The sequence below is a fragment of the Nelumbo nucifera genome, chromosome 4, assembly GCF_055504915.1.
Source record: "Nelumbo nucifera cultivar China Antique chromosome 4, China Antique-T2T, whole genome shotgun sequence".
Taxonomy (NCBI): Eukaryota; Viridiplantae; Streptophyta; class Magnoliopsida; order Proteales; family Nelumbonaceae; genus Nelumbo; species Nelumbo nucifera.
The window spans coordinates 41,395,060-41,467,148 of record NC_142652.1 but is presented as its reverse complement, the minus strand read 5'-3'; the positions used below and the strand labels follow the sequence as shown (position 1 = coordinate 41,467,148).

The 72,089-nt window shown below is 37.0% G+C and overlaps 4 protein-coding genes, 1 long non-coding RNA gene and 1 other non-coding gene across 8 annotated transcripts; 5 read left to right on the top strand and 1 right to left on the bottom strand.

Moving 5' to 3' along the window:
- Nucleotides 1–6,129: 6,129 nt before the first annotated feature.
- LOC104611055 (Bifunctional inhibitor/lipid-transfer protein/seed storage 2S albumin superfamily protein) lies at nucleotides 6,130–7,625 on the top strand. Its single transcript, XM_010277970.3, has 2 exons — nucleotides 6,130–6,596; nucleotides 6,869–7,625. The coding sequence occupies exons 1-2, from the start codon at nucleotides 6,176–6,178 to the stop codon at nucleotides 6,883–6,885; spliced, it is 438 nt and encodes a 145-aa protein (XP_010276272.1). The 5' UTR covers nucleotides 6,130–6,175; the 3' UTR covers nucleotides 6,886–7,625.
- Nucleotides 7,626–17,330: 9,705 nt separating this feature from the next.
- LOC104611056 (transcription factor MYB52-like) lies at nucleotides 17,331–18,973 on the top strand. The gene is made up of 3 exons (XM_010277971.3): nucleotides 17,331–17,884; nucleotides 18,013–18,444; nucleotides 18,575–18,973. The coding sequence occupies exons 1-3, from the start codon at nucleotides 17,770–17,772 to the stop codon at nucleotides 18,751–18,753; spliced, it is 726 nt and encodes a 241-aa protein (XP_010276273.1). The 5' UTR covers nucleotides 17,331–17,769; the 3' UTR covers nucleotides 18,754–18,973.
- Nucleotides 18,974–24,881: 5,908 nt separating this feature from the next.
- LOC104611090 (transcription factor MYB52-like) lies at nucleotides 24,882–27,459 on the top strand. The gene is made up of 3 exons (XM_010278010.2): nucleotides 24,882–25,328; nucleotides 25,786–26,211; nucleotides 26,333–27,459. Exons 1-3 carry the CDS (start codon nucleotides 25,214–25,216, stop codon nucleotides 26,509–26,511), a joined length of 720 nt encoding a protein of 239 aa, XP_010276312.1. The 5' UTR covers nucleotides 24,882–25,213; the 3' UTR covers nucleotides 26,512–27,459.
- Nucleotides 27,460–41,699: 14,240 nt separating this feature from the next.
- On the bottom strand, nucleotides 41,700–41,781 carry TRNAS-GCU (transfer RNA serine (anticodon GCU)). Its single transcript has one exon. It is a non-coding gene; the product is annotated as a tRNA-Ser (tRNA).
- A 3,905-nt stretch (nucleotides 41,782–45,686) lies between these two features.
- Nucleotides 45,687–47,431, top strand: LOC104611057 (uncharacterized). The gene is made up of 5 exons (XM_010277972.3): nucleotides 45,687–45,896; nucleotides 46,006–46,160; nucleotides 46,245–46,329; nucleotides 46,694–46,894; nucleotides 46,970–47,431. The coding sequence occupies exons 1-5, from the start codon at nucleotides 45,806–45,808 to the stop codon at nucleotides 47,251–47,253; spliced, it is 816 nt and encodes a 271-aa protein (XP_010276274.1). The 5' UTR covers nucleotides 45,687–45,805; the 3' UTR covers nucleotides 47,254–47,431.
- Nucleotides 47,432–59,155: 11,724 nt separating this feature from the next.
- Nucleotides 59,156–64,471, top strand: LOC104611058 (uncharacterized). 3 transcript variants are annotated; one of them, XR_737555.3, is made up of 6 exons: nucleotides 59,158–60,632; nucleotides 60,930–61,134; nucleotides 61,567–61,715; nucleotides 62,864–62,951; nucleotides 63,042–63,148; nucleotides 64,162–64,471. It is a non-coding gene; the product is annotated as an uncharacterized LOC104611058 (long non-coding RNA). The 3 variants fall into 3 exon arrangements; XR_737554.3 differs by having other exon boundaries at nucleotides 59,160–60,632; nucleotides 61,584–61,715; XR_016085277.1 differs by having other exon boundaries at nucleotides 59,156–60,632; nucleotides 60,930–61,715.
- Nucleotides 64,472–72,089: the final 7,618 nt, after the last annotated feature.

The window sequence follows — 72,089 nt, the reverse complement described above, 5'->3', positions numbered from 1 at the left end:
GGATCCGGGCTAGATCTTGGCACGCAAGTGGATGCCATCCTAAATTCTTTGCCCTCTTCCTTCAATCCGTTCACAATGAACTACAATATGAATAAGCTGAATGTCAGCGTCCAGGAACTCAGCAATATGTTGCAGAGAGTCGAGGATCTACTCAAGAAGGATGAGCCTGTGGTTATGCTTGCCGAAGCTAACAAATCGGGCAAGAAAAAGAGAAAGGCAAAGAAGCCCTAGAAGAAAGCTGCCAAACCTAAGAAGCAGAAGAAGAACAAGGCATCTGATGTCTGTTACTTCTGTAATCAGACCGACCCCTAGAAGAGGAATTTTCCTGCCTACCTGGAATCTAAGAAAGGTAACATCGAAACTTGTGTCATAGAAACTAATATGTTAGTTACTTCTGTGTCCTGGTGTGTTGACTCTGGGGCTTCAACTCATGCGTGTAACTCACTGCAAGGGTTCAAAGTTAGCAGAAGGTTGAGTGAAGGCAAAGTGACACTATTTTTGGGAACAACTGCAAGTGTTGCAGCTGCGGCAATAGGAACCGTAGAATTAGTTTTTAGAGAATGAGTACTTGTGCTTAAAGATTGTCTTTATGTACAAAACTTGAGAAGAAATTTAATTTCTGTTTCTAAACTGTGTGCTGATGGATATACTGTTTATTTTAGTAATATGATTACTGTTAAACGGAATAACAAATTCATCGCATGCGGGGAACTAGAGAACGGTCTCTATGTTCTACATCCTTCTCTGGAAACTAACTTAACCGAAACTACGTCGGTCAAAAATCCCAAGAAAAGGAATCGTGATACAGTAAATCCCACGTGCCTCTGGCATTACCGACTTGGCCATATCGGTGTTGACCGAATCACAAGGCTGGTAAAGGATGGTCCTTTGGATTTTCCAACCGTAGAAAATCTTCCCACTTGTGAACCTTGCCTTCAAGGTAAGATGTCTAAGCGGCCATTTGACGGTAAGCCTGAAAGATTTGAAGGCACACTTGACCTAATACATACTGATGTATGTGGTCCCCTGAGTGTTAGGACAGGGAATCAACACGTGTATTTCATCACTTTTACAGATGATTTTTCACGATATGGTTACATGTACCTAATGAGACATAAGTCTGAATCCTTTGAAAAGTTCAAAGAGTTCAGACAGGAAGTCGATAAACAGTTAGGGAGAGAAATCTTTTGAAAAGTTCAAAGTGTTCTGCAGTCGAAACGCCCAATTCTTAGAATCCGAATACATCCTGGACACCCATCGTCAGGAAATAGTTCTTGATGAGGAGAGCTCAGGAGTAGTGGAAGATGTCCCACAAGTTCCAAGTAATGACCAACCTAGAAGGTCCACCCGGGTATCCAGACCACCAGTCCGATATAGTTATGACCAGGATAATTACCTGGTGGAAGCCTTGACTAGTGAAGAGGATCCCGTGACTTACGCGGAAGCTATGTTAGACATAGACTCCCAGAAGTGGGTGGAGGCCATGAGAGCTGAGATGGACTCGATGGAGACCAATGGAGTCTGGACTCTAGTAGACCCGCCCTCCGGGGTAAAAGCAATTGGTTGCAAATGGATCTACAAGAGGAAGAAGGGCCCCGATGGCAGGATTGAGACCTACAAAGCTCGTTTGGTGGCGAAAGGGTATACTCAGAAAGAAGGCATTGATTATGAGGAAACCTTTTCGCCCGTGGCCATGCTTAAATCCATTAGGATCCTGCTAGCTGTAGCAGCGTACCATGACTACGAGATTTGGCAAATGGATATCAAAACTGCGTTCCTGAATGGAGATCTTAGTGAAGATATCTACATGCAGCAGCCGCAAGGCTTCATTGCTGCTGGTCAGGAATACATGGTATGTAAACTTAATAGATCCATATATGGACTTAAGCAGGCTTCTAGGAGTTGGAACATTCGTTTTGATTCTACAGTCAAAACGTTTGATTTTGAGCAGAATCCGGATGAGCCCTGTGTTTATAGGAAATCTAGTGAGGATAAGATCACCTTTTTGGTGTTGTACGTGGACGATATCCTACTCATTGGGAATGATGTAGGAATGTTGACTTCAGTCAAAGTATGGTTATCACAACAGTTCTCCATGAAAGATCTTGGAGAAGCTTCATACATATTGGGTTTTCAACTCTATAGAGATAGATCGAAGCGGATAATTGGATTATCCCAAGCTGCTTATATTGACAAAATTGTCAAAAGATACAGCATGGAGAACTCCAAGAAAGGAAACGTTCCTTTCAGGCACGGAGTCACTCTCTCCAAGAAGATGTCTCCCAAAACTTCTGAGGAGATTGAGAGCATGAGAAACGTTCCCCATGCAGACTCCACAATCGAGGCCGAGTACATTGCCGCAAGTGAAGCTGCCAAGGAAGCCTTGTGGATGAAGAAATTCATACACGAATTGGGAGCGATTTCATCCAGCACATCACCCATCCCATTGTTGTGCGACAATAATGGAGCGATCGCCCAGGCTAAAGAGCCTCGGGCTCACTCGAAGTCAAAGCACATCGAGAGAAAGTACCATGTACTGCGGGAGATTGTTGGTAGAGGGGACGTCCTAATTCGGAAGGTAGCATCAGCGGATAATGTGGCAGACCCATTGACTAAGCCACTGACACAGAAGGTGTTTGAGAAACACATGGAAAGTATGGGTCTCCGGCTTGTACCAGATTGGACCTAAGTGCAAGTGGAAGCTGTTAGACAGTTTTGTATGCCCTTAGCTTCAATCCGATTTGATGTACTTTTGTTATTTAGTGGAAATAAATAAAGTGCATGTTTGATTCATGTTGTTTGGTTTAATTCTGTGTAAGACCCTAAAACTGGACAGTTATAGAGACTCGTATTAGTTTTAAATGTTCATAGCCGTTGGATAAGTCTGGGGAGATTTATCCTGCCAAGGCTGATACTAGTGTGCCACCAAGTGTTGGGATGGCCTGTCTCAGCCACCAGGGTAAGACCCAAGGCACATGCAGTATGGGATTACTTGAATCCTTGAACCGGACTAGATTTCCAGTATTGCCCTGGACCTTGGAGACAGATGGGCAAAACAGGAAAGTTACACCTAACCCCTGGACTCGATTATGACATTTCACTAGGTGTCGGATCGGGCTGTCTTTGATATGCCAATCAGTGAGATCCTTAGATGGGGGTCAAAACCTGGGTATGTTGGGACAGTCTAAGAATTCATCTGAGTGGGTGATCATAGTGACGGGATCAGCCCCTTTGTCGGACAAAGGGTAATGATCGGGAAAGGCACTCTCTCTGATGGAAACCAAACTGCCTGCAGTTGTTTTCAATCGTTGGAATTTTGTTTTGCAAAATTAATATATTTATATATATTTATGTACGGTTTCAAAATGTTTGCAAATGGTTTTAATTCCCGGGATCCATGTGAGTGGAGAGTGCGACACTGTTCCTTGCAGCCGAGGGAGAGGTCCTCTCTTGTCGGGCAGTGCTTGATCATTAAGGGCTGAGAGGTTAAGTGTAAGACCATTTAGGGTAGTACCTGATGGGCTAATCTTGCACCTGCCCACAATCCCTGGGTTTTTATAAGATGGTTTGGCCTAGGGACCACTTAATGTAAGTGTTGGGCCCATAGGGTCCATATGATGGGCTCAGGGGTTTACTGAGTCTTTCAGTGAATTCGGTTGGGCCTTGTATTAAAGGCTGGGCCGAACCCATGTGGCTGGTGTGTAGATCAATGCTTGGGTCTCACACCATACAAAAAAGCCCAACTAGGCAGCAGATTGGAAACTAGTTAAACACTGAACATATAATGGGCCAAAAGCCCATTTCGAGCTGGGCTGATATGATCACCCATCTATGGGGCGAATTTGAGATTAATGTTAGTAAAAGGATTGGGCCTTTAACCTTATCCACTCCAGGAGACCAAATTCAAATTAGATTTGAATCTGGTAACCTCCTGATGAGATCAGGAGTAAACTAACTTAATCTGCAGATAGGATTAAGATAATCCCCTATCCAAATACAGATTTGGATTGGGATAACTCCTAATTAAGAGGTTTCTTAATTAAGAAGAAAAGAGGAAAAACCAAACAGAAACATATCAGAATTCGAACCAGGGTTTGTGTGAAAGAACTCTCCCTGCAAATTGAGATTAGATCTCATTCATACTCCAGAGAGAAGAGAAGCAGTTCAGCCATCTTCGTCCCTGGATTTCTCCTCCTGCCGCCGCCATTCCCTCTTACAAGATTCAATCATAGCAGCAATAGGAAGTCAAGAAATCAGTTCTTGACATCAGCCTTGCAGGAAAGACTGAAGAAGATTCGGTGTTCAGAGTTTCCAGAGGATTCTTGCGAAGGATCCAGTGTGTAGGACGCACCCTGCTGGTTCCGTTCCATCCACAGCTGTGTCATCTTCAGCAGGAGCGGATCTTGGTTTCTTCTTTGGGCGTGAACACCAACTTTGGGAGATACTGTTTCTCCAGATCAGGTATATTCCTCCCTTTTTCCTTTTGGTTCAGATCTGGTTCGATTATGGTTCAAGTTAGATCTTTGGATATGGTATTCTAAATTTAGGAAATACGATTCCCAGATGGAAAAAGGTAGAAAATTTTTGAAATTCGCCCACCCATTCTGCAACCGTTTTAGTGTCCCTTAGATGGATCCTACCATTCCTTCACTAGCATCGTATTGGCCGATGTCAATGGTTAAAGATCTCAAGCCTCACTAGCTTTGTATTGGCTTGGTGAGGCTAGAGGGTAGCAAGTCCAAGCCTTATGGCTTGAGGGACCAACTTCATCTGTGGTGTCTTGAGCTAGCTACGAGTTTGGGAGTCTTTAGGTATATATGCGAAGTTGAGATTCGCAATGCTCAACGGAAGTACTATGGTCATGTGTGTACTCGTAGTAGTCTTACACATGCAAATTAGGAGATCATTATATATATGTTACCCTACCCTACCTATATATAATCAATTTGGGTCTGAATCTGTCTAGAACAAGACCAGTTTTGATCCTGTAAATTAAAAAATAAAAAAAATAAAAAATGACCAAAACCTTTAAACACATTGATAGGTCAATGGTTCAATGGATCATTGACAGATTCAACCATCCGGATCAACGGTAATTCAAAAACCATGTATCATGCCCAATATAACGTTTCCAACGGCCAACGTTTTTACTTTCTCAACTATCCCTATTTGAATGTGAAAAAGACGGCCAGAAAGATGGGAAAAAGAAATGTGTAAGGATAAAAAAAAAAAAAAAAAAAAAAACAAGGCGTCACACTCAGTTTAGCCCTTTAATAATTTCAAAGCACAAACTCTCTAAACCATCCACGTTACCACAACCACCCCACTTAATTAGGAGCATGCATTACTTTTCTCTTTATTCTTCTACATTCCACTTCTAGAGTTGGACCGAAGATGGCTCTTCCCATGCTTAAAACACATTTTCAGGTCGATTTTTAAAACCATGGACAATAAATAGCGTCATATGGGCCCTGATGATTCCAACCTATTAAGTATTGTTTACCAAGAAAAAATAAAAAATAAAAACATAATAAATATTAAATTTAATTATAATAAGAAAGTTTCACCAATTCTCTTACCAAAAAATAAGTTTGACCAATTCTTTGGGTCTCACAACCAAGACAATATTCCTAAGAAGTGATAATTCAAAGATCATTTTCGAGTAGGGTGATTGATGTTATTTTGTTGCTGATCAAAGGCCCAATCTAAGATGCCCACATTCCACAATTAATAATACGGCTCTGCACATGCGTGAAGCAATCACAAAAGCTCCATAAGATTTTGTTGTTTCATATATCTTGGATAGGAGACACGAGACATGATCAAGCTGTCTTCTCCCTGGGTTCGGATTTACATGTTTCAGTCCAGTCAATAAACGACTCTACGTCCCGCTAATTAACTCGTTTTCAAGTTGGAACAAAAAAAAAAGGAAACACCCAGTAGATTGAAAAAGAAGAAAAGTAGGAGGCAATATTAAACGACACTAAGGATGAATCTTTCTTAGTTTCAAATGGTTGAATCATTAATCTTTGAATGTCATCATGCCACGATCGAACACTCTAAACCTTTCACACTATATATCGAAAGTTCACAACCACCCCACTCGGGCAGAAGGCTGAAGCATCACTTCTCTCCTCACTACTATAAATATACGTCTAGGATCTACTACTCTAGTATGTATGTGCTCCAAGTAGTGAGGCTAGAGATCAGTAAAGAAGCTCCTCTGGTTGTAGTAGAGTTAAGAAAAATGGCTTCCAACTCAGCCACTTCTGCTGCTGCTGCCATTATCATCTTCTTACTAGCTTCTCATGCTTACATACAAGAAGTACTTGCTGCAGGTGAGTGTGGGAAAACCCCCATTAATGCTGCAGCTGCTAGCTTGAGCCCGTGCGCCACTGCAACTCAAAGTAAGACAGCAATGGTTCCACCAGCTTGCTGCTCGAAGGTATCAGCTTTGTTCAAAATCTCCCCCAAATGCCTCTGTGCTGTTCTGTTGTCGCCCCTGGTAAAGCAGGCCGGAATCAATCTGGGGATTGCCATCACTATTCCTAAGCGTTGCAACATCAGGAACAGACCAGTTGGCAAGAAATGTGGAAGTAAGATTCCAAGAACCCATCTAATGGGCTACAATTAACTTTGTTTATTATGAATATTTAGCTGATCATTAATCAGTTTCTGTACTAGCCTACTGGTGGTTATCAATATAAGGTTGCAAGATCAGAGATATCCCTTGTTCTGAATCACCGACCAGTAGAACAGAGAGACTGATGACCCAAGTTAAAAATGGAATTAAGGGGATGATTCTTATAGTTATTAACTAGTAATGAAGTTTTGTGGGTATAACTAACTTTCTTATTTCTCTTTACAGGTTACACCCTTCCATGAGAACAAGAGTTTGGGATCCGGGTACCAAGAAGAAGTCTTAGTAAAACTTATGTAATGTGAACGAGTTTGTTAAATAGATGCTTCTATGTATGGTGTTGGTCACTCACGTAATGTGACTTACTTTCTTCTCTCTCTCTCTCTCTAGTATGGAAAACTTTACTGGTAGTGATATGAGTTTCTTAGTTTGATGATCAAATTTACAGAGCCCACTTGAAATTTGACTAAGAAAAGTATAAAACAAAGTAAAATGAATGGTCAGCTTAGATGGTTGGCCTTAACCTCTCTCCCAAATCCCAATTGGATCAATTTTGGATTTGGAAGAATTTGACTCTTATATTGGGTAATCCAACCAGTCTGGATTTTGCAAGATGATTCTCATGTTGGTACCTTCACTCATGAATTCAAACTAAGTATTGTCCGGGTGATGTGATATTGGATATATAGTTACAACCATTTGTGTAGTTGCAGATATATCAATTGGCTTTCTATTGCCCTTGGGCACCACAACATTGAGATGATGGCATCAGAAGGGAGCAAATCAGAAAATGATATAAGAACTTGGCCAACTATACGTTAAACTCTTGCTTCATTTCTGAGGAATTTCTTTGGACGGTTAGAGGGCTCTGTATTCCACTAGATCCTGCAAAGGAGAACCTCAATACTGGAATTTTTCCTCCTATTGAAATGACAAAGAACTGAATAGAAAAATAATTTGCAATTTTTGCATTGGTTTACTGATATTCTTAGCTACTCTTATGGGTTCTACTTTGATCTTGGTAACATTTCTAGGCACTAAATGTTGGATGGGTGATGCCTCCATTTTCAACCTTATTGATTTTTTACCCACACACACATAAAAAAGCAAATTAAAAAAATTGAAAATGATTCTATAATATTATATTTTAAATCTATTTTACATCAAAATAAGCTTTAAAGAATAAATGCTAGTGTCAAAAACTTATTAACGCATTTGAATGGGGTAAAGTTTAGTTAGGTTGGCATTGAATCAGGCAACCAGGAATACTGCAACTTGGGTCAGGCCTAACATAAACAAAGATTGGGCTTGGGTAGTCCAAATCCAGCTCAACCCAACCCGAGCCTACTACTGCCGGACATTCTATAACATATAGATAGTTGTGACGTGAGATATGTATATATGCCGTATATTTATACTTTTGTTTACATCTCAAAGTACATGATCAACCTAAGCTTGCACCTAATAAACAAACATCTACAAATACACACATATTATACATGTTATTTATATAAAAATATATATTTTCTGATTATACATATGCATTTATTAATGATAGTCATGTATATTTTTGATCCATTGGGCTATAAAGCCCAAGAAAATGTAGATGTGCAAAATGTGTTGTAGAAATCCTTCGAAACCAACCAAGCCACCTAGGGTTAAGCTTGGCCCGCATTGTGTTGGATTAAGCTTTGGTTGGAATTGTCCTCAGGCTGGATGAGGCCCAAGCCCAAGGACCGAGTCTTAGTGTCGGGCTTGAATTGACCGTCAACCTGACCCAACCTGCCCAAATTGCACTCCTAGTTTCCAGTTCTATCAGCCCAACTGTGAGACTGGTCTCCCATATATCCAATTTTGATACATTGACAAGAGAGCCTTCTGAATCTACGGAACAAAGAACACAACAACAAAGCTCAAAACTTCATTCAATGCTAAATTTGTCCATCATAGTGTCACTACTTTCTAAAGTAGTATCAACTGACATCATTTTTTTAGCCTCAAAAACATAAAAAAAAAAATACAAAATAGTACCCCCCCCCCCCAAAAAAAAAAAAATAAAGATAGATTAAAGGGCCAACGCAAATGGATTTATCAAGCTTGCCAATTCTGAGGGTCTCCATCATTCAGTTGCTAAATATTGCTATAAAAGACTTAGGTTGAACATTTGCTAACTTTTTAAACTGTCTAGCCTCAGAGAATGGGTCCTGATGCTGTTCAAATCGGGTATTCAATTTACATCCCTAACTATTGGTTAGAGCCTTAGAGGTGAGAAGTGGTCGCCCAGACCAGCCCAGAGGCCTGCTAGCCCAACCAGAATTATGGCTTTATTGCTACCAAAACTGAGTTGAGGCCTAGGTCAGGTACCATTATTTGTAATAGAAGCATTTGTCCTTACTAGAAAAGTTCACTGGTTGAGTTGGGTAGAGAGCCACATTTTATATGTCACATTTTATATCTCCTTCAGATGGAGATCTACTGGACTGCCACATTTTCAATTCAACAGTTCAGGTCAGATATATGTCACACCTTTTATTCATCACTTTTTTACTATTAGTAATAACCATTCAATGTTGTGATTTCTTAATAGAAAGAAACCTTACCTAAAGAAGGTTAATTTACACAAATTAATGATGGGGCAGTGGATGAGAGGAACTCAGAGACAACTCTTGTAGCCCAAATTAATTTGTCATATGCAATTAAGATTCCTTGGCCATGTAGGGTTATCTTATCTTAGTTTGGGCTGGCCTCTGGTCTGTCCTACTTGGTTGGGCTTCTAGGCCGAGGACTTACATATATAGACCTAAAGCATCTTGGCTGGCATGGGCCTAGACTGATTTTAACCCATCCCAGATGGGATAGATTCGTTATACTGGCGACTGATCACCATGGAAATACTGTATATTTACTCTAATTTTCATCATTTTCTTATTTGGTTTTATTTTAATATTACTTAAATATTCTTCTCTTTGTTAATTGAGCTGATAGATGGATTTATGAACTCCCTAATGTATCGCCTCTTCCCTAATAAATCACAAGATAATGATCATATGAATGGAAGAGAGCCCTCAACGATCCAACATGAACAGATGCACAGGACTAGTGTCTTAAATGAGGCCACATTAAGCCGAAAGAAACATTTCACATGATCGCAGTGTAGAACATTGTGTCAAAAGGCCCCAATCCAATCTCTAATAGACTTGTTTATTGATTTGGGCTTCGGCCCTCAAAAGACAAAACGAGAGAAGTTTTACATGTTCATTTTCTCTTATTTTCATTAAACATAGCACTCCATTTTTCGGTAAGTTCAAAATGTTCTAAACAAGGAAAATGGATTTAGTTATGGGAGAGCAGTGGATGAGAAAATAAAATAGAAAGATTTGCAAACCTATTTTCTTCATGGTGAAATCTGCTTTGCCCTCCTACATATAGATCTAAGATTGAGAAAAAATGAACAGATTTTTGCAAAATTTTGGGTTTAGATATGGTGATTCAAACAAAATATGACAATTTTAGGTAATCATATTTCTGTTGGAATTTCACAACCTTTTACAAGATTTACAAAGAAAATAATATATATTATAAAAGATATTATAGAATACTGAAATTATTAATTAAATAAAAATAAAAAAAAAAGTCTCCCTCAAAATTCATTATGGGTCTAGTGTTCCGAAATTTTATTGTAATATATTTAATGTTGATATTTTGGTTATTCACATGGGTAATGAAAGGTTACTCCACTAGTATGTGCTTGTCCCAAGCGTAGATAAAGGATGAGAGATGCATTAGGTTGGCACCTAGCACTAAAACTTTTGCCAAACCCTCAAGAATGTGGATTCTAATTTGTCTTTCCATACTCATGCTAGGGCGTTCTCAAAAAATGATATGTTGCAGCTTATCTTGAGTGTAGTGTTAAGTGGGCAAGGGTTTGCTAGGATGGTTCCTGTAAGTGACCTATCATGAAAACATTTAGTTGTGGTGTCAAATAGGCAAGGGTTCTTGCATCATTCTGAATGGGGACCGGTAGAAAAGCTAGTCCAAGAAATGCAACTTTGTTCAACCACTCGAAATGTAGGAATACTAACAGGAAAAACTATGGAATTAATAAACACAATGTCTATAAGAAATTAAGTGGATGGGTAAAAATAGCTAAAGAAATTAAGGGGTACAAATTATGGTATACAGGAGAGGTGAATAACAGAAATAGTCTAGCAGTAATAGTAAATAAAGATTTAAAAAATAAAATTGTAAATGCTTAAAGAATTGGGGATAGAATAATTTTAATTTGACTTATTTTAGAAAAGGAAGTCATTAACATAATTAGTACTTATGCACTTCAAATGGGTTTAAAAAAAGAATACTAAAATGCAAATTTGGAAAAAAACTTAATAGGATTAATCCAAAAAATCCAAATGAAGAGAATACTTTTATAGGAGGAAAGTGAAATATTTAAAGAAAAGAAGTGTAGAATATGATAGGAACATGGAAGATTTAGATTTGGTGAGAGGAATGAATCAAGAGATACAATATTATATTTTATAATAGCTTATAATATGGCAATTTTAAACATCTTTTTTCCCAAAGAAGACCAAAAACTTAACAACATTTAAAAGTAAAAACATGAATGGTGTTTAAAAATTGCAAAGGTATCCTAGGAGAAAGCTTAACATTATAATTTAGACTAGTGATGGTAGATGTGCACATTAGTAAATGGAATAGAAATAGGGAAAAAGAAATATGTGTATATAAGTTAGGTGAAAATACACAAAAGGAGAAAAACTATCTAAATTTAGAAATAAGTTGATAATAGAAGGGAATTGGAATTTAGATGAAAATATTAATGATATATGGCTTGAAATTGCAAACAACATAAAGAAACTAGCAAAGGAGGTGTTAGAAAATTTTAAAAGAAAAAGAAAAAGTACTAAAGAAACTTGGTGGTAGAATAAATAGGTTCAAGATATAATCAAATTAAAATTAAATGAGCATGTTATGAAGAATAACAAAAATCTAAAAATGCATAAAATTGGAAAAAAAATCATAAATCCATAAAAAGGAAGTTAAAAGAAAATGAATGTAGGGCTAAATTAGGCATTAAATTGTAGGACTTATGATGAACTTTACCATAAATTAGGCATTAAAAAGGGAGGAAAAACAATGTATAAACTAACAAAGGTGAAAGAAATTAAATGTAGAGATTTAAACCATTATGTACATTAAAGATAATGATCAAAGAGTCTCGATAAAAGATGACAAAATTAGACAAAGATGAAAAAGCTATTTTGTTTATTGAAAGAACAACAAAGAGAATGTGCTAATGCATGAGATGTTAGCAATACTAATAGTGTTAAAAATAATATATACTTTCGTAGAGTTAGACTTACTAAAATAAAAGAGGAACTAAATAAAAGAGGATGTCTAACTATTAGAGAAATAGTAGTATGGTACTTATATTTAAGAATAAAGGTGATATACAAAGTTGTAATCATGGTTCAAAGTATTGATACGCCTCTGTATTGGCAGAGGCGTATTGGTACTTAGATACACATAGAAAATGTTCTGTTTTAGTTGTTTTTTACAAAATTTGGTTTTTGGGTGTTTCGGGATCCATATCGATTTTTTGAACCTTGGTTGTAATCAAAGGATTAAACTCATGAGCCACAATATGAAAACTTTGGGAAAGAATAATTAAACAAAGATTATGACTTGGAACAAATACATTAAAGAACCAATTTGACTTTATGCCAAGGAGATCAACCATGGAAGCTATATTTCTTTAGAGAAGATTGATAAAAAGTTCAGAGAAAAGAACAAAGATCTTAATATGGTGTTCATATTGATCTATAAAAAGGCTTATGATAGTGTTCCTTTAGAGATAATATGGTGGGTCTTGGAAAGGAAAGGGGTTCAGAATAGCTATATAGACCTTATTAAGGATATGTATAATAGGGCAGCAACAAATGTTAGAACACCAATGGGGGAGACTTTTTATAGTTATGATAAGTCTTCACTAAGGTTCATCACTTAGCCATTATCTATTTGCACTGAACATAAATGAATTTACTATAAACATATTTAGAAAGAAGTTCTATGGTGCATGTTGTGTGAAAATGGCATTGTTTTAATTGATAAAACTAATGAAAGATTAAATGCAAAACTAAGCTTATGGACAAATGCCCTAGAAACAAGATGTTTTAAAATAAACAGCACTAAAATAAATTATATGACATATATTAATAATAGGAGTGTAAATTAGGATACACTTAGAATTACATACCAAGAAATAACTCAATGTGACCATTTTTTAATATATTGGTTCAATAATTCATAACAAGGGAGAGATTGAGGAAGGTGTTACCAAGAGAATTAGAATAGATTGTGCAAAATGGAGGGATGCATCTGGACTTTTGTGTGATAGGAGAATACCACTTAGGTTAAAGGAAAATTTCTATAAAACAATTTTAAGGCCAGTTATGTTGTATGTAGCAAAGTGTTGGGTAGTTGAAAAACGTGTTTAAAAAATTAGTGTAATAGAAATGCAAATGCTAAGATGGATGAATGGAAAAACTAGAAAGGATTGGATAAAAAATGAAACCATCTATAGAAACTTAGGAGTATCCAATGAGTGATAAAATGAGAGAGAGTAGGCTAAGATGGTTTGGTTAAGTGCATAGATGACCACCAACAACTCCAATTAAAAAATGTGATTTGTTATATGTGGTAGGGGTTAGAAGATCTAGGGGTAGACCTAAAAGTAAATGGATAGAATTAGTAATAAATGATTTAAGCACTAATAATTTTATAATGGATTATGATGATGATGCTGGCATGGGAAATGAAAGGTATTTTATTAATCAGTTCCACTAATCCTTTTCACTTGAGAATCCGTTTTTTTTCCATTCAAATTTAGTTCCATTAGTACAATTGCATGTGAATGCAAATTTTGCTTTGTTTTTCTTTAGGTTGTGTTTGTTTGTGATGTAAATACAAAACTACACCTATGGACTTTAAGAATAGTCAGAATTGTCAATGTAAAAAGCAAACCAGCCTTATATTCGTTTTACATTCTTGTGTGTTTGGATGATCGATGTCAATGTAGCTCAATCCCTCTCCTCTTAATTTAAGCAGCGGCAATGATGGTCAAGTTTTCATCGCCAACCAATTGATTCATACCAACAATGGCTAGGTTTACATTGCCGACTGACTGATTTACATCCTTGGGTTCATATACTCATCTACATTGTTGACCAACTAGTTCATAGTTCAATCCGTCTCCCCTTCGATTCATACCAACAATGGCCATGTTTTCACCACCGACTAACTGATTCCATCTCGAAATCCCAGACATTGCGTCATGGTTTTGCCATCACAACAAGCTTTGTTCTTCTCTTCATTTCAGCAATGTCAAGGGATCATTTGAAATTGCATCACAATGGTTCTTGGAGAGAGAAAGAGAGAGAGAGAGACGTTATTGGCATTTTTATACCGATGGAAAGACGAAGAGGTTTTTACACCAAAAAAGTCAATATATTTTTCACATCGGTTCTCAATGTAAAATTTTAACGAAAATGTTGTTTACACTAATGTTTGTTGTTATTTTACATTCCATCCAAATGGCCACAAAACTGGACCGGAGTGTAAAATAACAATGAACCGAGATTTAGACCACTTCCAAACGCAGCTTTAGGTTTTACATTACTTTATTTCAGTGCTTAATTCAATTGCAACGAAACAAAAATAAACCAGAAAGAACAGAAATTTTACCCTATGCACTGCAAACTTATTTGCATTGATGCAAAATTATGGTAGTGCAAATGGTTTAGGTGTAAATTCTGATTTATTTTTGTTTCAAAATTTACCCTATTTTTCTTAATTGCAGTACAAATTAAATAAAATAAGACCTGAAGTAGAATATGGTAAAACCTAAAACAAAATTAAACCAGAAATTTCATTCTTTTCATTTGCACTCCCATGCATTTGTACTTGTGCAAATAAAATTTTTCCGCAACCAAATATAGGCATATGTATTCCGATACTTTTGCACCAGTGCAAATGAAATTGCACCATAGACAAACCAAGCCTAAAAGTATATTTTTCTCACGGGTCAGGATTATGACAATTTTCCACATCATTAGACAAATCGCTTTGGATAAGTGGAGAGATTTTATCCCATTTGAACCTCCTTTATACATTATGTTTTTTTTTTTTGCCTATTTATTAGATGTATGAAACAAACCCACTTGATACCCGTTGTAACATTCTACTCATCAAACGTTACCAAATTGTGACATTAAATCCCAGGGATTTGATTAAAAAGAAAGAATATATAATAGCAAAGCATATATAGAACTTGTTAGGCTCCTTCATGGTAATTAAGTTGAAAATCTATTCCATAACATATTATCCTTGTCAAACATGACCTTCCATTTCTTTCATGTATACTAAAAGCTCAAAATTAAGTTACAATCAAGCTAGCTGTGTTTGGTTTGAAGGAAAAAGTAGGGAAAGGTAGAGAAACCCATACAAGATACTTCAAACCAAACATGGCCTCAATGGTGAGTTTACCTCATTTGATTAGTTAATTTCCAGGAATTTATACATGCTCACCATGAATCCGCCTATAATTCTGTATATGAAGATATTACAAATTAGGATATTTGGGAAATAGCCGAGTTAGGTAAGGTAGGTATACCGTTGGAATGAGCTTAAGAAACACTGCTATTGCTTTCAATGGTTGAAAAGTTAACTTTGATAACAGGAGCCGTTTTTTCAGATGAGAAGTTTCAGTAACTTCCGGAATCAGAAACCCCGATTCTTAATCTCGGGGGGCATGCTTAATTTAGCCAATAATACTAATAAGAAATAAATATATATATATATATATATATATATATATATATATGTTTGGTTAATTTCTAGAGGGATTGATTAGTAGTACCTAGAAATAAGTATACAGCTTAGAAATCTAATCGACGAAGGCATGCAAAAAGAATATTTAATATGACTTAGATCGATAGGTGTTGACGGTTCAGGAGTTGTACAAACATGTTTGCAAGTAAGATTCTTCTTTACTTCTAATTAAGCTTCAGTTTTATAAACATCGATCTGGTGTTTTCATACACCGGACCACTTCCGTTGTTATAGAAAACAAACTGCATGTTTATGTTGGCTGTTCACCTAACAGGCCACCTTGGGACCAGCCAAACGAAAGAGCTTCACACAGATTGTAACCATGTACTCCATTGATGGGGAAATCTGGTCTTGTTTGCTGGATAAGAATGGTCTCTGTTGAGACCTTTTGCAATTGAAAATGGTCAGCAGAGCTGAACTTCATATGACCCCAATTGGGGATCAACTTGGAGGAAATTAATGAAGCCAAGTGTGTACTCTGTCCCTACAATAATACGAGTTTCTGAATTTCGGGTCATCCATTAAATCATGAATGGATGGATGAAAAGTAGGTAAAACATGTGTGATAATGAAGAAAAATAGTTCATCAAGGGTTTGTATAATACATGAACCAATAAATTCGATGCACATATAATCATTTTGATGAAAAATTAAGCAAACCCATGTGGGTAACGAGTGAATATCCAACACTGTCGTCTCAGATGGAGAGAGAGAGAACTGAACTTTGAAGAGATAGAACTTTCTTTAATTTACAAGTAAATCTCTCTCTCTGATCATCAGCTCAGAGAAGGGTAAGGCAACCATCAATAGAGAGACTAGCTAGTCCAAATTATATAACATAAACTGGTTGATCGACCCTCTCGTTAGGTGCTGATAGGTGCAGTTCAGAGTTCAGATACCAACTACTTATCACAATAAACAAAAGCAGTAGTCCAACAGTTGGGCTGCTCGAGTCTCCACGTGCAGCTCTGTGTTCCTTAAGCTGCTTAATTGGTAGTTGGTCTGAAAGGAAAACAAAACCAGAAACCTCTCAACATGTCAGTATGACATCATCACATTATAGTCTTTCAGTCCTAACAAGAATAACGACATACATATATATATACCTACCTACTATAAACATGTACAAATATAAAATGTGCATGTATATACGTATATACGTCATAAGTCTTATAACAAGTATGGATACCCCAGTACATACATACTTACCACTTGGACTAATCTTATTGGTTAGGGCTGCCACTGGGGCCGGGTTTCTTGCCTAACCCTAACCCAATAAGGTTGAGGTTTCACCAACTTACGGTTGTGCTGGGGTTGACTTCGACCTGATCACCAGACTCGGGCCTACTTGCACCAGCCCATTGAGAACGTCCAACTTGCATGTGAAATGTGGAACTCTCTGGATTGGTGGTTGCACATTTCTCCCAGTATTTCTCAGTTTCATTTCTCAAACTCAAATCAACAAGGCCCAGAAGAGCTAATTAAGTAATAAATGCATCAACAGAATGTGGAGAAAAGCAACACGGAGTTTCCTTGTCTTAAGATTCTTGGGTCGTTTGGAATTCTTGTCTATATGATTCGTATAAGCAAATGTTAATTGGGTAAAACAAAATAGATAGAGGAAAAAAGAAAATACTAAAGTTGTTTAAGTAGGTTGGAAATAGGAAAGACGTTGAAAGGGGAACAGAATTAACTACACCACGCAACCAATCAACTCTCTGTAGATAATTATATATATCTAGCTACTTTGATAGTAAGCCATTGTTAAGACGTTTACATCGAAAACAGGTGCAACTTAATTTCCAAGTCCAAACTAACCCTGTCTAACGGAAATACTTCTCCTATCCACCATTTACTCTCTTGGGGATCTTTTGCAATTTCCTCCTTGTCTTGTTCACCTACACTAGTCCTGAAAATCGATCAACAATGTTTTAAAATATTTATTATTCTTCGCAGTCTGACATATATTATCCTCCGCCTCCTCTTGTTTATCTGTACGAGCTTTTGCCATTTGTTTTCCCTTTTATTACTTTGAGTACAGTAGATCCTTCTTCTGTTCTGAACTAGAGCTACCAATATAAGAAGAATATAGCTAGAAAGGAATAGAAAAGAAAATTAGACCGCACAGGACAGGATAAGAAACGTTCATCATCAACCTTAGCTTCTTCTTCTTCTTCTTCTTCTTCTTCTTCTTCTTCTTCTTCTTCTTTAAAGAAGTGCAGATGTGCACCAGAGGCCACTGGAGGCCCTCCGAAGATGAGAAGCTCCGGGAATTGGTGGAACATTATGGACCTCATAACTGGAACGCCATAGCTGAAAAGCTCCAAGGAAGATCAGGTATATATAAAAGAAAATATCCTTTTTTCTTTCTTTTAAATTTTAATTAAGGTTTTACATAGTCTGAGAAATGGGTTTTCTTTTTCGATTTGAAAACTAATAACGTATCAATGTATAAAATCAATCAGGGAAAAGTTGTAGGTTGAGATGGTTTAACCAATTGGATCCAAGAATCAACCGAAGTCCTTTTACAGAAGAGGAAGAAGAACGGCTCATTGCGTCTCAACGTATTCATGGGAATAGATGGGCAGTTATTGCACGGCTTTTCCCTGGACGTACTGATAATGCAGTGAAGAATCATTGGCATGTGATAATGGCACGTAGATCTAAAGAGAGATCAAGGCTTTACACAAAGAGAGCTGTTCAAGCGTTGATTAATGAGCGGAAATCCTTATCAAAACAACAGATGAATACCCAGATGGGTCTAAGTAACCTTGCTTCCTTGGTGCAAAATAGTTCTTGTGGAAAATATGGGAATCCACCATTCATGAAAAGCTATCTCCATGATCACAAAGCCTTACATCCAGATATTCATGGTTGTTGCACAAGATTGAATGAGGGTATGTAATTAAATATATTTCTTAATTTCCTCTTTTCCCAAGCATCTCTTTCAGATTTCAATTTCTTTTAATGATGATCTTAGCATTTTGATGTTTTCTCTGATGTTCTTGTCCTTATGATCAACTGCAGACAGGAATAGCCCAGTTGAGTTTTACGATTTTCTCCAAGTAAACAGCAGCTCTAATGGAAGCGAAGTGATAGACAGTCCAAGAAGAGATGATGAAGAGGTGGAACAGGAAGCTGAGGATAAAGAGAGTACGACTAATGTTCCATTCATAGATTTCTTATCTGTTGGAGCTACTTCCTAGAGTAGTAGCTTAAATGTTAATCTAACATGGTAAAAGGAAATTTTACCAATATATTGCACATAAATCCTAACTTGTTAGAACTCTTTGCTGCTGTAATTATGTAAAAGATATTTGAATGTATTTATGTAAGATGCTTACAGGTTACATAATTTACACAAGAAAAACAGAGAAGAAAGTTTTCTATTTTTTCCTTATGCTTAAAGGGTAAATTACCTATACCCCTAAGAAAGAATAGAGAAGGGAAAAAAAATCAAAACTTAGTACAATGCTCGTTATGTGTGTCCATCAGTGGAGTGCTCGAATTCAAGGCGCCAAAATAAGCTCTCCTTATTGAAATTCTATGATCTTTCCTTGGGTTTACCCTATTGACTTACTCAACCGTGTAGTTTGAGGTTAAGTTATTCCACTCACTAACATGCATTCCGACTATGATGCTGAAAAGGTATGTAACAAACGATAAACCAATCCCCGGCATAAAGAAGTGGTAACCAATCAACTGGTATTCATCAAAATAACCTCATCTCAGAACACATCATACTAGCATGGTGTGTTGCCTTCTATAGGCTGTAGTGTGCTGTGCTTTGGATGAGACACAACAAATGATTTGTTCTGCATTGCTGTATGTTATATTTCCAATGTGTATGTTACCAATACCAACACATATATTTCCAATGTGTATGTTATATGAATCATATTTTATAATTAATTAAAAGAAATTTTAAAATTAATTTATACAAATAAAGCATCATAACATCAATGTTTTAAAAACTGACCAATAGGCTTAACTGATTTTTGCCCTTGGATCGCAAGTCACCGGTTCAATCGTCCAGGTCAATGGGTCAAACCATGTCACATCATCATTATATATAAGTATATATAGTTATACACACACATATATGTATGTATGTATGTATAAGTAAACATATAATTTATCAATAAAAAATATACAATTATATTATATATGTAATATATGTATTATTTTATATTTAACTTATATTTTTTAACTTTTATTTGTAAAAAATATTAAAGTGCAATTTGAGGCAAAAAAGGATTTTCCACAAAAGTGGCGGGGAACGATGCCTTGGGACACATAGATCTCGAAAAGTTATCAAAATAAAAAATAACACCCCAATCGAATATTAGAGCACAAAGTTATGGCCTCTGGAAGTTTGCATACACATTTAGTGTGAAACCTGTGACCCGATCACCAGGTTGAACAGGTCAATGGTCCAACCACCTGGGTTGAATGGTTTTGACCAGGTCAACAATTTTGACCAATTCCTGGGTTTTAGTAGAACCGGGTCAACAATTTTGAAAACTTGATTCGAATCCGATCCAAAATCTAATCGGATTTGGAGACCTTGGATTGGAATTCAAATAGACTTGGCTCGGGTTCGAATTTAATCCAACTTTAAAATGCAAAAAAAAAAATAGAAAGTTATATACTGAATAATTTAAGTATATAAAATAATTTAATAAATAACTATATAAATTTAATTAAACATAATAAAAAGTAATATAAGTATATAGAATAATTTAATAAATAATTAAACATAATAAAGTCAAAAGTCTACAAGAGAGAGAGAAAGAGAGAGAAATCAGATAAAATATTGAGCATGGGTGTGGCTCATTCCAAAACACAAGAAATTGGTGTGGCTGAAATGGCACAATATTTTGTGTTCCAAAACCAGCCATAGCTCATTTTGAAATGTGCCATGGAATTAAATGAACGCCATTTTATATGTTCCATTTCAGAACAAGCTGGATTGAATATCTACTTACATTATCGAACACCATCTAAATGTTTTCTGAATGAAAAGTTGAAAACAGCTTCAAGAAGAAAATAAAACAGAGTTACTTTTATTATTAAGGGCACCTTAGCTTATAGTAAAACATCCATATCCATCTTAATTTTCTCTCTTCCTTTAACAAACCCTCTAGTGGTGTTTCATGGTCAAAGGAAGGCATAAGTAAACTCAAGGGATGATACAAGTATTTGAGTGGAACCCTAAGGTAGGTATAAATAATTTACCCTAACTTAAATTATCTAATGTCGAAACTATCAATTGGGTGGGGAAAATAATCAATATTAATTATCAGTTAGAATCTCCATATTTGCCTGTCAATCATGTTTCTCTCTTGAGTAATACCAAAGAATACCATCTTAATTGGTCTCTTCTAGTGTTCCTATCAGAAACCATTGTCAAGACTCAAGATTATGTCCACTGAATTTAGTCAAATTTGACTGCTAATAATCATCTTTCTCTATTGAGTAATGCCAAAGAATTCCTTCTTTTTCTCTTCTAGTGTTTCTATCAGAAGCCATTATCAAGATTATACGCAATGCATTTAGTCAAAACCTTATTGCAAATACATATATAATTTTCAATATATATCTGTGATATGATAGAAGGAATTTCTGAATCATGGTGTTGGGTGCAAGTGCATACAAATTTCGACATCACCTCTTGATAGTGATATCGATAACTAGTTCGACAGAATTCACAAAGTTACTAAACACCATTTCTATTTTCTATCTTTAATAAAAGATAGAAACTAAAAATACATTTAAAATTACATATCAATCATTAAATTTAAAATTAATTTCTATCTTTAGTTTTTTTTTAATATTTCTATCTTTAGTTGCAACTAATATCCAAAGTATTTAATAAAATGGAGATAAAAATATAGCTTGCCATAATTTGCATATGCCATATAAATTAAAGGTGCTAGATTCCACTAAGGTTAGTGCAAAATCCATCACAAAGCATTTACCATGTCTATATATACCTAATATCAAGAACTTCAAAATGATTTGCACAGGCATCTACGTTCTGATTATATTAGTTTTTTAATGCTCATATGCTCTGTTTTAAGGACCGGGATCTGCTAAAAAAAAGTGTAGAAGGGGCTGGGCTTGATTGAATGAATATGTCAATGATCTGCATACCTAAGCCCGCATCACATACTAGGGCATGCAACTTGGCTGGGCTTGATTGAAGGTTTGTTAAATTTTGAATGGGCTCAACTTGAAGGGCCAAGCCCAGTTCTGTCTAAAATTTTAAAATCAGGTACCCAGCTAGAACTCCCTACATATCACCAGTGCTTTCGACTTATTGTTGACCTAACCAATTGAACCGTTTGAACTATCACTTGGCGTTGATTCTAAGTCTGGTTCTATTGAAATCAGTTATTTGGTAAAAAATGTTGTTTTGATAAAAAACTATCCAACCTTGGTGGTTCAACCATTAACCCGTTCAACTTGGTCACCTGCTTATGGGTTGCACACTACTCAATATAAGTACAAATTTCAAGAGGTTGGCCATAACTTTGTATTCTGATGTCTAATTGGTGAGATCTTTTTCTTTTTCTTTTTTTGATTTTGAGTAACTTTTCAAAATCTATGTGTTGGGCCACTAGTGCCTTACCCCACTATTTTTTCCATAAATAGGGATGCAAATGGATCGGGTCGGATTCAAATTAGGGTATACTTGAATCTGATCCCGACATTGCTCATGTCGGATCCAATCGGATTTGGTAGAACTCAATCTGAATTCAAATCCTATTGGATATTCGAATCTTCGGATCTGATTTGATCCAACTTGTTTTCTTTAAAAGTTAATAAATTATTAAAAGAAAAAAATAAAATATACCAATTTAAATAAAGAACCACAAAGAATACAAGTATTTTTTTAATTATTTTCATCATATATATGCATGTTTTTTATAAAAAAATAAATAATATAACAAATTTATAAAAATACAATATAAATAATATATTTATAAATAAATAAATAACATATATATATTTATATTTATATTTATAAATATATATTATATTGAGTAGATATTTATAACAAATTATATTTATAAATATATTATAAATAAATAAAAAATATATTTATTTATAAATAAATAAATAAATAACATATAAATATATATTTATATTTATAAATATATAACACTTTGGATCGGATCTTCTTGGATCAAATAGGGAGGGTGATTTGAAAATCCGACCAGGGGTGATCCGAATTCGATCAAATATGATTGGATCTCAGATGGATCCGATCCATTTGCACCCCTAACCATAAAAATCCTTTTTTGGGCCATTTTGACCTTTTATATTGAATTTGAAAGATTAGAAGGAAACAAATGAATTGAATCACCCAAGGACCCATGTATATGGTGGTGCATGTCTATTCCTTAAGGTTGTGTTTAGTTTTCCCATCCCTTCCCTGCCTTTTCCTTCTTTTAAAAGGTAATATTGAGATAACTGCATAAAAAGAATAAAATAAAGACAGATAAATTGATTGAATGTACTAGCTTAATTATCTTTGTTATAAACTTAGAATTTTTATACTCGGGATCAAATTAAATATTCCCCCACCTCTTAGACAGCATTCTAAATACTGACCAGTAACTATCTTGTCCATCCAAAATACAGCCTTGCTTATTTCTACGGAAATCTTACCCTAGGAAATTAAAAAGCTATTAAGGGGGCGTTCTTTTTTCGGATTTTGAAAGGGGGTAAAGTTGGTCAATGGGATTTTGGTTCCTATTGACCAAGAATCCCATGTTCCTTTTTAAGATTTATGTGGGGATTAGAGAAAGTTCATTTTTTTGGGTATCACTTACCCATCTCCTAGGTGGGTAAATAACTTTCCCACCTAGGGGGAAAGTTGCCAACACTTGAATAAGACAAAAATGCCCTTTTTAATAATGGATTTTTATGGATAAAATGGTCATTGCCTTATTTACATGAGAAATAAAAGAACATGGATAAATGCACTTACTCAGATAAATATTTCCCAGAAAAAACTTAACCAGATAACTGCCGGATAAATAACTTACCGAAAAACATTCAGAAGCTAACTACAAGACCTAGCTTTTCATCATAAGATATGACATACAGATAACCCATTGGAGCTGGACTCTATTCCCAACTTTTACAAGCTAAGTACATTTCCAGAGGAAGCATGTTCTGGTCAAACCAAACCTAATATCTCAATCACACGCAATACTGGCAAGGTCATTGGTGAGTTGATTGTTCTCCTTGAAACTGTGTAGCTTACTGAGATATTTTTTCCAATCTACTATACGCTTCATACTTCCATTTTCTTCTTATATGTATTTGTTAGTCAAAATAAAATATTTATTCCATTCCAACATGTGAGGTCAGGGTTGGTTCCTTGTCACTTGAAATTTCGTATTCAGAGTTACAACTTCTGTGAGAAAATAACAATGAAATCCCCTGTTTGGAAAAGCAAGACTAACATCGAAGCAAAAGCTTCTTAGCAGGTAAGAAAGTGTTGAACATGAGGAAAAAATGGATTGAACATCCAACCTTACTGTCATCATCATGACTACAGGCCCTCAACCAAGTACGGTGCAACAAATAAACTTCTATAACGAGGAATTCCAAATTTCTTCTTGTTCTTTAAATAGTGAATTACTTGACATATAAACAATTCAAGGGAAATTAAAAGGGATTTGAGGAGTACTATTTTCTCCACAGATTAGGTTGTTTTTGTACTTCCTTCTAGTTAAGGTCTTAGGCTTTCGACAAGCTAGCTAATCACGACAATAGACCGTATGGGTGAATCTAGGTTCAGCAGTTTACTGGCACAATCTCGACGTGTGTTTCTCAGGTTCCATGGCAGTTGTTAGTTAGGTACGAAAACGCCACCAAAAGTAGAAACCCCCCAAAAACATTGTAAGATTGTTTTAACTAATTGTAAGAATAACTACATCTTTATATATATACTTGTATAGATTAACTACTTTCTGTTTGTGTAAATGACACAATGAGTTTTATAATCTCTTTTTTTTTTTTTTTGTTAGGTACAGTAAACAAGTATTAAGTAGGGGCAATGTCTTGTAATAATATATTGAATATAAGCAGCTTTCTCAGCCAACAACCAAGTGGGGTTTTTCTGTTAGTGTCATTCACTATGAAAAGACACAAATATTCTATTTAATTTCAATAAGTTATAAAAGAAAACGAGGGAATAATTTAGGTTGACAGATTTTGAAAGGATAACCAAATTCACCCTACTAAGCAACCTCTCTCTCTCTCTCTCTCTCTCTCTCATGTTATAAGCCCTTTGTTAGCCAGGACGCTTGCATCAAGCATAGTTGCGGAACTCTCCGATCTATCCCCTAGCCTCTAACAGAAGTTCGGATATACTACTGCTGTCCGTATTTATTCTGTTGGGGTCTTCTTTTCTGCTTGTCTTGGTTTCCCAAATTAATATATTGAATCCTTAAAAATTATGAGTCTTTGAAACATCTGTTATCTTTTTCAGTACAATACTTTCGTCCTTCTCCGTCTTTCAATATTGTGTTGTTTCCCTAGTATTCTTCTTTTTTCTTTTTGAAACTAAAGAAAAAGAAAACAGGAAAGAATTGAAACTTCAACTTCGAGTTGGGTTCTTCTTCTTCTTTTCAGTTTATTAGAATTATGTGCACCAGAGGCCATTGGAGGCCAGATGAAGATGAGAAACTCGGGGAATTAGTGGAACGGTATGGGCCTCATAACTGGAAAGCCATAGCTGAAAAGCTTCCTGGAAGATCAGGTGCAAAGATTTTTTTTTTCTTTTTTTTTTTCTTTACAAAAAAAATCTACTTGATCATGGAGAATACGCCTGATCCACGCAGAGGGCCTCGTTAATTAGTTTTGTATTCAATCGACCCTTATGCAAATATCATACAGAATTAAACTTCGAAAGAAGGAATGGTAAAATATCATAAATATCAGAATTCTATTTGCTATATATTTAGAGAGAACCTTGTTATGCAGAAGTTAGAAGGATTGCAACTTATAATACCATTAATTGGATTGGTAATTAATGCACAATAATCAAGAATTTGGGATGCAGCAACTAACTGCTTCTCATTCTACTATCTACAGAAGAATTTTAGATATACATTAAAGCATGAATATTAGGTTGGACTATCAATAGATCTAACATCTATATGACATCTGAGAAACAAATCTTCTCTTTTAATTTGTAAACTGTTGGCATATTTCAGGGAAAAGTTGTAGGTTGAGGTGGTTTAACCAATTGGACCCAAGGATCAACAGAAGCCCTTTTACAGAAGAGGAAGAAGAACGGCTTCTTGCATCTCAACGGGTCTATGGCAACAGATGGGCAGTTATTGCACGGCTTTTCCCTGGGCGTACTGACAATGCAGTGAAGAACCACTGGCATGTGATAGTGGCACGAAGATGTAAAGAGAGATCAAGATTCTATGGAAAGAGAGCTGCTCAAATGTTGATTAATGAGGCAAAATCTTTGTTGAAACAAGATGTGAATTTGAACGATGAGCCCTCAGACTTTGCTTCCTTGGCGCAAAAGTACTATCAAAGACATTTGAGTCCAAGCATACAAAGCCATCTCCTTTGTCCTAAAGAGTACATCCATCCTGAGATTCCTAGATTTTGCACCAAGATTGCAGGTAAAACTGTGTATAATGCCTATAGCAAGAGAACCTCTTCAATTTCACCATAGACGACGACTGAAGTTGTTTTCTGGATTAATTATGATCATATTCTAATTCTTGATCTGAATAACTGCAGATGGGAATAACCCAATTCAGTTTTATGATTTTCTCCAAGGGAACACCAGCTCTAATGGAAGTGAAGTGGTAGACCATGAAAGAAGGGATGAGCAAGAGGTGGTACAGAAATCTAACAAGCAAGAGAGAAAGGCTGGCGTTGCATTCATAGACTTCTTATCAGTTGGAGCTTCTTCATAGAGTAGGTAGCTCCAATGTTAATTAACATATATGGTAAAATAATATATATATATATATATATATGAATTAATGCATTGTACAAAAATCCTAACTTGATGGAACTCTTTGATTGCTTGAAATTCAACCGGAACTAACGAAAATATTTATATATGTGTATGTAAAATTCTATAACCACTTCTATTTGTATTTATACCATGCAAAGGAAAAGAATGAAAAATGCCTTCAAGTTTGAATTCTTACTAATTAAATAACCACTTCTATAATATTGCTGAAAACATGCATTAATTTATGCATATGTATGCTTATGTGAGAAGATGTTGATAAAGCGTAGTTTATTGGGACATACCACTATGACATCATGTTTATGAATCATTTTCATATATAACTTATGCGCTTGCATGATTATAATAGTTTGTATGTATGTATGCATGTATTTGTAATTCATTGGGAAGGTTCTAATCTGCTGAGATCAGCCTGATCAAATGCATTAAGGTGGATGAGAGCCACGGGCTGAAGATGTTAGATTTAGTTTAGTGTTGAAGTTTTAATAGATTGAGTAGGGCTAGCTAATTAGTTGACCTCAAACCGAGACAACCCAGCTCCATAGATGGCAATTATTAATTTCGATTGTATATGTAGAAACTAGAAAACAATGGGCATACTTTGTTTCTTTTGTTCTTTATTAGACTCTCTTTGTTTTGTAATGTAAATCTAAACTGGATATAAATTTTGCACCTGACTCAGTTTGTTTGTTTGTAATTATGAATTGCACTCATTTAATACAGAATTTGTACTTTTGCCTCATTGTCACAAATTGGTAGTACAAATTTTGTATCTCAAAACCTGATGGAAATTTGTATCACCACCCACCTACCTCAATTTTTCGTCATATAAAAGTGAGGACCACATCATCTAGCTTCTCCTACCTCACTCCTAATCGGATAACACTCCCCCTACCTCAATTCTCTTTGTTTGTAATGTAAATCTAAACTGGAAACAAATTTTGCACCTAATTCAGTTTTGCATCTGTTTATTTGCAATTATGATTTGTATTTATAGTTAATATAGAATTCATACTTTTACCTCATTTTCACAATTTGATAGTGCAGATTTTGCATCTCAAAAACAAATGGAATTTGAATCACCTTCCACGTACTTCAATTCTTTCTCATATAAAGTGAGGACCACATCATTTAGCTTCTCCTAAACAGATAGCCCTCCCTCTACCTCCATTCTCTTGCATATATAAGGTGGGGATAACATCATTTTACTTTCTATTTACTTCTTACAAACAAATAAGACAGTCAAAGCAAAAGTAAAGCAGAATTTACACTCAACCTCAAGGTTTAAAATTTCAATGGGTGTATCATATTATATCTTTGAAAAACAGATATGGGATACGCATAGACATTGGGTGTCTCATCTTTTTTCATGCGTATTAGACTGTATCGAGCGTGTATCGGGGCATACCGGTAATGTATCAACAAAAAAGATACGGCCAAAAACAAAAAAAAAATAAAGGGGGAAAGCAAGTTTTTTTTCCTTGAAATAAGCCTTCTTTCACCCCCCCCCCCCAAATGACACTAAAACCAAGGTTTAAATTTTCGATATGATATGCCTGATACGGGATGTATTGTATCATATCTTTGGAAAATAGATATGGGATACGCATGAAAATCGGGCATCTCATCTTTTTTCATGCATATCGGGCTGTATTGAGGGTGTATTGAGGCATATCGGGGGTGTATCGGGGCATATCGGTAGCGTATTGACGAAAAAGATACAACCAAAAACTGAAAAAAAAATAAAGGGGGAAAGCAAGTTTTTCCCCTGAAATAAGCATTCTTTCACCCCCCAAATGACTCTAAAACCAAGGTTTAACATTTCGATATGATATGCCCGATACAGGACACATCAGTAGCATATCGATGAAAAAGATACGGTCAAAAACTGGAAAAAAAATAAAGGAGGAAAGCAAGCTTCTTTTCCCTAAAATAAGCCTTATTCCACCCCCAAATGACACTAAACCAAGGTTTAAAATTTCGATACGATAAGGGGCATATCGTATCGTATCTTTGAAAAACATATACGAGATATGCATGGAAATCAAGCATCTCGTCTTTTTTTTCATGCGTATCAAACTGTATCAAGGGTGTATCAGGGCTGTCTCGGGGCATATCAATAGCGTATCGACAAAAAAGATACGGCCAAAAACTAAAAAAAAATAAAGGGGGAAAGCAAACTTCTTTTCCCTAAAATAAACCTTCTTCCACCCCCCAAATGTCTCTAAAACTCCAAACCTCATTCCTAGAGTGATATATTTGCAAAAATTTGCAAGAAACAAGTGTGAATCATTAATTTATTTTTTAAGATTTTTCAAATATTGAAAAAGTATGGAAAAAATAGGTAAGATTTTTCAATTTTTTATATTATCTAAATATGTTTTAGATATATGGATTTATCTATCATATCCATAGAGCAATTGGAAATTTCTTATTTACTATTTTTTTTATTTTTAGAATTAAAAAAATATATAATAATTAATTATATTTTATCATTTGATCACCACAATTGAACATATTATAATTCTATGGATGTTCTATCATATCCACAAATAAATTGAAATTTCTTCTTAAATAATTATTTTTTTATATTTATATTTTTAGAATTAAAAATTAATTAATTAATTAATTATATTTTATCATTTGATCACAATGATTGAATATATTATAATTCTATGGATGATCTATCATATCCACAAAGCAATTGAGGTTTCTTCTTTAATAACTATTTTTTGAATATATTATATAATGTTTATTGAGTTATTATAATTTTTGGAAATAAATAATAAACAATAATTATTAATTTTATTTTCACTTAGAAGTTGTGCCAATGCATGTTTTATGTTTAGATAGGAGATTTGGGTTTTTCCCATCCCATAAAAATTTAAAACTTAAGAATTATACTTTATAAATTATACTTAAGGATAGGATTTAATTTTTAATGAAATTATAATTAACTACAATATATTTCTTCATAAAACCATTAGAGTATATTAATTTAATGTATATACACCACATTGAGGTCTTATATTTAGTGTTATTGATGTATTTTTATGATTCATTAAAGTATTTATAGTATTTCCAAGTGTATCTATGTGTATCTTAGTTTTTCTCTTATATGCATGCATATCCAAGATGTATCCCGATATGTCTCTTAAAATTACCTTTTCAATATGCTTAGTATTTCTAATACTTTTAACCTTGCTCAACCTATTTATACTTCCATGCATTATTTATGCTAATTCAAAAGAAACTGTGCTTCAACCCAACTAAGCCTTATGGTATTTCTAGAGATCGAGAATTATGCTAAGCTGATTCTTGTCCTTTTATCTTGCAAGTCAAAAGAAGTGATAATTCTTGTCCTTGGCATACTTGCAAAAGAAGGTTCAATAGGGAGAGCTCTTCACAACATTACAATTTTATTTCACTTGGGAAAAGAATTGCCTATGGATGGAATTTTGCTGATTTAATTTAAAAATCGTATGCTAAGACAATATCACTAACCCCTGGTTGATGAGTGTAGCTAAAGGATAGCCACAACAGGGAGCCTCCTTAAGCATTAGCTATTTTGGTTTCTGTGCCGAGTTTTTTTTATGGATTTTTCAGTTGTCTTGTTCTGTGTAGAGTTTTTGTTTATTTGTGTGTGGGATTTTGTTCTCTGTCTATTTCTGTTTGCTTTTTTAGTCTTGCTGTGCTGTTCTCTTTGTTATTTATATTTTGTAATGAAAGTTCTAATTACCAAAGAGAGAGAGACCAGATTTAACTATAAATCCAATGTCTGAATAGACACACCACCGGAAAATTAAATAAAGAAGAAAGAAAGAAAAACATATTAGCATATCCTTGTATCATGAGACTATTGATGTTTCAACTATATACTATTTCATACCAACCAGCCACTCGAAGTTGGGTTACAGGTTGATTAAATTGAATTCAGATGGGTAATATCTAAATCTAATCCCGTAAGAATGCAAGAGATTGAATGTGATTAGATAAATATGTAAAACTTAGATTTAAATAATATTAGGTTATATATTCAAATAAAATGTATAATCAGATTGGATCAAAACCTAGTGGATCGAATCAAGCAACATCTAAACCAATCCAATTATGGCTAAATGAATCCAACTTAAACAGATCACTTTTATATTTGTGCCTTCTAATCAATGTTGACCAATCTACTCTATATACTTAAAATGCAGTTGTCCATGTCAGTAGTCCATTTCTGCCTTCTCCATTATTTATCTAATTTTCTATTTTTAACATTTTTATTATATTCTCACACATATTCACCTAAAACATTTCCCCCACCTAAAATTTCTCCACGTAAAACATCTCTTAAACTATCTCACATCCCTAATAAAATGGTTTACATCTCTCTCTATCTCTCTCTCTCTCTCTCGCTATTCAAAATACCTGCATTTAATTTTCCATCAAGCATACTGATGGCAATCTGATCTGCCCCCAATGGGACCCGCCCTGGTCAAGGTGGATTTCAGAGAAATCCAAAACTATTTTAATCTGGGTATCAACTAACCCTAAACCCGCATCAATATACATATATATACATACATATCACTTTTTACAAAGAGATATACCAAAAGCCACTTGATAATTGATAAATCAAATTAGTGGCATACCCTTTAAAAATTAAAGCATAAAGATATTAGAACTTTTAGAAGAATTTGCAAAAGAAATAATCAATTTGGACAAATGGCAAGTTCAAGTCCAACCCAAAATGTGAATGAACCATGCTAGCTAGAAATGGTCGGGGCAGGGTGGGGCAAATTTGGTGATCCCCATTCCCCACAAGTACAAGGATGGGGCTGGGATTTATAGCCCCATTGGGGTATGGAGCAGGATGTGTTTGGGGTCGGGGATGGGATATGTAAAACCTAGCCCCGCTCTATACAGTTGCATTCATAATCAAGCGTATTAAAATATTAATGTTTAAGTTAAAATTTAAATATTAAAATAAATTAAATTAATATATATACACACAAATAATAAATAATAAGGTAAATAATAGTAAAAGTAAAGTAATAATAATTAAAAATTTATTATAAAATAATAAATAATAAAATTAACAAATAAGCAATATAAACCAATTAATAAAATAATAAAATAGAAAAGTTAGTAACACTAAATAAAATAAATTTTACTTTTTAAAACTTATTCATTTTACATTAATTTCAAACTTTATCAATAAGTTTTAATAAAACTAAATTATTAATAAAAGTGTATGATTTTAAAGCAGATATATTTTATACTACTAAAATATAGTTGGTCATGTCAACACCCCCTCTCCATTCTTTCATGTATTTTTCTATTGTTATAATTTTGTCTCCATTTTTTTAACATTATCTCTACCAAGGTTTAAAATTTCGACATGATATACCTGATAAGAGGTATATCATATCTTTGAATAACTATATATAGAACAATAAGAAAAGGAGTGCTTCTTAATTTTTCCACCATATCGCCCCATATCGGTAGTGTATTGGTGGTGTATTGACCAATACACTATTGTTTCTATGGTGCATCAATGGATATGCAATAAATTCTTTAATGGCAAAAACAATATATATATATATATAGAGAGAGAGAGAGAGAGAGAGAGAGAGAGGAAAGAAGGCTTCTAACCCCCAAAAAGAAGCCTTCTTTCACCTTTGAAAGCCTCTAAAACCATACCACATTCCTAAATTGTGAGATTTGCAAAAAAACAAGTGTCAATCTTCAACTTTTGTGAAGATTTTTCAAAATTAGAAAATACTGCAAAAATAGGTATGTTTTTAAATTTTTTCATAATATATTGTCATTTCTTGTGTTTTTTTGTTTAAATACGTGAGAATGGTTAATATATGTTGATCTGATTTTGTTGTTATGAGTAGATTTATGGATTTTTTTAAGAAATTTGGGAAAATATAAAATAACCAAAAAAATTTATATATATATTCTAATTTGCTTATAAAGATTGAGTGCATTGTAGATCTATGAATGTTCTATCATATCCATAGACCAATTGAAATTTCTTCTTCAATATTCTTTTTTTTTGTAATTACTAGAATTAAAATATAAAATAATTATTTATATTTTTTTATCTACCCATAATGATTGAGTATGTTGTAGGTCTATGAATTTATCATATCCATATAAAAATTGAAATTTCTTCTTCAATATTTTTTTACTCTCTTTGTAATTTTCGGGATTAAATAATAAAAAATAATTATTTATATTTTCTTGTGATTTGGCCATAAGGATTGAGTATGTTGTAGATATATGGGTGGTCTATGATATCCATAAAGCAATTAAAATATCTTTTTCAAGATTAATTTTTTTATTTTTGAAATTTTAGAATTAATAAATATATACTAATTATTTCAATAAGAAATACTATTAATTATATATTCACTTAGAAGTTGTCTTAATGTATGTTTAAGGTTGGATAGGATAATTAAGCATAGGATTTTTTTAGTGACATTTGAAAACTAGATAAAACTATTTAAAAAAAAAAAAGAAATTGATATATTCTATATGATATGAGGATAGAATTTTATGGTTTCTATATCCATAAACCCATACAATTTTATGTGAAAATTTTATTTTTTGAATTTTTATTTATTTTTTAAAATAAAAATAAATAAAAAATAACCATTTGATTGCCAAAAGTGTTATCACTTCCACTCTTGTGAGTGATTTCTAATATAGGAATCTAGATACTTAAATTCTTTCATTGTAGCCTCTTAGAAACAAGAAATGTGAAATGTTAAGTGTGAGCATGATGGTTAGATACTTGGATAAATTTGAATATACAATTTAAATGTGTTCCCATATGTTGTTTATGATATTTTTCTACCTAAAGCCAACTAAGATATGTGTTTTTTGTGTGCCTATTCCTTATTGGGGTCTTATATTTAATGCTATTAATGTATTTTTATTATTTATTGAAGTATTTATAGTGTTTCCATGTGTATCCATATTTATCTTGAGTTTTTTTTGGATATGCATGCATATCCTGATGTGCCTCTTAAAATTGCCTACTTTAAATATTGGAATAAACTATGAGAAACTTGAGGTGCCCCTCATGGCACATGATAACCCTCTCTTTTGCCTTCAACTAGAAGCTTCTATAGACCCCTACTAAGAACCTATTCCACAAGAAAAAAGAGACGAGGAGAGAGTGGATCCCCTAACAAAGACCCCTATAAGACTTGAAGAAACCAGCAATTGTTTTACTAACCAACTTAATTCATTGCTCACCAAAACCAAACTTCTTAAGTGTAACATACAAGAAAGGCCACTCCAATCTATCATACACCCAAGGTTCAAAGTATCGATACGATGTGCATATCGTTCGTATCGTATCGGTACTTAGAAACGGCCGAAACACCTGGTTTTTAGTTTTTTTTTCAAATTTTTGTTTTTTGAGAAGCTTAAAACGTGATTTTTATTGTTGAAAAAAGTTGGGAGTTCGAAAGACTTGGAAACAGGCATTTCAGACCGTATCTTTTTTAAAAGATACGATACGATATCGTATCGATACTTTAAACCATGCATACGCCTTAACCATATCCAGGTTTAGAATAACATTTCCCCCCTCCACCTTGTGATCCAATTCATTAGATATTTCTTATACAATTGTTACACAATCTATAATGCATCTTTCTTTCACAAAGGCACCTTTTTTTATAACGCTAATGTATTAATAAGAAAAAAGAAGTACACAAGGTGTATATAAAAGAGGCTCTCACCACACTAGCCTCAGAATAGAACGACTTAAAACAAACAAGCCTACACCAAATGTTGGTAACAAGGATCAATCCTTGGGAAGGTAAGAAACTGTAGGTTTTACAAAGGGTGGTAGAGCAAAGGTTGGCAACTCAGCCAGAGGTAAATCAAACGATTGATTGGCATCAACGAATGGTGCTTTTTCAAAATTTGAAACATGCGCCCATTTTCCATCAGGTTGCAAGGATGAGAGTGCAATGATGGATAGAAAATTCAAATCCATTATTGCCTAAGGCTTAAGGCAGGTCACCGTACCTTCTACCCATTTGAAACTAGTACACGAGTCGATCGGATTTAAAGGATTTCTTCTCTTCCTTCTTCGATGCCTTCGTCTACAATGACTCCTATTAAAAACATCCATGTTAGCAAATAAAACCCGATCTTGTCCATTGGGAGTACCTTCCTCCTTAACATGGTTTTGGACAAGAAATAGGGGGTCTGCCCTTTTGAGTTGAGACGACTTGGACAAGTGAAGTGGTGAAGGTAGAAGATTCCAATGGCCAACCTGAAAACCTTCATCTTCTACTATTAATCGTAGAACATATTTGGGTCCTCTAACCTCTAGACCAATTACTCTGGGGATATCTTTAACTATGTGACTCCAAACGAGCAAACAAAGGGAGTCAATGGAACTTCAAGACAGGTTTTCTGGGTCTGCTACAACGAAAATCTCCTAGATTTCCAATTTCTCTAAAGATCACTAGGCACTAGACATGTAGTGGTACCCCAAAAACACGTACTCACCACCATCCAAAACTCATCCTCTTCTTATTCGGGCATCCCTATGCACTCCATCGATATAAGAAGACTTGCTACCCATTAAACCAAGACAAACCAGAGTGCAAGGCACCGATAGCTTCTACCTTAGAGGCGAAAATAAGGAGGGCTTTATTTCATTCCAAAATCCTAGCTTTTAGTTTTGTTGTGGTTTGCCATGACTAGGTTGCCCAACTCACAATCTTCTAGTCCCAGGGGTGAGTCACAGAGCCCTTCCTCTGAAACACAAACCCTTAGGCTATTTTTGGTTTGAAGGAAAAAATAGGGAAATGTAGGGAAACCTTTACAAGTTGTAAAGGTTTTAAAGGTTTCCCTACATTTCCCTTCCTTTCCCTACTTTTTCCTTCAAACAAAACAGAGCCTTAGTGATGCACCGGAGGCTTTTACCTTTGCACAAATTGTCTCAGCAACACCTAAAGACGCCATCTTGTTTAGTAGAAATCAATCTAGGAGATATCCTTCCATGTCTAGATAAAATTTTAGAAATTATTTTGCTAACAAACTTAAGAAGGTTAATGGGATCGATGGAGACTAATTAGAAAATATTGTAGGTCTTGATACTTTTGGAATTAGGCCAATGAAAAAAGATGTATAGGATTGAAATAACTCTCCCCCTTTGAAGAAACAAACCATAGGTTCGATGACATCTGATGGAGGGTGAATTGACCCGACCTCCTAAGCAGGCGACACGTGGACGTGACTCAACATAAGTAACAGTTCAGCGTGATAGCCTGGCTACAACTGAGTAACGAGCTCGTTAAAGTCCTCACAGGTCAGCTCGCTACATTATAGCTCGCCATGGAACGAGCTCACTACAGCGCGAGCTCAAGGACCCCAATATACTGAAAGGGAACACTCCAAGCTAAGTCTATCCCAGCTTACGAGCACAGAGAATCAGCTTGCTCCAATACTTAGGCAAGAGGGCCGCCTCAAGGGCAACCTTAGGCGGAATCACCTCGAGATACCTTCAGGAGCTCACTACAAGTCAGCTCGCTATTGAGCGACACGGCATTTTCAAGAAGCTTCTTATCTGACAAGACCGTACCCGTCAGACTGCACCACGTCTCCTGACAGACGACGCAGTCCCGACCAGCCTAGTAGACCGCACACACGTCTCTCGACAGGTGGTGGCGTGTCTATCCTTTCCGGGTCGTGTCTCTCATTTGATTGGGCAGTACTCTACAACGGCTACCTGCACAACCCTGGCAAATAATGGTTGTGACAGAGGGCCAGTGGCGGTTACGCCCGATTTGACAAGAACATCTGTATTTAAAGGCTCAAGTTTCCAAGGGGCGAAGGTAATTGAATTGAACTGATCTACCACTATCTGCACTCTTAGCTCTCTTTGCATTTCTTACAGCTTCAGAGTTCTAACTTAAGCATCGAAGTATTCCCACCGGGCGAGCTCTCCGGGAATCCATCACCTTCCTCTTCTCAGGTACCGTCCATCGCCAGATAGGAGTCAGACGTCCGCCAGCTAGGAGTGCCCGGATCGCATTGCATCATTTGGCACCGTCTGTGGGAACGCTTCAAAAAGCCTTCCTCTAATCTCTGCAACTTTTTCTAACAACTCAACATTCATGGCTTCCTCTGGCAATGTTGGACAAGGTGCCGACCAGAACGCTTCTGGGGAGCAACCCAACTCCCCACTATCTGCATTGGATAGTTCACTGTCCCCCTCTTTGTGGACGGAGTTCCCAGCCTAAATGTGCCTCAAACAGTGGCACCTGTGAACGCTCTGCTTCCTTCCACGGTTGGAACGACCTTCACTAAACCTTTTGTTGTTCCCCCAGTGACCAACCAAAACCAGCTTGAAGACCTGGTGCAGTGCATGCGAGCTATGCAAGCTCAAATGCAACAGTTCCAGTAGTTTCAACTCTATCAGTAGCAAGTGTTGCATCAAGTTTCTTAGTACCAGTACCAACAGCAGTTCCCTTCACTGCCTCAGGCCCAGCAGTTGCTTCCCCCTCGGCATCTGGCCACGAAGCAAACCAAGCCCCACCCCGTCGGAGCGAACGTCCTCGCCGGTGAGAGGCCTCTCAAACCCAGAATCCTTCTAAGATCCAAGCCTCACCCCACAGCAAGAAGGAGAGACCAGTCACCCCCGCCTCACAGCCTGCAGGAAAGTCGGGGGCCTCCCAACTGGTCAGGCCCGCATCGCCTCAACACTCTCAGTTCGAGCTCCCGCTCGCCGAAAACCAGTTTGAGGTCCTAGCAGTAGATTACAGGCAAGGCCCTTCGATTCACAGCTATTACCAGCAGTCTGAAACCATCGAGCTCGATAATACTGAACCCAGCAGCACCAACGTTGAGCCGGCGAAGCAGCAGTGGAGGCGTCGTTGAGCTCGCTAAACTGGCACTAGCGTCCTACCCGAGATCAAGGGTAAGGAGGAGGTAAGCTTAGGTGAAGTAAAAGCTACTCCTCTCCTTTCAGTTCCCTCCCCCCTGTCTCCAAAACTTCTTGTTGTTTCTATATCAAAGGACTTCAAGCTTCCTCCCCTGGATAAGTATGATGGATCCTTTGATCCGAATGACCATGTTGATGCCTTTCTATCCCAGATGCACCTAGCAAGGACCAGTGAATCCTGTATGTGCGTGGCTTTCTCCACCACCTTCAAAGGGGTAGCCCATACATGGTACCGAAACTTTGCGCCCGGATCGATAAGAAGCTGGGTGCAGTTTGTGCAAGTCTTCACTTCCCATTTTTTCACCAGCAAGAGATGCCCGAGAACTCAAGAGAGCCTCCTCGGCATAGTCCAAAAGAAAGGGGAGTCCATTCGGAGTTATATCAAGCAGTTCAATGACGTTTGTTTGCAAATACCCGACCTGGACCCTACAGTTCGGCTCACCACGTTCAAGCAAGGCATTACCCACAAAGAATTCAAGTGGCACGTGGTTGTTAATCAGCCCAAGACTGTGACCGAGTTCCTCAAGCTCGTGGATCAGTTTATAGGGACGGAGGAGGAGATCAACCAGAAAGGTGAATAGGCCCTTGAGAAAAGAAAAGGGGAAATAGAGTCCTCAACTCAGGGTGATAGCAAGAAGAAGAAGGACCAAGCTCGGGGAGCAAGGCCGAGTCAGCCTTTCCGAGCTCCAGCAATAGAGAGAACGGACTACACGCCCCTGAACGCGAAGCGGGCCGAGATCCTTATGGCGATCAAGGACACCCCGTATATTAAGTGGCCACCTCAGCTGAAGGCAGATCCTAGTGTAAGAAATAAAAATTTGTATTGTAATTTCCATAAAGACCACGGTCATAGCACCGAAAATTGTAAAAACCTCCGCGACGAGATAGAGGAGCTCATCCGTTGCGGATACTTGAGAAATAATAATAATAATAGTAAAATAGGTCGGCAGGGGGAGCAGAGTAGAGATGCTCCCAAATCTAGCAGGCAGGCAGAACAACTGCAGAGGCAGCCCCCTGAAGAGAGACCAGCTCGGGGGACTATCCACGTGATTGTCGAAGGTTCGGTCATTGCAAGCTGTACCTCAGCGGCAGCTTGGACATCAGTTCGCGAGGCCGCCAGGGAAGAGCAGAATCCCCCGAAGCGGCCAAGGACAGAAGACCCGATCTTCACAAAGGACAATGCACGCGGGGTCCACTATCCCCATGATGATGCGCTCGTTATAAAGGTAAGGATTAATGACTTTGAAGTCAAGCGTGTCCTCGTCGACTCCGGCAACTCGGCAGATATCCTTTTCAAAAGCAGCATTTGACCAACTCCAGCTCCAAGAAAGCGACCTGAAGCCCGCAAATACTCCCCTGGTAGGCTTCAATAGAGAGGAAGTCAGGCCCCTGGGAAGGATTACTGTACCTGTGGAAGTCGGCACCTGGCCTAGCATAGTGAGGCTCAACCACAACTTCTTAGTGGTCGCAACCCCCTCCCCGTACAATGCCATAGTAGGACAACCAATCACCCATGCCCTACGTGTTGTGGTCTCCACTTACTATTTGGCAATGAAGTTCCCCACGGACTTCGGAATTGGGATAGTGCGAGGTGACCAGTTTGAGTCTCGCAAGTGCTACGTCGCCGCCCTCAAAGGGAAAGCCAAGGTGGCCGACGACCTCGAGCTGGAGTGACCTACGGAGCAATGCGAGGAGCGAGCTGCACCCATGGAAGAGACTATCTCCATCCCGGCATCGACGAAGGACCCAGCTCGAACACTTCAGATCGGCGCTTCCATTGAGGAGCCTCTACAATCCCAACTGGTAAGTTTCTTACTTGAAAATTTGGATGTTTTTGCATGGTCCGCTGGCAGAGATGCCCGGCATAGACCCTAGCATCATAACTCACAAGCTGAATATTGATCCTGTAGTTAGGCCCGATAAACAGAAGAAACGCAACTTAGCCCCAGAGCGTTGGGGAGCAGTTGACGAGGAGGTCGGGAAGCTCCTCGCAACTGACTTTATCAGGGAAGTCCATTACCCGAGCTAAGTGACCAACCTCGTTCTGGTAAAAAAGGCTAACGGTAAATGGCGCATGTGCGTCGATTACACCGACCTAAACCGAGCTTGCCCAAAGGACTGCTTCCCACTCCCCAGGATCAACCGTCTGGTGGATGCGACCTCAGGGCATGAGTTGTTAAGTTTCCTAGACGCCTATTCGGGCTACAACCAGATCAGGATGGACCCAGCTGACGAAGAAAAAATTGCCTTCATAACCGAGCTCGGCTTATACTGTTACAAGGTCATGCCCTTTGAATTAAAAAATGCTGGGGCAACCTTTTAGAGACTTGTAAATAAATTGTTTGAGCCATTGATTGACAGAAAAATAGAATGTTATGTAGATGACATGGTCATCAAAACCCAATTTTCACATGATTTAATACAAGACTTGCATTCAGTTTTTGAAATTTTGTGTAAATTTAACATGAAGTTGAACCCGAATAAGTGTGTCTTCGGTGTCACCTTGGGTAAATTCCTAGGGTACATCGTTAACCGGCGCGGCATTGAGGCTAACCCGGATAAAATTAAGGCTATCCTAGACATGAGACCACCCTAGAAACTGAAGGAGGTTCAAAGGCTGAATGGCCGAATAGCTGCTCTGAGCCGCTTCATGTCCAAGTCGGCAGACCGCTTCCTGCCTTTCTTCAGGGCAATTAAAAGCAAAGGTTTTGAATGGACCGAAGAGTGTCGGCTCGCGTTCGACGAGCTCAAAAAGTACCTCGCTAGTATACCAGTCTTAACCCGGCCCGAGGAGGGCGATGTTTTGGAGTTGTACCTCTCGGCAAGTGACAAGGTGGTCAGCTCGATACTGATAAAAGAGGTAGATCGTGTCCAACGACCTATCTACTATGTTAGTAAAGTGTTGTAGGGAGCAGAGACGAGATACCCAGAGATAGAAAAATTGGTCTATGCACTAGTTATTGCAGCCCGAAAGCTTCGTCCGTACTTCCAAGCTCACACTATCATCGTCCTTACCAACAAACCTCTGAGGCAAGTTCTGCTCAAGCCCGAGGTCTCTGGTAGGCTGACGAAGTGTGCCATTCAGCTCAACGAGTACGACCTCCAATACAAGTCGCGAACTGCTATCAAGGCCCAAGCCTTAGCAGACTTCGTCACGGAATGCACTTTCAGCTCCGAAATCCTCAGGCCGATCGAGCACGAGGCCCCCAGCTCGGGCGAGCCCAAAGTTCCCAGGCAAGTTGAGCTCAAGCGCCGTGAAGTAGCAACCAATGCGGCATCTCTCCTAGTTAGGCCGAGCACGAACTGGGATGAGGAGCCTTGGATCCTTCACGTAGATGGCTCGTCAAACCAGCAGGGCAGCGGAGCTGGAATCGTTCTGTACGGCCCAAGCGGTACAAAACTGGAGTACACACTACGCTTCGAGTTCGCGACATCCAACAATGAAGCGGAGTACGAGGCGTTAATAGTCGGACTGGCTTTAACCAAGGAAGTGAAAGCCAAGCATATCGTCATCTGCAGTGATTTCTAGCTCGTGGTTAATCAAGTCACAGGCGAATACGAAGCTCGCGAACCAACTATGATCGCCTACTTAGCCAAAGTAAGAGAATTATAAACATTTAAAATATAGTAAAATATTAACATTTTAAAAAATTTTGAATTTATAAAAATTATAAATTCCTTTTTACTAAAATTTATAAATATTTAAAACCAATTAAATTCATATAAAAATAATATTAATTAATAAAATTTTAGTAAAATAAGAAAAATTTTAATTTAAAATTAATTTTTAATAATTTAAGGTTTGATTTAATTACATTTAAAAGTAATTACATTAATAAAGTTTTAAGATTATTCAATAAAAAATATAGCATATGAACTTGGCCACTTTCATTGGGCAATGTATGCAAAGTGGATTGCAGGCTTGGACCAGCTTAGTTCAATTGAAAATGTCATAAAGCTCATTATGCTTCAATTTCATTTAGTAAAACAACTAGTAAAATATTATATATGCTTAATAATTTATATATAAAATTCATAAGCCTAGTTAACGCTAAGTTAGTTTCAAGCACCCTGGAATCTGGGCCGAGCCCGGCCTGGGCTGGCCTAAGCCACACTTTTTATAAAATAATACATAAAAACTACCAAAACGCAAACGTCGCCTGAGAGATTCGAACTCTCGCGGGGAAACCCCATGTACTTAGCAGGCACACGCCTTAACCACTCGGCCAAAGCGACATTGCGAAAGGTAATTGATTATTTAATATATTAAAATAAACATTTCAGTGGACACCTGGAATCTTTAACAATATGATGCAAAATTAGTAGAAGAATTTACATTTACGTCCTTTAAATACCTCCCACTCACATCTCAGCGTGCATTGAGAACATCTTTTATTGACAATTTTATCGAATGTTCTCAATGCACGCTAAGATATACATGTGGGGCGTTTGTAGGGCACCCTTTATGAACCGCAGATGTAATCTCGTGAAAGAATATTTTGAAATTTTGTAAAGATTATTTATTAATATTAATTAATGAAGAAAAGGTGTTGATAGAACTTCCAACTATCCAAGACTCTATTACTTGTGATTATGAAGATGTCAAGATGTTGTCAACCATATTAAAAGATCTGTCATTGAATCAATTGTGACCATCCAAGTGCGTATTCCGCAGCCATTGGGAAACCAAAGGTAGGATTTGTACTTTGACCCAATCCAATGTTGTCACCACTCGCCAATAAGAATAACCCCAAGAATAAGGGTGTAAATGGTATTCGGAAATTTGATTTGGATAATTTGAATATATAGTCGGTTGAATTTAGATTATTTAATTCGATAAATATTCGAATTCGACCGATTATTTAATTTTTATATATTTTTAATTATCTAAAATAATCAATTAAACGAATCGAATATTCGAATACTTAATCAAATTCGAATTCGAATATTGCCTTATCCAATTCGAATTCAATCTATTTACACCCCTACCCAAGAGTTCAGGAGGATGACATCCCAAGTCTCCACTGCAAGAAAATCTTGCAACCAACCATTGCCACCTTGAATCTGAGTTCCACAACTTAACTTGTTATATAATTATACAAATCAATGTGCTTGTTCACTCAATTATCTTGTGAATATTGTCTACCAACTCAAATTCGAGATGGAATAAATTTTTTATTTTTTATTTTTATTTCAATTTAAAGCTTTTTACTAAGGGGTTATTATTGCTTGCTGCAATAACAATATTTCTTCCATAAATGTAAGGGGTGTTAGGTCAAGGGCATGCATATGTGTTGTGCCAAATATAAAGGATCAATGAAAAGTTAAAACACATACTAAAAGAAAAAAGAACACTAAAATATGAGGGCATGGATGCAAAAAAAAAAAAAAAGCCCATGAAATATTTAAAATTGAAAGGGAGAATTATATTTTATTTTATTTTATTATAGTGTGCTATAAAAGCAAACAGACTGATGAACGGTCTAGATTTTCCAATCATCCTTTCTTTGTGAAAGATTAAATCAAAACTGCCTTTTATTTGAAAAAACAATCATTTCTTATTCTTATTCGTGTGCGAAGTGCTGCCATTCTGCCAACATTGAAAGGAGAAAAAAGGCAAATATGTCTTGGTGTGCATTGTTCATTGAAATCTGATGGCACTTTTGGGTCCAATTCCACCTTCACCACTGCTATCAACATTCCACCTTCCACTGGTATGAAGATGCCAACACCATACAATGTCTGGCTTTAAAGTGAAGGAGAATGATAAGCGCTGACAGATAAAACTGCAAATCATGCTCGTGGTCGTGGGCATCTCTGTGAGTCTCACAGCACATAAAGGCAGCTCATCATAGACTACACCTGCCTTCTGAGTTCTGCTTATTGATCATTGACTCACTATATATGAACGTCTTCCTTCCACTGTTCTCATTATTCCTACGGTTTGACCGATAGGACAAAACATATTATTTGGTTGCTTGGGCTGGGTTTTGTGTCAGGTTGGGATTTGGGCTTACCTTGTTTCTTCACTGTTGTGATTTAGGGCTGCGTAGGGTTTCAGATTAATCCAAACGCAACCCTAGGAATGGGTCAAAGGTCTGAGTCTGGGTCGTGCTTGATTTTTCCATTCCGAGCCTATTTCAATTAAAAAATTTGACACATTAGGCTTGAGATCGGGCCTGAACCAGGCTTGGAATAGTTAGTTAAAAATAGCCATGAACCTATTTATCTATCAATAATCTAAACTATTAGACAGGAATATCGTCAGTTTTGTATGTAAAGTTGAACTGGGTTCGGGTTTGTATCAAGGTCGGGTTATGGTTGAGCTGGGATCAAGTCACCCAGGGGCTACTACACCTGGGCTCAGACAGAAAAAAAAAATTAAATCAATTTTTTGGGCCTAACCCAGCCCAAAGACTGAAAATGAAGCCCATCCCAGCCCATGTGACAATTCTGAAATGTTGAAATTGAGACCCTTTTTAAAGTTGAAATAGAGATCAATTGAAAATAGCTGAGGTGGCTGAACTGAAAGACCTATTATTTTTTCTTTTAGTGGATAAATTAGTCATATTATAACATATTAGGGGGTAACCGAAACAAATTCAACATAATTATTTTTTTTATTACTAAATTGAAAACTGGAATTACACAAAAGAAAATAAACAATAGATAAAGGAAGGAAATATCAAAGGTTAGCATCATGTGAGAGAAAAAAAAAAGCCCACTGGTTTAGTGTAGTGCTAGGTTCTGTTTGGTTCACAGGAATATGAGCCTAGAATTGGAGTAGGAATGGCCTATTACAATTCAGCTGTTTGGCTGGTTGGAATGAGATTTGCCATTCTGGCTGGAATAGCATTTACCCATTGAATGAATGGCCATTTCAGCCTCCCCTTTGGGAATGAGTATCTCATTCCAACCAGCTAAAAATGAAAAAAGAAAAAAAGACAAATGACTTAAAAAGTAAAATCCCCCCAATCCTATTTCCTTAAACCTGATGCCCACCTTCCTTGAGAGTCTTACATATCTTATAAAGTCCAATTTCAATTCTCATTTGAACCAAACAGGTGGGGGAATAGGCGATTCCGATTCGAATTCTGACCATGAATCAAACAGACTCTTGTATATAAAACCTGGCCTGGAAGTTGAACTGTTTTTCTCTCCGGGTAAACTTGTCAGTGGTTCAAAGCTTTAAATGTCTGGTTCAATTGGTAATCACTAATCAACCATGTTATTATTATAGAAATTTCAAAAATGAAAAATATATATATATAAACCTGTAACCCATTAAAGGTCTCAGACGGGTCATTGACCAAGCCATGAACTTTGAACCGGTCGGGTCAACAATTAAATGAAAATAGTGGTTTTCTCAGCAAATTCAAGCAAGAATTGACACAAATGAGCAATTGAACCAAATTATACCAATCAGATTCTACTTCAAAAGACCCATTTCTCTTCTTCACTTTTCATGTTTGTCTTGGAATTTGGATGAACCAGTAGCATGAACATCATCCGGATCCAATATCCGAACTAGATCCACGGGCTCTACTCCATGGATCCATGCAATAAAAGGGGAAAACTTATGCCCAATGCCGGACCAGACCCTGCTCCATCTGGCACACAAATGACAAATGGAGTCCCCAATCAAAGATGGTCCCTTTACCAGACAAGAAATCCATCCATTACTTTCCACCTTTTTTTCCTCCCAGCCACCATGCCATGCCGTGGGCCCACCAGTCAAATGAAATCCAGCCATGGCCAGTCCTAAAGATCCTGAAGGGGAGAAGGGCCCACCACCACCAGGCCCATGAACCTAAGCCAAACAAACTCCTAAAACCACCCAAAAAGCAAATCGATTGGCAGCCAGACCCTGACCCGGCATGGCCCAAAAGGAAAAGCCGAAATTTGAATTGTGTCGAGCACGTCCGTCCTTGACTCCCTGCTCCCCGGCCAGCCCCCCCTCTGTAGTCTGTACATGCTCTTCTTCTACATAATCTAACATCATAACCTCGCCATTATTCAGTCCCCCACCTCACCCACCAAAGAAAACTTAATAAACCCAAAAAGAAACATATCCGAATCCCTAGAACCCTCGCTTTCTCTCCTCTGCCGTTGACTGATTCTCTTCCTCTCTGCATCACCTTCTCTAAACTTTTTTCGTTTTCTTTCTCGCTTTAAATACAACCATTCCTCCATTTCCATTTCCATCGCTCTCAGAGGCCACACCATCAGTGAAGAACTAGGAACTCGAAATCTTCACGCCATGGCGTACAATAGCAGTCTACTCTGCCCTCACCCTTCCTTAGCTTGGGACCTCAACAACGTCGGAGTTTTCAACGCAGACATGTCTCTTGGTATCCTTTCTTCTTTTCCTTTCTTTCTTGTACATAATGTTTCATTTCATTCACCACCGGTGCAACGCAATTAATTACAGTACTATTCTACATCGCTGTCTGTCTTCAGTTATGGAGTCTACGGCACCATTCTTCTTGTCGCCGGCCGATTTTTCGACTGGATATCTACAAGATGCATTGGTGGAGTGGGGTGACCGTTGTAAGCAAAGACGCTTGCAGTTTTATGACAGTGATCAAACAGCTGGTTTCGATCACTTTGTACAGGTAATATTTCAGTCTGAAAATTTATCAGTCAGTACGATCTTTGAATTATGTTACTGGAGAAGAGACTGATAATTTTGTTTACAGAACTTCTCGAACTCGAATTGCACCAAAGACCCACCTGAGAATTTTCACTGCTTGAGCCAGATTTCCGATAGTCATGGAATTTCAGGTCAGCTGCTGTCTCCTTAACTAGATAAATATCTCCATTATTGATTATTGTCAAGAAAGTAGAAGCTCTAAATGAACTGATGATCCAGTTTAGGTTTTTTGAACTGTAAACCGAAATTATGGTGTTTGAACCTTCAAACAGTGTAAAATTAAGATTAGATGGTCATTTTCTTTAAGTATGAAGAATACCCAGAAATGGTTTGAACATTAAACACCACTCCATTAACAGTCAATGAGATTTGACAGGCACTGACTGACACATAAGATATATAGTGATTGTACGTGGTACTTGATACACCATGCTTATTTACTGAAAAACCAATAATTAACTTAATAATCGTCGATAATTTAATTTTGGCCAACAGATGAACTTTTAAACTCTTCAATTAGCAGCATCAGCGATGAAGAAACAGTGGTGTTTTCGGAGTTGAAGACACCAGAAGAGACAGTAGTGTCAGCCCCTGAAACACACAATACATCTGCTTCATCTTACAAGAATCCACTGAAGACTAGCAGCATATGTGACAAAGACACCCTACTCACAAGAGATCCTCTATCATCTTCTGGTACATTCTTTTCCTTGTCTTCTTTCGCTTTACGCGTCCATATTTGTGTCTCAACTTGTTGCTTTGGTTCCTCAGAAGGTCGCTGTCAAAAGAAGAACAAAGTAATAACAGGCGTGGTCTACCCATTTGCACTGGTGAAGCCTGGAGGAGAAGTTGATGGGACCATAACACTCAATGACATAAACGAGAGGATCCTCATGCCTCCTACCAGGCCTGTACGTCACCCAGTAGGGGACTTCGCTTGCCGCCCATGTGTTTGTCGAAATGGGCTCGGCCTCTCTGGGAAATCAGTGGTGGCCCTAACAAGAATCCACACACAAGGGAGAGGAACAATCACAATTATCAGAACAAGAGGTTGAGCCTTGAGGAGTGCTTGTTTAAGCTTAATTAATAAATGCTTGCTTCTTTTTCTTTCTTTTCTGTTCTTCTTTCATTTCTCTTTTGTTTTTCATTTTTCATTGTATATATAAGATATATATGTGTAAAGTTTGGATTTCTTAACTAAACTATGCCGAAAGAGTGAAAGGTTTTGGACTACATAGTACATTATTTTACCATCCCTAGACACTTTAAAATTCCTATAAAGATTCCTTCAGGCTACTAAATCTAAGACCCATGTGAGTTATTGCTTGTGACAAGCACTAAAATCAAAAAAAATTGTAGTGCTTCAGCAACCCTATATCTATATATCCCCCAAAAATCACTACATATATAAATAAGGCCATCCCAATCATCTGGATGCAGTTCTAACCTTTGTCTTTTTTTTTTATGTATTTGGCCTCTCTTAGAGTTTGAACATGCATTTTCATGTCAGTCCGAGATTTTATCATTATATCAATAAATGACCCCTTTAACCCTATCAAAAGCAAATATGAATGTCATTAAAAGGGTGTTTGTTTCCGTTTATATTTATTGAGTAAACACTGCCACATCATTATGTGCATTGGTATATAATCGATGTTTGCTTTTGTAAGCATGTGCTTCTTCTATTTCAGGAAGCTTCATTTTGGAGCTTCCTCTAATAGGTAGGCGTTTATTGACACCTTTACTGATGTGGTACCTAATGGTGCCTATGTGTCATAAACGTCATCATTAATTATTTTTCTTGGTTTTACAACCACACAAATACAAAATGTTTATTCAATAAACTTAAACGAAATCAAATACATACTAAATGCTCATTTGAGTTGACTTGATTTCAACATAAGGTTGTTAATGAATCGGGCAGATCCACTGAACCAATCCAATTATATAAGATCCGGACCTGCATTATCTGTCCAAATTGTAATTGGATCGGGATCGGTTTTAATTGTACCAAACCAATTAAGATCTGAACTGTCAGTCTAATATCAATTTCACAATTAAGAAGGTTTATTTTCAAATTACATGTTAAAAGTATAACTGGGTCCGGTTCAGAACTGGCTCTGTACATTTACTTATGACCTGGGACCAGGTCTACCCTCATCTGGATCAGACCCGGCTAATTGACAGCACTATTTCAGGTGAATTACTGTGATTCAGGAATCAGTTTGGTCCAAGTTCTAGTTGATTTGATTTGATGCTGATCTCTCACTGAAAAATGGAGATCGGTCATCCATTATTAGCTGATCAAAGCTCTGAATATCATATCGTCATGTACCCCCAAGAGTATGGACCCAGTGATGACCACAACAGAGGTCTTGGCCCCGTGCGACTGCGCACAATAACGTTAGTAATTATAATGACAATTTGGGCCATATCAAGCCGTGTGCTCACATGCTTGAATGATTATCAAATGACAAATAAGTGATACAAATTAGGGTTTGTCTGTAACAACGATCAGTCTGTGGATTAAGCTTTTACCCTTTTAGGGTACATTGCACTGTCTGGAGTCTGGACCTTACCAGAAAATCTGATTAAGTAGACACGAGTACTTAGATACAGTGTAGCTTTATACCCTCCCTCTCTCTCTCTCTCTCTCTTTCCTTTCTCCTCTCTCCTCTCTCTGTTTTCTAATTTTTGTGTTTTTAATTTCTGGGAGTACGTGAGAATATGTGCTTTTGCTTTCCCAAATCCCAAATGGGCTTTTGGGGTTTCACCAAAGTATTCTCTTGTTGAAGAAGGAAGAACCCCTTCTTTCTTCTCTCATGGTGACGCCCTGTGACCAAGTAAATGATGTCATTATTCTGTATCCAATCGTTTGTGTTGAGTTGGCATCGTGTAAGGGATGATGGAAATTGGGGTGGACCCACCTAGACCTAGGGTTTAGATCTGCAAAAGCAACCTATTTCTAAAGTTTGTTCTCGGGGTTCCATATCATAGGTTCTAGAACCTCGACTAGACCTCTGCAGAAAAACCACCTGATCAGAATCTTTTATGAAGAAGTTCAATGTCAATGTCTATGTCTATTTGTCCATGGCTTTCTCTGTGGAGCTTTAGTCTATTCAGTCCATTAAGAGAGCATTAATCAGTTAATCTACATCCTCAACAACAGCTCACATCACATGGGTCAATTTCCCAAAATTTATAAGTTTTCTTTATCTCTTCATCTTCTTGGAAAAAGGTAATTTAATGGGTCAATTTGGCTTTTTCTTTAGACATGCTCAATCTATCTCTCCCATGTGGATGAATTATGAGATAATCTATTAGCAGTCCCATGCAATATTCCTGCCATTGGTCCTTATTCATTAAGGTCAAAAGGATTTGCTCTAGGTGTACTAGAGCTTGCACTTTCTGCTGTTTATTTAAGTGTTAGGGATCATGTTACTGGATGAGGTCGAACCTTCTTTTTTTTTAATGCTCAAAGCAGATTCTATATTCTCACCAAATAGATTTTCTTCTTCTTCTTCTTCTTCTACTTCTACTTGTTCTTCTTTCAATTTTCTCTTTTTTCTTTTATTTTCTGTCTTTATTTTTTTCCTTCTTTATAGCATGGTGGCGGGTGACTACAGCCAACTCTGGTAACCCAGGGAACCTTCTTTATCCAGAGCTTCTTTGACAAAAATCGAAGTGGGATCAACCAATTTTCTTATGTATTAGACCAGGCCAAACCCTTTCTTAGGCCCAATGGTTTGTCTGATGAGTTAAGCTAAGCAATGTTGTCAAACACAAGGATCGGCCCAGATGATTGAACCAATGAATGACCCGGTGATCTTTTTGGGTCCTAGCTAGATATTTGATGGTTATCAAAGTGTAGATCTAACTGAAACCATTGAACCAGCAGTGAGCACTCCAGCTTTCTGTCTGACAATGTTGAAGCTAAGACCAGCCAACCCAGCCCAAAGCCTGTGCAGCATAGATTGATCATATCATATGACAATACATTAGCTTCCTTTTATCATTTTCCAAACAGGCCTTTTAGTTAGAAGAGTAGATTACTGTATATAGTATATTCATCTGGAAGCTTAGGTGATAGTGCTCGAAGAGTCGAAGTGATCCAAACCTAAGCACAAGATTAGAGACACTAATCTTGGTATACTCACTAGTGTGCTTAGAGTTGGTATCTCCTGCCAACAAACCACGTTCCAACAACTTACCAACTTGATTCGACACTGCACATCTCACTATGAAACTGGGATCCATTATAAATATGTGACCGTCATGTATGAGATGTCCGGTGTCTGATGATGTTGGTAGGGTGTTAGAATGTATTTGATTGGCAGATGATTTTATCAATGATTCTGTGGCTTAAACACCCAAGCACATATACCCAACCAGCTGTAAGGATGTGTGGAGCGTACATAAAGATTAGAGAGGGGTTAAAGGTTAGTAGACAACATTGAACTAAAGCCCAAAAAAGGCCTTTTTGCCCAATGGAGAATAAGCCCTAAAGAAAGCCCATTTAGGCCTTCTGACCCAAGACTCCAAGAGTAGATTTTTAAAAATTACAGAAAGTCTTTCTCCATCCATCATTTTACCCTATTGACAGAATTCATATATACTGCCTCACTGATTGTAGCATCTTCTCCACTGCCCAATTAAAAAAAAAATGCCTCGTTAGAAACCTAGCAAAAAAAGCAAGCTCCCGGCGACCATGGTCCATGGTTGAAGTAGATCATCATCATTTAAAACTTTGTCCTAATTATAAGGGATTTGTTATATGAATCTTTGTTTCGCCATTCCATTCTGTTTAATGTTATATTCTATTAAATTATGAGTCTTTGAATAATTGTTTATTTACTTTAATTGCTCTCTTTTTTTATTTACTCCTAGCTCTTTCGATCCATTCAACTTGTGACAAATCATCTCTTCTTTAAATATAAATATTAGTGCAGTAGATGTGGGTTCTAATTGACAACACTTAAGTTTCTTTTCTACTATCATCAAAGTTTTGCAAATGTTGTTCATCGGCTTGTGTTTACATGGTGATTATTTTGAAGCCTCATTAGTTCCAAAGGAGTTGTAGTTCCTCAATATGGCAAACATGGTTTTCAAAATCGGACCAGACTGGAAAACTGGGAATCAATTAAATCAGTTCCGTTTTCTCCCAAAACTAAACTTTTGCCAAAAAATGTTGATTTGGCCAATAAATCACTGATTCGGGAGATTGAACCGTTCAAACCATTTGACGGTTTTGACCATTCTTTATTTTTTTTTTGTCAGAATGGGCCGATCATTCGATTCGAACGATCAAACCGTTCGACCCAAGAACCGGACCCTAACCATTTCATTGTCTGGGTCGGTTTTAAAATCCTTGATGGCAATAGTAATATGAAAATAAATTGCTTTAATCCAAAGTAGATTTTTCTCTATGCTCTGGTTGTATGCAATACAAAACTGAACGGAATACAAATTTTGCACAACATTCATGCAAAGTGAGGACCACATAATCTTGCTTCCTATCATACTCTCAAACAAATAACCCTCCTATTTCCATCCTCTTTCTGCAATAAAACTTTCTCTTCTAACAAATGGTACCAAACATTTGTAGGGATGAGACAACCTAGTGCATGTTTGGCTCCGTGTGCATTTCTTGAAAAAACGCTGCCACAACTGCACCGGCTAGGAGCCATTGAGGGAAATGCTTAGATTTTTGTGTTTGGAGCCATTGAGGGAAAAGACAAATTATCGCTTTTCCTAACAGCCTGGCATTTCTCGAAGCACATGGCTGACATGGCATCGACGTGTATGCTGATGTGGTGGCCTGAGGTGGTTGAATCCGGTGCATCGTGAACTATGAAACTCTGTAGAATACTTATACCTTTTTTTCTAGACACCCTAACGCGTCTGAAGAGAACCTTGTGCCATCGTTTTGTCTGTAGAGAAAACTACCACTACTGTCTACTGCTCTCCCGTTTGTTGCTGCCGGTAAGATCGCCGTTAACCTTGAGACCCTCTACTATTTCCATTTTCTTCTAGTAAGCTAGCCAATTTTGACATTTATATATATATATATATATATATATATATATATTGTGCAAATCTGTTACTTCTTCCCGCAAATCTCCTCTATTCACAGACCATCTGTGCTCTTCTTCCCACCGCCGACCCTGAGATGTATTACATTTTTGCAGATCTATTGTTTGGTAGTGGAAATTTTTATTTGAATGTAACAAATAAAGGCCACCAACACATACATCCTCTATACTAGTCATTTTGACCGTTGGATGTGATTTTCATCCAAAATCAACCGTTAGATTTCAAAATATGCAAACAAGGGTAGTTTGGACCATTAGTTTGATTCAATTGCACCCAAATATGAAGGAAAGGTACCACACCTAATCACCCATATGGCCATTTCTTGGAACGCCCTTTCAAACAACAAAAGATAAGGAAATATTTATCTTTGCTGAGTTGGAAAGTGCCTTTATGGGCTGTTTCTTGAAACACCCACAAACAGCCTAATCAAACAACAATAATAGAAACTGTTTAAAGTGACTTTTATCAAATAAATGTTTATCTGATAAACACTCCCAAGAAACGCCCACACTATCAAACATAAGCCTAGTGTCTAAGAGGAGACGATCTTCGATCTTATTAGCCAACCTCACTCGCGAGGCCTTTAAGTAGGTGTCCTCAACCATTGAGGAGACAATATTCGAAAAACGGCACCACATCAGTGTTATATTTGAGATCCATTTTTTCAGACAATATTTGATGTTTGGTTATATGTTTTTTTTTTTTTTTTGAAAAACATTTTCTCAGACCATGTTTTGAAAATAGGAAAATGTGTGGCCTTAGAAAATGCATTTTTTGGTGTTACCTTGTTTTTTTTTTACTGTTGTTAGTAATAGTATGTTGATGTGGCATTGAAAAAAAAGCCTATTTTGCAACAATAACAATGGTGCTGAATAGAAAAGAAAAAGAAAAAAAATATATATAACATGCCGATGCAACATCGTTTTCTAAAAAATGCGAAATGAAATTAATTCCAAACACTTCCTAAAGCAACCCCTTTTATAAATGTCATATTTTCTGGGCCTAATGGCTCTTTCAATCTTTCCAAATCCAAATGATTTCTGTGTGGAAACCTCCATTTGCACTTGAAGCATAGGTCTAGGTGACAAGCCCTGTACATAGGTTGTAGCCGGACAGGTACATTACCAAAGCAATGAAATGGACCTTTCTCATTAACCGTTTTCTCCAAATTGGATCTAAAACTTGGACCTATCCTACGCCTCCCACAGGTGCCACCTAAACGCCTTTACTAGATACCACCTGAACTCCTCTCTCCTTTGGGTATTGACCCCCAGCCTATGCTGTTGAGAACTTGAGAACATTATTGGAGATACCACGTTACCATTAGTGGGGTAAAATGATAATTATCCTCTGTATTTTTATTTTTGACCAAAAAGTTAGACATGGGTGTGAATGGACTAGCGTGTGTGTTCAACCCAAAATCTCTCAACACCCTACCAAGCACATTTCACAAGCACCTTACATGCATATACTAGCGTGCATTAAGAATTAAGGTTGAAAATATCGATATATCCGATATGCTGGTAGGGGTGTATTGAGCGAATTGATATTTTTTTACTTTTTTTTTATTTTTTTCAAAATTAGTTCAGGAGAAGTCGGTTTAGAGCTCCTCCACCCTCTGAACCAATCAGACCCTAATACATCCACTATAGAGGCATATTGGAGGGGTCCTAGAATGATATGTATCAGAGGGGTCCCATAATGATACTTTAAACCTTGTTGAGAACATCCTCCATATTTGTCATTGGGAGATGTTCCCAAATGTTTTGTGGGGCGCACCTGTGGGGCACCAATGTGAACTAACTCTAAACCCAAACCTTGATCAATGCAATGCCTAACCAACCGAGGGCTAGCTCATTGCTGTATTAGCTAGTTTTTTTCCAGACGTTGGTGTGGAATCAAATCTCACAACCAGCACTTTGAGAGAAAAAGGGAGTCAAGGGAAAGTCATTAATGATTCATAGCACTCAATACCAAAACAAATAAAAAATCAACAGAAAAGTACGGATTTGCCCAATGCAGATTTCTGATTTACACTACAGGGCTATAAACATTGAGATGTACTGATACCCACACTCTATGCACCCACACCCGTCTGTGAATTCACATCAATTTCGAGCTAGCACCTACCCTGATTGTACATTATGTTGGATTTTAATCTCATAAGAGATTAAATCCAATGGGTTTGATTGGTCAATTACATGAGAAATTGCACCTGCACACTTGATTGAAAAATTAGTTTTTTCTCTTACGAAACTTAGTTTTAAACTTGTCCCACATTGGAAAATTATAAGCTTTGTTTTCAGTATAAACATTGAGGTGTACTGATACCCACACTCTATGCACCCACACCTGTCTGTGAATTCACATCAATTTCGAGCTAGCACCTACCCTGATTGTACATTATGTTGGATTTTAATCTCATAAGAGATTAAATCCAATGGGTTTGATTGGTCAATTACATGAGAAATTGCACCTGCACACTTGATTGAAAAATTAGTTTTTTCTCTTACGAAACTTAGTTTTAAACTTGTCCCACATTGGAAAATTATAAGCTTTGTTTTCAGTATAAACATTGAGGTGTACTGATACCCACACTCTATGCACCCACACCTGTCTGTGAATTCACATCAATTTCGAGCTAGCACCTACCCTGATTGTACATTATGTTGGATTTTAATCTCATAAGAGATTAAATCCAATGGGTTTGATTGGTCAATTACATGAGAAATTGCACCTGCACACTTGATTGAAAAATTAGTTTTTTCTCTTACGAAACTTAGTTTTAAACTTGTCCCACATTGGAAAATTATAAGCTTTGTTTTCAGTATTTTAATAGGAGTTGATTTACACTCCTTAGAAATAGTAGAGGAGAGTATGGGGGTTTGATACTGCACAACACGCGCGCATGTGCGACACTATGAGGTGCTTTAGAGGCACACCCGCGTGGCTCGCGAAGGGCGGCTTTGGTTTTGGTGCGATGCTGACTATTGATCACCGTTGAGATCAACGGTCACGATTCGATCAGGTGTGATCAAGAGGCACAATTCAATCAACACCTACCTTTTCTTCATACCTCTTCATAAACTATTTAAGGAGCATGAATCAGACTAAAAAAATACACAATTTCGAAATCCACTTTCTCTCTCTCTCTCAGTCCAGTCTGCTATAGTCTCACAGAAAGTTTTTTTGGAGATTTTTCAACTTTATTGGTTGCAGATTCTCGCCCAAGGCTCTGTTGTATCTTGGGAACGGATTTGCCTGTAACCCAACAACAAACTTGGTAAAACTAAATGGGGGCAAATAACGTTCTAAAGACAGTGTCTTCAAACGCACTTCAAAGCTTCTCCTCCAAAGTTACAGTGACCCCATTTATCCCACAATAAACCTACAAATTCTAACACTGGGAGTATGAGTCATTCTCCCAAAAATCAATGCAACGCCTATATCTATCCCTACACCGTCGATGGTCTGCTCACCTGCCCAAAACATCAATCTCTCTTTGCTCTTTTTTACTAGATGGTCACCTGATCCTACTTACCTCCAACTAGAAGAGGAGCCTCCTCCTTGTCCTATTGAGCTCTGCCACTACAAATCCCAATCGTCCTCTATCTACTACTCCTTTGTCTGTGTCAAAACAAGTACCAAAACACTGCCTCTCTGCACATTCAAGATTTCTTCTCCAAGAAACCTTGCCCAAACTACATAACGGTTTGAGTCCAACATCTTGAAATCCACCACTTTTAATACCAACCTGATATCGGGCTTCAATCACAGATGAATGACCATCTTTGTAAGGCAAGGCATTTTCCAGAGAAACAATAAGGACTGACTTCCAAAATTTGGGCAAATTTCTTCAGACTTCCACATCCCTTTAGATCTGGACAACTTTGATAAGAGTAGGGATAAAAATATGTGCAGTATAAATACAAACAAAATAATACAAAATATAAGATTTTACATTTTACATATTTATATTTGTACCCCTTTCAAAATTAAGCCATAGTCCTTGACAACCACTCTCTGAGGGCTCCACCCTAACACAGGCCTCTCCTTTCTCTACAAAGCCCAAAAAGTCTCTCATGGACTATTGGGTTGCATAAAGACGGTGACTTTTCTTTCCACAATAGAGCCAACACCTGCACACCATACCCTACTTTTAACGACTAACCCATCTTAACTTCCATTAAAATTGTTAAATAACCAAACTATCCCTCACTCATTGCTTTCCTTGTGTACAAAAAGGATATATTAATTCGAATATTGAATGGCAGTGGTCGACTCTTGTCACTGAGTGATCTTTTTAAAATAGGCCCATCAAAATTCAACCTCTCATTGCCTCATTAGCTGTATACGATAATTGTAGTAATTTGAGTATGTCCAATCGTAGCGATGGAGTATTCAATAGGAAGAAGCACAAATAGAAATATGTAAAGTACAAAATCTTGTATTCTGTATGTATTTACATTGTAGATATTTGTATTTATATTCCTTCTAAACTAAGCCTAAAGCGAAATGTTTGCAAGATGGTTTAGCACTCTTTTATTATAGAAAGAAACTTGCCCCAAAGTTAAACATGCATAATGAGCTAGAGAGCAAATCGGGTGAAGAATTGGATTATCCGAGTCCAGCCATTTGACACATAGAATCTCTCTTTCTTCTTGCTTTCCAAACGCCATTTCTTATCCATTTAGCCAAAACCCACTTAAGTGGCTTTTGTCACACCAAAGCATGGTGTGATGAGAATTTAAATTTTATATTTCATTTTTATTATTAATAAAAATATTTCTTATTTATCATATTTATTTTTATTTAATATGATAAATATATAATATTAGAGATGTCCATAAAATTTTACGTCTTCTATTTTTTTTTATTTCTACCTTTTTTTGAGTTTTATTATATCATCATGGCATAACTTGTTGACCCATTTAACTTGAAGAAACAACAAACTCTTTTTTGGGTGGCCTTAAAATATCTATTCAATTTTCATAATTAATTATAAAAATAAGTCTTTTTTACCATACTTATGACATATTTGTTTAATATGATAAATTTATAATGTTTGAGATATGCCAAAAATTTTCTATATTTTTTGTATTGTTGTAATTTTTGCATTTCTATCTACATTTTATTTTTATTATTTAATTATCCCATTATTTGTTAAACCATTTTACCCAAATAGTTAGACCATTAGAGGTGCACGTTAAGCAGGTTGGATGGGGTTTAAGCTCAACCCAAGGCCAATTGTAAGAATTGGGCCTAGGGACAAGCCTGAGGTCAAGTCTGATCTATCAAACTCAAGCCCAACATGAATTAGGTTGGGCTCATGTTTGTCAATTAGCTTATACTAAATTTGATATAAATGTATCTGTATACGTATGCATCATGCAAATATGTATGTATGTATGTCTACAAATGAGTGTACATATATTATGTAGGTATGTGCACAATTGGACTAGGTTCGGGCTACCTAAGGGCTATGCTCAGGCCAGCCCAAAAAATAGAAAAACCCAAACTTTTGGGTCCAATCTTTGACCAAGGATTGAAAATCAAGCTCAACCTATCTAAAATTAAAGGTAGGGTCTATTCAGGCTTAGACTATACCCAACCAAGTTGCACCCCCATGGACAATTGACCTTGACTTAGATGGAAAGACAACTTTCTTTTCTAGTTTAATTTTTTTATTCTATTTTCATCATTAATAAAAATGATTATCATTTATTGCACATATTTTTGTTTAATATGATAAATACGTTATATTAGAGATGTATCCAAATGTTTTCTACAAACATTTTTTATATATTTTTTGTCTTCATCCTTTTATTTGAAATTTTTGTTATTTAATTATGACAACATCCGTTGCCCCTTTTAACTCAAATAGTTGAACTATTTACTCACTACCTAGACAAAAGGGCGACTTTGTTTTCATGTCATTTTAAATACAAACTTTATATTATTAAAATTATTGGATATAGATTCGATTGGTAGAATTTATTGATAAGAAACAAAAATACCTCAAATAAAGGATCGGATGAGGGAGAATGGGAGTTGATACCCTCAATAAAGGACTTAATGAGATGGAATTTGGTGATAGGAGGGACTTAATTGAAAATGGTGTTTTAGTCAAGAAAATGTTCTCAACACTCATTTATTTAGTATATCTTAAATATAGGATTTAAAGGGAGGGAATGAGAATTAATACCTTAAATATAGGACTTAATTGAAAGGGAATAGAATCTATATATATATATAATTGGTCTGTTCATGTCACAGCCCTCTCCTTGCAGGAAAACCCCATTCTAATGTCTGTTTTTTTTTATTTCTCTTATTTTTTTAATCCACGTATTTTGTAAGAAAACCAATGAAACAAGAGAGACGTTTCGACTTTCAAGATGTCTCCTACCCTCCACCAAGCCCCGAGGGAAAGAACCCATAACGAGAGATATCTCTTTCCCCTCCCCCATCTCTCTCTCTATCCTGAGTTCTACCTCTGTATTGAGTGAAAATCCAATGTCCCCCTTTCTTTGTTTTGGGCAAAACCCTAGAATCCTCTATGTCTTTGTACGCCAGCATCCGCTATGGGAGAGATATCAAGGTCAGTGGATCTGTGGTCTCTGCGTAGAAGCTATGAAAGATGAGATTGTCAAATTGGAGAGGCTGATTAGTAGTGAAAGAACTTTTTATTGACTCTACCTCCGAACCCTACAAAGCATCTAATTTCCACCATGAGATAGATAGCTTCTTCACAGAATCTTGGACTCTCTGAGAGTCCTAAGGTTGATGCCAAGCAGTCCTCAGGAAGACGAGGTGTTGGTTGAACCAAAGCACATTACATTATAGGTAAAAAGGATAAATAAACTTCCCTGTTATTAGTGATTCATTCTTAGGGTTTTTGTTTTTATCTTCCTTATTTTCTATATATTAAATTAAGGTAGAAGAAATTCTCATTCTTCTCTATACTGTTTGTTTGATTTCCTTCACAAATACACGTGTCGATGAGAAAGGTAAGAAACTTGCTCATTACTCATTGATGACTATTATGCTCTGCTTGAAAATCTTTTATTTTTTCTTTTCCGAATCCTAGAGATATTTTTCTTTAACAAGCCATTTTCATTTGTTTTCTTTTTCTAATACAACGTGGTTTGGTTTGGTGCATTTTACCAAGACTTCCCTTTCACAATTCTGCATTGATGTACAATCTCTCTCAGTAACACATTTGGAACCGATTTGGTTTCTCTATTCCCAGCACTAACAGTTCTCTTACTTATTGAAGGTTTTAGGAACATTGAAGTTTTTGACAATACAAGAAAAAAGATTTCTACCGGCAGTTTTCGATTCGGCTGTTTGGCGATTGCCGCTAGAAAAATAGATTTATAGAGGCAGTCGTTTAAAACTGCCGCTAGAGGCCAAACGCTACCTCCCGCCTTTTCTCGCCCGCTAAAAACATTCATGCCTCTCCCGCCCCCTCTCTCTCAGTCTCTCTCGCGCGTCGTCTCTCTCCCTCTCCCTCACTCGGTCGTCCCTCTCTAGATCTCCCTCGCTCTCAGTCATCTCTCTCGCGCGCTCTCTCTCTCTCTTACTCAGTCGTCGATATGCTTCTCTCTCTCAATCGTCTCTCTGCCTCTCTCTCACTCAGTCGTCCCTCTCTAGATCTCCCTCGCTCTCAGTCATCCCTCTCTCGCTCTCTCTCTGATCTTATCCCTCCGCCAACTTTGATCTGATCTCTGTCTGATCTGATCCCTCGGCCAACTTAGGGTGTAAGAAGTGGGAGATGGATCTGAAGCTCTAGTTAATTTCCTCACGCAGCATTGTTCGTTCATCACCGATAGAAGGTTAAATTGAAAGCCTACATGACCTAGGATAGATATCCTCCTTTCGCTGGTTTAGTTTAATACTAAAATTGCTTTAGTATTCATTTTATTATTGTGTTCGCTTGTTATCAGTCATTTCTTTCGCTTGCTCGCTTACCCAGAATGGCCTTCTACTCGCAACACTGATTCGATTAAGCCCTCTTTTTCATAGTTTTGATGGGAAATTCTTCTCCCCCAATCCATTGTTTACCCCCTCCCAGCAATCGTTGTATCTAGAAATGGTTTATCTGGGACAACGCCAGTTGGTTTGGGCATACCTGTTTGCCCATTTTTTTTTCTTTGTGGTTTTAGGGAACTGACAATAACTAGTTGCCCCTGTTCTGAAAACCACTGATTCTAGCAGCGTCTGCTTCATGTACATGGGGTTTTGTGATCTAGATCTGCTATATTTGGATTTTTGTAGATTAAAGCACTTTTCTCCACCCTATTTTGCAGAACGAAGACTGATTCCAAGCCTAATCTGTGAGGTAATGCCTAATCTTTTAGTTTGTCCCATGAATGTGCTTAAACATGTGCACAGGGGTTTTATGTTTCATCCCTTCCCATCCTTTCCTTTCTCAGACCAATCTTCTCAGGAACCAAATGGACCCTGGATGTCCCTTTATCCACCTTTAGTCCCTACCTTTCCTCTGCTAACCTGTAGTAGTTGACAATGACTTTTATGTGATTATGTCTAGAAGATTGCGTTCTCTTTTAAATTTTAATTCACTCTACTTGTTTTTGCTCTTTTTTCTCACTATCAGCCTGTTTTGCCTTATATTCAGGACCATAATGGAGATCTAGAAATTGGTTTTCATGGTTTTTTTCCTCAAAAGTAGCTGAAACGGGTTTCAACTTTATACTGCACCTGTTTAGTGCCTCTTCTCAAAGTTCATGTTGGCTCTGTTACGACTTATTTCATATTGCTGATTGGGAGAATGGAAAGGCTTCCCTTTTCTTGAGTAGGAGCCTACAGGGAGTTCTCAATATGTACATACTCCATTTTTTTTGTAATGATTGGTATAGAATTATGTATGATAGCAACCATACGCTGGCTAGCTCTTAATGTATAGTGACTGTTGTTGGCTGGCTTTTTGGAAAGCTTGTTTGAGGGATCCTATCTCTCTTTTATAAATATGATGTATTATTTCACTTGTTTTTTTTAATGTCTCATTTCATACAACACCATGCTTGTTTAAGTACATGGTCTCCATTATTCAAAGAAGCCTTTATGATTTATCATTTCCATGATTCACTTTCCTAGAACAAAAGTTTAGTTATCTTTACTTCATATAGAAAGAGGGAACAGTGCACTTTTTTTTTGCTGGTCTTTCTTACAGTTACTTGGTTAGCCCTAACCTCGTTATCTTTAACAAATTGTTATTTTCATACTTCGGTTCCAATTTATCAATCCTACTGTAGCTTTTGCCTGTGTGCAGAGGAGGTTCAAATGCTCTGTCTTCACAAGACTTTATTGAGATATTGACCAGAAGACTGTTAGATCATGGTTTGATGAGTATACAATCTGTAGCAACACTACATTTGTTCTATTGAGATTGAATAGGTTCCAGGTATGTCATGGCTTTATGCTATTTGAAGGTTCTTCTTTTGGCTTGTAAATCTAAAAATTTATTGCAAAGATAGAATATAAGGGGTGCAAACATATACAAGAGGAAAGGCACCCCCCACAAACATAACCAGTGTTTCACAGAGCACTCACCAACCACCAGAACCAAAGTAACAACCCACCACCCAGAACGGAACCTACAAATGAAAAGCAACTCAAGACCCCAACCCACTTAGAAAAATGGAGGGTGAGAGACCCTCAAACATGTTAAAAAAATATGAGTAATGCCCATTATGAATGATAGAATCAGGAATCCTTTAGGCAGGAGGCAAGAAAGATTAGAATCTAGGCGTGAATTTAGAATAACTGCAGTTATGCATATTCTGGTTTTGAATCTTTTGATATAATTCTTCCATGTAAGCTGCTATTCTGAGGGAACTTTCCAGAGTTATGTGCAATGCAAATTTAGTAGACTGTTATCCTACCTTCGTTTTTAATTGATCAATTTATAGCTTTTCTGGGACCTCAGTGATGCCCATTTAGATTAACTTGTTTAGATTAGTTTAATCTTATCACTATATCATCTCTCTGCCTCTCTTGATTCTCTCTCTTTCTATGATCATCTGTTTATAGTGGATTTGTCCCACCAATACCTGAGTATTGATTGTATGTGTGATTCATTATTGAATACGGACATTATTGTTAGAGAATCTATACATACATACATATATATATATATATATATATATGTTTGTAAGACCCTCCGTATAATTGCCATGTCATGCTTTGCTTACATCATCAAACTTTGTGAATTACTTGAAAGAGCTATAAAAAATTGTACTCTGTATTTTGCAGCTGGTTGGAGAACAGCCATACAGTACAGTACAATGGATCTAGATGCAACCATCCATGGTGGTGGTAAATTAGATGAAACAGTTGGAATCAGAATGGCCCTTTTCCTGATTTTGATTCCAGACCCCTTTTTCCTGTGAACCAAACGGGCCCTTATATGGAAAAGAAAAGAAAAAAATAGATTCCAGACCCAGCGGGTCTATTACTATTCCTTTCAGAGATTTTCTTAATTTTGAGCTTTACTTGGTTTTCACATTTTGTTCCTATATTGAAATGATCTATCAACTTTTTCATTGCTAGGAAGGGAGACTACTACCGGTACCTAGCTGAATTTAAAACTGGGGTTGATCGTAAGGAGGCTGCAGATCAGTCACTCAAGTCTTACCAGGTCTGGTCAGCTTGTCACTGTTTTGCTGGCTTTATCTCCAACACATTCATATTAATTGCTTTGATAATTCTGTTCCTTGCAATGATGCAGGCTGCCACTAATATTTGCTGCAACAGATCTGCCACCAACTCATCCAATTAGGCTTGGCCTGGCCTTGAACTTGTCTTTTACTATGAGATATTGAATTCCCCTGAGAGGTACATTGCCTTCCATCAAATTTTATTGTTCTTGTCTTCTTGCTGTTTGGTTCTTATTCAGTTGACTTTGCATTTGATTTCTTTTACTTTTCAGCATTCTCATTCTCTAATTTTCTTTGCAAGCAAATATTTCACTAGTTCACAAGATTGTCCTTCAAAGCCCAATCATGGAATTCATACTGTGATCATGTTGCCTTCCATGAATAAGATTGGGTTAATCAGCATAAATGAAGCCGTAAGATGATTATCCATCCCACAAAAGAGTCCTTAGAAGGATGACAGGAAGTGTTTGATTTTTTTTTTTTTTTGGAATGATGGGCTGGACTCTGGAGAGAAGTAATGATCATATTCCAACCTGAAAAGAAACCATGCTTTTTCACATTTCTCAGCGTTTTGTTTCAGTAGCTTTCATCATTTTCTCACGACGCAAGATGCAACCCTGATGGACTTCAAAGGTTAGAGTAGGAAAAAAAGTATAAAATAACCCCATTGGCCCAAAATATTGATGGCCCAAATAAGTTTATGTACATTAAATACAAACCAGTAAGTTTATTAAAGTACATTAATGCAGTTGACCCAGCATGAACCCAAGTTAAATCAAATCTGTCCGAATCCAATATTTACTTGAAGGTATTTGCACTGGTTAATCTTTAATGTCACTGTCAGAACATTCTAAAATATTAATTATTAATTAAATGAGAAAATATCATATATAGGAGCCCCATACCCCCATGGGGGCCCAGCCCAATATACTCAATAGACCCAAAACCCAAATTCTCTCCCTTCTTTCTCCTCAGTCCCACCACTTCAAATTTTGTAGTCTCTCTTTGCAACCTCTGACATACCCCCATGGTCATTTTCCTCTGGCTTTCCAAGATAGACCACGAGTGCTAAATCCACCGGCTTACACCAAGTATGTTGAAAAAGATTAACGGTTTTCTTCCTCTTCTTCTTCTTTCTATTTCTCAAGTTTCATAATAAAAAGACACTAACGGAAGGTCATTTGTTGGCAGCATTGGAGCTAAAAAGGTATAGAACGAGGCTACACAGTTCAGGGAGTTCTGCAAGGCAGGAAATGCTGAAGGGTTTTCTTCTTCTTCTTCTTCTTTCTAATTCTCAAGTTTCATAAAACATGCATGTTATTGGTGAACTGAAGACACAGTTAGACGGCTGAAATAGAATAGGTTCTTATTGGGTTCAAGCTCCTTGATAAATGACTTATCCTACCAGAAACATATAATTTGGAGGAATTACGAAGCCCTCTGTCACAACCAAGATGTTTGGGTTAAAAGTATAATAATGATGCAGTATATATATTTTAACATTCAACTTTCTGCTATAGCACTCATTCACATGACAAAAGCAGGTGGAGTCATGTAACAAGTTTTCCTACTTGGCCCGATTAAGAGATCCTTATAATGTTAATGATATTACTAGACTGGTTGCCTGCATTCTCTAGCTCCCACTCGAGTTGTCTTGATTCAATCGAGTGGGCTGATCACCGTAGAAAATGGTTGGATTTCACTAAGACCCACTTTAGAGAGAGAGAGAGAGAGAGTGCTTATTGGCATTTAAATGGGTTGATGATTGTACCAAGGACAAAATAATATAGAGAACCTTCATAAGCTTTAGCCTAGGTGACTCATTTGAGCTTATAATAACATACAAAAATTTCTCGAGTTTTTATTGAGTTTGAGTTGGACCCAAAATCATCACATAAAAGCCTCACTATTTACCACTGGAATGGATTGCTTTTTTTTCTCCTAAATTCCCATAAGAATGGGAAGTTTCTACATACCCATCTTTTATTGTTCATTAATTTCTAATTTTAAAGCACAAACTTTTTGTCACTCAATTACCAATAAATTAACACTTCCCAAAATTATTTAATTTTTTATTTGTTATTAATTAATAAAATTAATCAATTTTTGAATTTTTCCATGCATCGCTCAAAAAATATTTATTCATATTAAATTAACAATAATTATTTTTTGTAAATCAATATTAAATGAAAAGTACTAGATATTAACAATAACTTTAAATACTTTTAGTTAATTAACAATAAATTTTTATTATTAATTTAATATTAATTAATAGTAAATAAAATTATTAAATCTTTCAGATTTTCTTGTGCATCGCATGGGTCCTTGCTAGTGAACCTAATAAAATCAATGGTTTAAATAACATTTTTGCTCTTATAATAAATAGGGAGAAAATTTTAAAATAGGGGTATTTTTAATCAATAAAAAGTCTAGAATCTATAACTTATTCCCAATTTTAATAGCAACTAGTAAATCTGTATGCGCATTTGCATGCGGCAGTATCTCTAAGACAAAACTATTTATAATTTATGATCACTTTTATAATTCATTTATCTAAGAATTAATTAAGGTATTAAGTGGGTAGTTTCTAAACAATTATAATTCACGGTTTCAACACCTTAGCAGTTTTTGAAAGGTTATAAGTGGCTAGTTTCTAAAATGAGAGTAAATGACATATATGCCCTCTTTATACCCATTTTATGCTTAGACAAAAGGGTAAAAAATGCCCAATGAAAATTCCAAAAAAAGGGGCATTTGCTCTTTTATAGGTAGTATAAATATAGATATAGATAGATATCCAACTGTCTTGGTTTTGATGAAATCTCAACTTAGATCAATGTGAAAGACAAGCAACAAATGTATTGTATTACTATAAGATGTGTAATTACTCTTTGAATCCTAAAACATATAAGCTCTCAACTCTCAAGTTATCAATGAAAAGGGATTAAGGTTCCGTTTGGCAAGTCTTTTGTAGAAGATCTTTCGGGAAACCTGACAATCAAAAGACGATGTGAGCTTTTGCATTAAATTATTAGCAGCTTGAAGGCCATTTGGTTAAGGCACGTCTTTTCACATGAAGACATGTTGAAAAAAGGTGAAATGCTCCATTTGGAGGTTCCCGAAAATAGCCCGAAATGGGCTTCCTACTTTTGGGGCTGTGGCTTTTCTCAGCTAGATCTTTTCCCAACCAAATGAGAAAAGACCAAAATGTGGGTTGTCGTTTTAAAAATGGGTTTGTATATATTGAGGTAATTTTCATTGTAGTCCTTACCTGATTTAAAAATCAAAGCGTGGGCTGCTATTTTAAAAAGATGCGCCAAATGAGACCTAATTTAAAAATGGGTTTGTATATATTGAGGTAATTTTCATCCTAATCTTTACTTGATTTTGTAAAGAAGAAATGTAGGATTTTTAATTAAATGGTAAGTTAGGTCACTGGGCCAGCAAGATCTTGAAAAAGCTTGGCAAAAAGCAACTGCAAACAAGTATTTATAAAAAAATAAAACCCAAGCTTAAGATTCCAAGAGAAGTTTTGCCAAAAAAATAAATTTTTTCAGCTGAGTTATGAAACTCAAAACCATGGTTCAAGAAGAGTGAACAAAATTAATTCTTATTAATTAGAGCGCATATGTCTTATTCTTTTAAATTACCAAGTTAGATATATGTCAATTGATGTATTTTCAAGGAACAATTTAACCTAAAAGCTTAATCTCTTAGGTTAGGTCTCTGAATAGGATTTTATTCTCCAACATGCCCCCTCACACGAGCACAGGCCTACCCATATGTTGTGTTGAAATTTAACTAATTATAATGGAGGTGATGAGGATCAAATATTGGACCCTTTGATCAAACAATTAGGTTCTGATATCATTTCAAAAACCCATTCAACATAAAAACTTAATTTATTAGTTGAGGTCCTTGAATATGTTTTTATTCTCTAACAAATATTGATGCGGTTTCTTCTTTCTCTTTCAATATGGGTGATATGAATAAGCCAAGAAAATAGATAGAGAGAAAAAAAAGAATATTTCTTGATACATATATTAAACAGGTTACAACCCTTATTTATAATAGAACAGGGATACAAGGTCGGCTAGCTAAGTTAGAATACAAGGAGGATATGTACACCAATTTCCGATAGGACTATCTCTCCTAGAATTAAGGAGATAATGATAGGATAACTATCTCTCCTTAATTCTAGGATAGTAATGTTGATAGAATACTAACATCCCCCCTCAAACTCAAGATGGTAATGTGCCAATCATCTGGAGTTTGCCAACTAGAGCACGGAAGCGAAGAGGATAGTGAGCTTTGGTAAATATATCGGCAGATTGATCCTGGGAAGGGACAGGAACAAGGCGAACAGTACACTCGAGCACATGATGACGAATAAAGTGATAATCAGTCTCAATATGCTTAGTGCGCTCATGGAATACATCAAATGTGGGCAATCTGTATGGCACTACGATTGTCACAGTAAAGTGAGGTTGCAGATGAATGAATAAATCCCATGTCATGGAGTAACCATCGTAACCATAACAGCTCGGAAGTAGTGTCAGCAAGAGCTTGATATTCAGCTTTAGTCCTGGAATGAGAGACAACCGTTTGCTTCTTATTACGCCAAGATATAAGAGAATCTCCAAGAAATAAGCAATAACCAGTAGTGGAGCGTCTATCAGTAGGATCACCGGCCCAATCAGCATCAGATTATGCGATCAACTGAAGAGAAGAAGAACTGGAGTAGTGAAGTCCATGAAACAAAGTGCCCTTGACATAACAGATGATACGAAGCACAACAGCATAATGAGTAGTGCGAGGGGCAGACATGAACTGACTTACAATATGAACAGCATACGCAATATCAGGACGAGTGACAGTAAGGTATACAAGACTGCCAACCAGTTGCGGATATAAGGTGCAGTCACTAAGAGGAGTACCGTCAGTGGCTATAAAATGGGCATTAGGCTCAATCGGAGTATTAACAGTCTTAGTATCAGTGAGTCATGCACGAGAAATAAGATCAGTAGCATACTTGGCCTGAGACAGATAATATCTTGATTGGTCGGAGGAGATCTCAATGCCTAGGAAATAATTGAGGCAACCAAGATCTTTCATTTCAAACTGTTTGCTAAGAAAAGTCTTAAGATCGGAAATGCCCTACAGATCATTACCAGTAATGATCATGTCATCCACATAAAGGAGAAGTACACAACCCTGAGAGGTCTTACGGATGAACAAGGCATGACCATAAGTGCTAGATTTAAAACCAAACTGACAAACAGTAGAGCTGAATTTGGAGAACCATGCTCGAGGCGCCTGCTTAAGTCCATATAGAGCCTTACGAAGACGACAAACCTGATTACGGAGATGATCATAACCAGGAGGGGGCTGCATATAAATCTCTTCAGAAAGATCGCCATTGAGAAAAGCATTCTTAACATCCATCTGAAATAGCTGCCAGTGCTTAGCTGCAGCAATTGCAATAAGACTGCGAATAGAGGTGAGACGGGCAATCGGGGCAAAAGTCTCCTCATAATCAATGCCATACTCCTGTGTGAACCCTTTAGCTACCAATCTAGCTTTATACCTCTCAACGGAACCATCTGCCCGGGTCTTGATTTTGTAGACCCATTTACAACCAATCACGGATTTATCTGGAGGCAGGTCAACTAAATCCCAAGTGTGAGTGCTTGTAAGAGCTTGAATTTCTTCTGCCATTGCTTTCTGCCATAGAGGGTTAGTACTAGCCTCGTGATAGGTGCAAGGCTCGTATAAAGATACAATGGTAGAATAACAATGAAACTCACGAAAAAGAATAGAAGGTTTAGTGACCCTACCAGAACGACAGAGTGGAGCATCATAAAGGTCAGAGTCGAACTCATTAGGAGCAATCAAGGGCTCAGAAGAAAGTAGAGGTGGAAGATCCATAGCCAAGGTAGATGCAGTCGAAGAGGTTAAAGGTTGTGTGGTACCAAAGGGGGATGAATTGGATGTCATATGATTGCAACATCCAAAATCAAAATACCATGATGAGGTAGTACCTGGAGTGACGGACAAGACTGAATTATAAGGCATACCAGAAGCAGGTTGGAGCTGGTGAAGAAGGGCTACCAGAAGCAGGTCAGAGCTAGTGAAGAAGGGCTTGGAGGTCTCGAAGAGAAAATTTTGGAGAGGTGTTATCAGAAGAATCCTCTATGGCAGCAGTTGCAGTAGAACTCGAAGCCTGAGAACCCACGGAAGAGGACTTTTGTCCAGACGCCTTTTTGGCTTGCGACGACACTCAGAGATAATATGACCAGTCTTCTTGCAGTAATTGCAGAAAATCCGTTTTGAAGATTTAGAGGAAGTTGAAGAAGTAGCAGGCGTACCCGGAGTAGCAAGAACAACATCAGTAGATAATAAGGATCTCTCATCTTGAAATGTTTTTAGTCGAGTTTCTTTAGAGAGCAAATCTTTGATTACAACTTCAAGGGAAGGCAATGGGCTACGATGAAATAGAGTACCACTAATAGGTTCATACTCATCCCTGAGAGTCATCAGAAGATGCCAAACACATTGGCGATCGCGAAGTTTAGAATAAGTAGTAGCTGTAGAGGTACTATCCCATTCAGGTTCACACTATGCTAGCTGATCCCAAAGAACTTGTAATTCAGAGACATAACTGTGAATGGTCTGTTCAGGTTACTACTTCATACGATGAAAATGCCTATAGAGCTGGAACTGATGTACATCATCAGAAATAGAATAACGAGCTTGTAGGAAATCCCATACCTCTTTAGGAGAGTCATATCTGCGAAATTCCAACTTAATGCTTGCAATACAAGTATTGCGAAACCAGGTCAGTATTTGATGATTTTTCCCATACCATTTTTCCAGTCGCTCAGCAAATTTATCTTCTGTTTCATCAGCAAATTTAGTAGGTTTGGGAATCTCACCAGTCACATATCACCATAGAAGGCGTCCCTTGAGGAAACTGCACATCTCTTTGGACCATAAATCATAATTTGAGCCATCGAAGGTAACAGTGATGGGATGAGAGATATGTTGAGCAGCTTCAGATGAATCCATGAGAAGAAACACAAATCTTTGGAGCAATACAAATCACGGGAAAATCTTAATACTGACCGGTGTCAAGAAGCTTCACCAGATGCAAGCCACTGGAACTTTGCTCGTTCCTATGAAGCAAACACCAGCCTGGTACTTGACCTTTACTAGAAAACAACCCGAAAGAAGACTGGTCGAAATAGTCCTTAGAGAATCACCAAATCAGTCTCAGGAATGACAGAGAAGGTATGCACTTCATTCGAAGTAGACAGTACCCAGGAGAAAGAGCTTCATGGGTGCAGTTTTCTATTATATATCGGAGCTCGGAGAAGTAGAGAACGACTGAATCCGGAAGAGACGATCGACAACAGTCCCAATAGAAGTGAGGGAATTGGTCGAAAACAGCTACTGCAGTAGCTGCAATAGTGTCCACCCAAGGCAAGAAATTGATGTCGACTCAGATGACAAACTCGCTGCCAAGAGTGTCCTCTCGATTCTAAAGCAATATGCGAACGGGGTTTCGCCCAACCTCAATGATCTCAAGCGTGTTCTAGACCATCTCCAGATCCGAAACTGGAACGAGTGCAATGACGAAATCAACACGACAAGGTGGTGCTGCTAGCAGTCTGGTGGGATTTATGAGTTATTGCCGCGCTGTGACGTTCGATGTCAGTGGAGAAGCTTGGACCATCAACCCAGTCGCGCTGTTTCGTGGCTGGTAACGAGAAACAGAGTGTCGATCTAAAGACGCAGAGGGCAGGACTGAAACAAAGATCAAGAACAATCTTAAAGAAAACTTTGTATTGTCGTTTCAGAAGACGAATCAAGAGAAAACACTGGAATGCTCAATTGAAGACAAGTTGTTTCTCAGATCAGTCAATTGATTAGATCTGAGAGCACAAGCAACCGAACTGATTTATCGGAAGAACAAGACTGTCGGAAAAGCAAGAACAGGAGTTACCAGAACTGAAAGACTTGCGGCTCTGATACCAAAATACGAATAAGCCCAGAAAATAGATAGAGAGAAAAAAAAAGAATATTTCTTGATACATATATTAAACAAGTTACAGCCCTTATTTATAATAGAACAGGGATACAAGGTCGGCTAGCTAAGTTCGAATACAAAGAGGATATGTACACCAACTGTCGATAGGACTATCTCTCCTAGAATTAAGGAGATAATGATAGGATAACTATCTCTCCTTAATTCTAGGATAGTAATGTCGATAGAATACTAACAATGGGCATGCGAGAGGTACTTAAAAGGAATCACTTATTTCCTCTAATAAGTAGTAGTGGTTCAAGCACTTCTTGATTAGAGCAAGTTTTCAAATACAAGTGAGCCGACATAGCTAAACAGACTTAAAGAGGAATAACCATTTATCCAATTATTCCAGACTTCTAAATGCTATCTGATTCTGAAGTCTTATTAATTAATTCTTATAGAGATAAGAGTTTATCTGTATGTCTGAACAACCTCTATATAAGTATGATAAGACTATTATATGTTGGACTTACTAATAAAAGTATGTGATTATATTGTAGTTTCTCTTCTTTGCACATAGGTAGAGGACTAGCTAACAATTAAGTTTCAAACAATGATTCAATCAGCATTTATTTATATTACAGTGCAAATCCTACATAACCAAACACACTAAAGAGGGATAACTAATTAACTACTTCTCTAGTTAATTAGTTTTGTAGTTTTATTTAGATACCTTTGACCATATTTCAAGTTTCCAATTCCAAATGTAACATAGTTTTCTGGGTTCTCCTTAGTTTAAATGGTCTCAGCAAATACTTTGTTGGAACATAAGCTGAACCCTTTGGGGGAACCAAGACCACTTCTCTAAGTTGGTGGGACTCATAGCATAGTGGGGTCAAAAGGGTAGTTTGCCACCACTATCAAAGAGCCACACGTGGCATCATCGATCTCATAGCATACGTGGCCCTATAATGTCGTGTTGGTGGGAAGGAATCCATTCCATATATACTAAAAGTTCTCTTCTTTTATCGGAATCATGAAGTCCAAATGCAATGCAGGAGAGTATTTATTATATTAGTATGATATGGAC

Coding starts and splice junctions, on each gene's coding strand:
- LOC104611055 (XM_010277970.3), top strand. CDS start 6,176: ATGTATGTGCTCCAAGTAGTGAGGCTAGAGATCAGTAAAGAAGCTCCT.
- LOC104611056 (XM_010277971.3), top strand. CDS start 17,770: ATGTGCACCAGAGGCCACTGGAGGCCCTCCGAAGATGAGAAGCTCCGG. Junction 17,885..18,012: donor AAAGCTCCAAGGAAGATCAG/GTATATATAAAA, acceptor AAAATCAATCAG/GGAAAAGTTGTAGGTTGAGA. Junction 18,445..18,574: donor TTGCACAAGATTGAATGAGG/GTATGTAATTAA, acceptor GATCAACTGCAG/ACAGGAATAGCCCAGTTGAG.
- LOC104611090 (XM_010278010.2), top strand. CDS start 25,214: ATGTGCACCAGAGGCCATTGGAGGCCAGATGAAGATGAGAAACTCGGG. Junction 25,329..25,785: donor AAAGCTTCCTGGAAGATCAG/GTGCAAAGATTT, acceptor GGCATATTTCAG/GGAAAAGTTGTAGGTTGAGG. Junction 26,212..26,332: donor ATTTTGCACCAAGATTGCAG/GTAAAACTGTGT, acceptor GAATAACTGCAG/ATGGGAATAACCCAATTCAG.
- LOC104611057 (XM_010277972.3), top strand. CDS start 45,806: ATGGCGTACAATAGCAGTCTACTCTGCCCTCACCCTTCCTTAGCTTGG. Junction 45,897..46,005: donor CAACGCAGACATGTCTCTTG/GTATCCTTTCTT, acceptor GTCTGTCTTCAG/TTATGGAGTCTACGGCACCA. Junction 46,330..46,693: donor CGATAGTCATGGAATTTCAG/GTCAGCTGCTGT, acceptor TTTGGCCAACAG/ATGAACTTTTAAACTCTTCA.